The 72,089-nt window shown below is 33.5% G+C and overlaps 4 protein-coding genes, 1 long non-coding RNA gene and 1 pseudogene across 26 annotated transcripts; 3 read left to right on the top strand and 3 right to left on the bottom strand.

Annotated features, from left to right (window-relative positions):
* Positions 1-12,333: 12,333 nt before the first annotated feature.
* On the bottom strand, positions 12,334-19,314 carry LOC114188934 (uncharacterized). Of its 2 annotated transcripts, XR_003605532.2 has the most exons (5): positions 19,112-19,314; positions 18,928-18,988; positions 15,000-15,098; positions 14,810-14,892; positions 12,334-13,390 (listed from the first exon to the last, which is right to left on the bottom strand). It is a non-coding gene; the product is annotated as an uncharacterized LOC114188934 (long non-coding RNA). The 2 variants fall into 2 exon arrangements; XR_014995770.1 differs by lacking the exons at positions 12,334-13,390; positions 14,810-14,892; positions 15,000-15,098 and adding an exon at positions 16,562-16,871.
* Positions 19,315-22,043: 2,729 nt separating this feature from the next.
* Positions 22,044-22,856, top strand: LOC114188806 (uncharacterized). Its single transcript, XM_028077450.2, has one exon. The coding sequence runs from the start codon at positions 22,138-22,140 to the stop codon at positions 22,771-22,773; it is 636 nt and encodes a 211-aa protein (XP_027933251.1). The 5' UTR covers positions 22,044-22,137; the 3' UTR covers positions 22,774-22,856.
* A 9,054-nt stretch (positions 22,857-31,910) lies between these two features.
* LOC146885711 (zinc finger BED domain-containing protein DAYSLEEPER-like) lies at positions 31,911-32,743 on the bottom strand (annotated as a pseudogene).
* A 19,479-nt stretch (positions 32,744-52,222) lies between these two features.
* On the top strand, positions 52,223-57,035 carry LOC114187697 (uncharacterized). 21 transcript variants are annotated; one of them, XM_085674768.1, is made up of 5 exons: positions 52,223-52,336; positions 54,642-54,715; positions 55,827-55,914; positions 56,257-56,282; positions 56,389-57,035. In XM_085674768.1, exon 5 carries the CDS (start codon positions 56,465-56,467, stop codon positions 56,825-56,827), a length of 363 nt encoding a protein of 120 aa, XP_085530894.1. In that variant the 5' UTR covers positions 52,223-52,336; positions 54,642-54,715; positions 55,827-55,914; positions 56,257-56,282; positions 56,389-56,464; the 3' UTR covers positions 56,828-57,035. The 21 variants fall into 21 exon arrangements, with proteins under 21 accessions (XP_085530894.1, XP_085530891.1, XP_085530900.1 ...); XM_085674765.1 differs by having other exon boundaries at positions 56,379-57,035; XM_085674774.1 differs by having other exon boundaries at positions 55,807-55,914.
* On the bottom strand, positions 52,737-54,222 carry LOC114187696 (disease resistance protein RML1B-like). Its single transcript, XM_028076011.2, has 2 exons — positions 54,004-54,222; positions 52,737-53,882 (listed from the first exon to the last, which is right to left on the bottom strand). The coding sequence occupies exons 1-2, from the start codon at positions 54,220-54,222 to the stop codon at positions 52,737-52,739; spliced, it is 1,365 nt and encodes a 454-aa protein (XP_027931812.1).
* A 4,100-nt stretch (positions 57,036-61,135) lies between the features above and the next one.
* On the top strand, positions 61,136-62,633 carry LOC114187053 (uncharacterized). The gene is made up of 3 exons (XM_085674499.1): positions 61,136-61,407; positions 61,492-61,641; positions 62,241-62,633. Exons 1-2 carry the CDS (start codon positions 61,237-61,239, stop codon positions 61,618-61,620), a joined length of 300 nt encoding a protein of 99 aa, XP_085530625.1. The 5' UTR covers positions 61,136-61,236; the 3' UTR covers positions 61,621-61,641; positions 62,241-62,633.
* Positions 62,634-72,089: the final 9,456 nt, after the last annotated feature.

The raw sequence follows: 72,089 nt of genomic DNA, 5'->3' as shown, positions 1-72,089 counted from the left end.
AAGAAATACCCAAGGACAAATAAAAAAAATGGGTATAAATCAAGTTATGCGGAATAGGTTTTTCTCTCTCATGTCTCTTATAGGAATTAAAAATATCTAAAATAATAAAATTTTGAAAAATTAATTTTAATTCGGTTGTCATATGATTACAAAACTATATAACCTCTAAAATTACAAATTAAATATGTACTATAGCCAGATTTTAAAAGATGAAAGGAATGAAAATGGAGAACAATAAGAAAAAGAAAAAAAAATTATTACGAAATGAGAAAAAAGAAAGAAAGAGGAGAATGGAAAAATGAGAAATTAAAGTACGTTTTACACTATCCACGTGAAGTGTACGTGGATAAGAAAATTCTTCGAGAAAGGCATGCTTTTAGTTATGAACATTTAAAACACAAAAATGTATTAAATAAATGCCTCTAGAAAAAAGAGAAAAAAAAACCCAAAAAATTATAAATGGAAAAGATGTCGACCATGAGGTGTTTCAGAAAGTTGACTTGGGATTTTTGTTTTTATTTCCATCACTCGTTGTGTCCTTTATACACATCTTATCAGTTAGTTATGATATGAGAAGTCTTAATAAGAAAAATAGAAAGTAAGAATAGGTATTGAGTTTTGATAAGCAAACACGATCAGCACCACAATTGCTATAAATGACATAGCTTTGTTGACTATTTCCATTTTTTTTTCTTTTCTGTGGGTGGATACATTTTTTGTTTTTCAAACATGAATTGTTTTACAAATAGATGAGGCTTGTATAAGTTCCTTTGCAAACATGAATTTATAAAATTGCAATTTATCCTTATTTTGTTATATATATATATATATATATATATATATATATATATATATATATATATATATATATATATATTATTTAACTAATCATTAAATCAATTAAGACACGTATTCAATATTTAGTTATGGTTGAATTAGAAAATATCTCATTAACAATCAATTTTAACTAATTTTAGTGACCAAAAGTTGTTAGTTACTATAATGATCAATTTAGATACCAATTTACAAAATAAAAAATTATTGGTTAGTAAAATAGTTACTATTATGAAAAAAAATTATAATTGGTCGTTAAATTGGTCAGTAATTAATTAGAGACTAATTTAGAAATCAATTTCTTTGGCAACAAAAACCTTGGTAGCTAATATTTAGTGACTAGTTTTCTTTTGTAGCTAAAAGTTGGTAGTTAAATTTTAGTGTCAATTTAGAGACCAATTATATTTTTCTGTTCATAATAGTGATTATTTTAGTAACCAATAATTTTTTATTTTGTAAATTGGTATCTAACAAATTGTTCACTAAAACACTACTAAAAATAATACATATTTTTTGCCAATTTTGTTTTGAATTTTTTTTGTAGGAAATACTTACAAATTTTGTTATAAAAAAATTGCAAGAAATTGTTACCAATTGTTTTGCCAAATATTTTGTATAAAATACTTTTCATAAAAAAATTTGTAGGAAATGATTGTAAATTTTATAATTTTGTAAGAAATAATTATCCACGAAGAATTACTTACCAATTAAAACTCTTGGAAAAAATGGCAAAACAAGTCTTTTCTTGCAAATTTTTTAAGAAATTTGCAAAAACAAAAAATGCCATGAAATATGAAAATTTTTAGTAGTGAAATTGGTTGTTAATGAGACATTTTCTTGTAGTGAACCTTATCTTCTAAAAGTTATTTTGTCCAAGATGGATTTAGGTTCTTTTTCAACAAAAACATTCTCTACAGATATGGTAAATCAGTGGTATTATGCCATAATTCAGCTAGACCAAGCCACCTTGACCACATGTGTGGAACATCAACACACATGCACCTTAAGTAAGTTTCCAAGCACTCATGTTCCAGGTATAGATGAAGAACTAGCAGCTTCATACAATCTAGGCAAAGCAAACGCTCGAGTAACCGTAGGTGGTGATAACATGCGAACCAAGATCTATATTTCCTTCTTCATGCCTCCTAAGAAACAACTCAACATATATTCTCTTAATGAAAGTATGGGAGTATAGGGTGCAGATCGAGCCATTGCCATATGCCAATGCAACACTTTCCCTTCCAAATGAATAACAACTAACTTGACATGCAATTCTTCAGCTGTATTATAAATCAAAAAGTAATTCTCACATTGGTGTATCCATTGTTTCGCATTCTCACCAGAAAAATGAGGAAAGTCAATGGGAGAAAAATGCGTGCCACAAGACTATGGGGCCTGAGAATGACGAACCCCACACATACCTCACACATTTGAGTGCCTCATACCTCCTTTATTAGAGGTTTCAAGAGTTCTTGAAATTGGTCTTTAATAAATTCCATAAGCTTCTTTTGTATAGATCCAACCAAATCTACCAACTGTGATTCCAATATGGAACTCAACGTTCTTCTAAATCTTTAAGAGCTACAACATTTTGAGTCGCGTCTGCCACTATAAACAAAAAAGGACCAAAGTGACTGAAACCAATTATTGTGATTATAGCAATTATAGGAATTTAACTTGAAGAGTTATAGAAACAAAAAGGATTTAACCAAGAATAATCTTGAACTGAATATTATTTAAGAAAGAAGATGTAAGAAGAATTTGAACGAATTCAACTATCACAAGAAAACTCTTTATAATAGTAGTAGTTAACTAGATATATAATTGCTAGAAAACAAATTTCTTTCCAACTACTATAACAAACACTTTCATAACAAAGACATATCAGAGAGACTCTCTAGTGAGTGTTATATCTATGGTAGTTTTTAATTTTTATTTTTCTTTATGCTACATAAATGGTATAAACTACTTTTACAGTTTCTTTGTTGTATTGTGTAGGACTTGCACATCTCGGTTTGTGTTGGACTTCCACTTCTAGGCCAAGATGGTTAGAGTACATTTTTGCCAAAGATATGATTGTTTCCCAAACTCCTTCCCTCTTTCCCTATGAAAGGTCTGACACCTCTCAACCAAGGTGGGTTTGATAAATCCTAGCCAATAACTTGGTGAGCTTTGGACACAAGGCCTGTTACATCTCAGCCAAGGTAACCTGATACATCTCAGCAAAGGAAATTAAGGGTGTGATACGAGAATAGACAAAGACCTACTAGCTTCAACAAGGCCATAATACATGTGATTAACGTTACGACAATTACAATAGAGCATTCATTAACATTTATGAAGGAATCTAAATGTTTCTAGAGATAATTAATAAGAGTAGGTATATAAAGTTGACTCGATATCACGTATATTCATATTATCATTATAATGATCATATATTTCATCTCTCTGACTTGGGTGTCGGAGTACTTGTAAATACCACATTTCACTTGCTTCGAGAAAAAAGTACTCCAAAAATATTGTAAAAGTTTATGAAGTAGGAGATCAAAACCTTTCGAAGACTAATCAATTCTATATACAAACATTTGGAAATCATTATGTACATAAAGTCGGCTTAACTTTATTATCTTAAGAATTGCACCTGATGATCCGCAATTGAATTGGACTATTTAACTTATAAACTAACTTTGTGCATACAAATTTCCAAAATCAACTTGTGAAAACCCGTACTTTGTACATGTTAAGTTTAAAATAATTCATATCAAATTGATGTCCGTCAATCATTGCGAAGTATTTTTCATTAATTAATCATTCATCAGTTTTTAACTCCTTTATAAATTGTAGTATTATTGTGAAATATTTATTAGTTAAAATAATTTTTTTATTAAGAATATTTCAACCCATATACTAAAATATCAATAGCATATGTAAATATGAAACCTGTAACTGCTACATTTTTTTTAAAGTCACATAATATATTATCTAAAATAATAGCTACCTTAATTCTTCATAATATAATCTATTTATACTAATTAAATTTTGCTTAAATTATACTTTTGGTCCCTATTTTCGTAGCAAAATTTGAATTTGGTCCCTCAATTCTTTTTTATCCCAATCTAGTCCCTATTTTGGTAAATTTGATGCAATCAAGTCCTTTCCGTTAGTGGTGTAGTAACGGTGTTAAATGAGGTGCCACGTGTCAGTTCTTGGATTTTTTGAATTTTTTTGTTTTTTATTTATTTTTAGAAAAATTAAAAATTTGCCACATGTCAAGCTGACATCGTGCCACATGGCAGTGATAATGCCACGTGTCACTATTATGCCATGTGTCATTTTCCTATTCTCAATTTGGTCCCAGTATTTTAATTTTTGTCTCAATTTAGTCCCAATTTTTGTAAAAATTGTGCAATTTTGTCTCTCTCTAAATTGAAACCAAATTTAATTATTTGGTCCCAGTATTTTAATTTTTGTCTCAATTTAGTCCCAATTTTTGTAAAAATTGTGCAATTTTGTCTCTCTCTAAATTGAAACCAAATTTAATTTCTATATAAATATGCACAAATATTTCTATCAAAATTCATATTTCAAGTAAATATTTTTAACAAGATTAAGTTTATTTTAATTTATATTTTATATTAAACTTTATTTAAAATTATTTTAAAGTTGTTAATAGAAAATAATGCTAATAACAAAAAAATTCATAAATTATATTGATATCTTATTACATTATACTTTAATATTGTTTTTTATTTGAATTTATATTTTAAATAATTACATATTTTTAAAATGTGTAAAATTCAATAATTTCTATACAAATATTTTAGTTGGTATAAAAATAACAATTATATAATTTAAGAAAAATTAACTAGTTTATGTAACAATAAAAAACAAATAAATTTAAAATTTGAAAACAATTTTAAGTAAAATTGAATGTGAAACAAATTTAAATAAACTTAGTTTTATTGAAAATATATAATAAAATATCAATTTGAATAAAAAAAATCAAATTTAATAAAAATATTTGTATAACATTTTATAATTTTTGTTTCAATTTGGAGGGGGACGAAATTGTATTATTTTTACAAAAATTGAGACTAAATTGAGACAAAAATTAAAATACAAGGACCAAATTGAAAATGAGAAAATGACACATGCCATAATAGTGACACATGGCACTGTCACTGCCACGTGGCACGGTGTCAGCTTGACACGTGGTAAATTTTTAATTTTTTTAAAAATTTAAAAAAAATTCAAAAAATTCAAAAAATCCAGAAGCTGACACGTGGCACCCCATTTAACACCGTTACTACACCACTAACGGAAAGGACTTGATTGCATCAAATTTTCCAAAATAGAGACTAAATTGAGATAAAAAAGAATTGAGGGACCAAATTCAAATTTTAATACAAAAATAGGGACTAAAAGAATAATTTAACCTTAAATTTTTAATAATTTTACGACATGTTATTCTTGTTTTTTAGTATTCTCTTCTTTATTTTCAAAGTAAAAGTTTATTGATATTTATGTTCTCACATGTAGCAAGAATGAAATTTTGTCCCATTTTCATTTTCATTCGGATAATGTGGGTAGCTTGCCCGTATTTTTAGTTTTAAATATTAAGTAAATATTTTTAAAAAATCAAAATAGAAAGAGAACGCATTTTCTTTTATTCAATGTCAAATATAAATAATTATAATTGCATATCAAATCAAATTGTTAAATAAAAATTGAATAAGTTAAATAATTATAAATAAGAGTAAAAATAATTAAATGTTGATTTAATGAAATCTATGATTGCATTTCATGAAAGGCTATATCCCATTTGAGCAAAAATACACAAAGGAAAAAAATGTGTAATCAATGTTATAATCGAACGAAAAATATTTTGAACATATGCATTTGGTGGATATCGAATCACACAAATCATCCAAAGAGAATGCATTTTTTTTTTTACAAATGAAAGGTACTACAAATGAAAAAAAATTAAGAATTAAAGAGGTATATGTTATACAATTGAACATTTAAGATTAAGAGTCGAATATTTTATAGTGAAAAGAATAATAAATAAAAATATTAAAAGTAAGTAAAAATTATCAATTATATACCTTAAGAAACTATTTGATTTCATTGTGGTTTGTGTTTTTAAAAATAAAAAATATCATTTAAATGAAAGTAGTTAAAGGAAAAATTATGCAATTAATATTATGATAAGAGGAAATACACTTTGAAAATGTGAACAAAATTAGTAAATTTTGATCAAATCACACTATATATTAAGAAAATACAAAGGATTGTGTGATGAAAGAAAAGAAAAAAAATTACAAAACTAAAGATGAAATAAATTAATAAATATATATTTTTAAATTACCTAATAAATTATCAATATTTTAATAATTAAAACTAAAGGAGTGTGAATATATGTAACACCCCATTTAATTTAATACATAAAATTAAAGGAAACGTCACACAGAGATAATCAACAATGCAGTCCGGGGGTTCATAACATCACCCCTACAAAACCAGGCACACCACGATGCCAACAAAAACAGGATAACAGTTTAACTAAGAGTTTACAATCCAAAGACAACGAGTACAGGGGCCATAGCCCTAAAGAAGACATGAAGAAGAGAAGTGTAAGATCCAGCCCAGACGGCTAAACGGTGGAATCACCATTCCCTTGTTGACCACGAGAACTTCGCCCATCTGCTCCCATCAACCAAGTCGATGATCATCGCAAGAAAGAACAGCCACATACAACACAACCAAGCAACGAAACGGGTAAGCTAGAGCCAACAACATATGCATCATACAGTCAAAAGTATTTTCATCATCTCACATCCATATAATCAACCAAACATGTTATGACTCTCATTCAAATACACTACGACTCGACTCGACTCATCCGGATACGTATAACTTAGTCGGATTCAGCGGATGCTTGCACTTGTGGTGGATATCCCTGCTCGACTCTGAGCTGCTCATCTCCGAGCTATGTGTTACAAGTGTTACAATGAATCAAATCTCCCTCACCACAAGGTTAGCCCTTAATGAATTTTAGGCCTCCTGCTACTCTCACCACAGGAGTCAGTCTGCTCTAAGTGAGACTAACTGGCCCCTTAGAGTGTCAGGATGCAGTCCTTACCTTGAATCCTTACCTAGTTATACAGATGAGGCACCACCATGGGCACCCACTAACAGGGGCCATGGAATTACGTCCCGACCACTGAAGCGCAGCCCTAGAGGTCTCACCTAGAGACCCCGAGGAATTACACGTTGACACGGACAAACATTCATATACAATCAGGGATTCATACATACATTGCACATGAGGTTTCAACCCAAAACCCACAACAAAACTCCATTTCTCATATGTTGAATCATTACCAATTCGTTATTCTCGATCATGAGTAAGGTGTTTCTCCTCATGCCAATCATACCAAAGCTTTGCCAACTGCCAAGATTCATTATTGCTCATACCAGGTTTGTGACCCCACACACATACATATGTAACCAACTCATCATATCCAAGTCATGTATAGATTATGCCAACTTTCATGCCAAACCTATCATTTGTAATCTAGGGATCATACGACGTATACCTCATACTCCATTACATACCTATCACTCATCATGCATTCATACCCAACCCAAAACAGACCATTCAAGAACAAACAAATATTCAATCACCGCACTGTCTCGCCCAGCACCTCGCTTAGGCTGAGCGGTCTTGCTCAGGCGAGACAGTCTCGTCCAAACGAGTCCCCTTCCGCCTAGGCGAGGGCTCAACAGGAACAAGAAAGCAACGCGGGATCTCGCTTAAGTGAGATCCCTCTCGCCTGGGCGAGTTGTGTGCTCGCTCAAAACGCACCCTGGTCGCCCAAGCGACCACTCGCACAGAAAGCTCTGAGCGAGCCTCTGCACATCTTGCCTGGGCGAGTCAAGCTCGCCTGGGCGAGTCTATCAGTGTCCGCCACTATTCTCACCTGCAAATCGCATTCACGCACCCAACAGAGGTTCCAGCCAAAACCAGACATTCGTAGCAATGCACAAACTCAGAGGATTCACAAACCATGACAATACAAGTTGAGCACATCACGCAAGAAAGGTTCTAGCTTCCCTTACCTGGAATAAGCTAGCAACACGACCCAACACGCCCTCGCTACCGAACGCACGAGCACAACAGCTTCAAGGAACGAACGGGAGAACTGGAAAGATAGCGAGACAGAAGCACAGTATGGGTCACTTGGAACCCTAGCTATGAAAGGAACGAAATGAACGATAGAGACAAGTATGGGCTAGCCACAGTACTTACCTGGAGTAGGAGGCAACTTCGAACTAGCTCAACAACAGTAAGAACCTAACTCTAGCAGAACGAATTCTTGGTGCACTGAGGAAGGTGACGGCTACGGTTCTGAAAGTGAAGAGAGTGTGGAATTAGGGCAACATGGACAGCTCTTAACCTATGGGCCGACCTTTAGGCCCAATACTGTAGGGCAGCCCTTAAAGAAGGCAGAATTAAAATAGGGCCTTACATTCTCCGTAACAAGAAAATTTTTGACCTCAAAAATAAAGACTCACCAGGTAAACAAGTGTGGATGTGATGTTCTCATGTCCTCCTCTAACTCCCAAGTCGAGTCACCCGTCCTCCGATCCCAGATGACTTTAACAAGACTTACGGTCTTTCCACGGCGTTCCTCAACTTTGCTATCCTCAAGAGCTATGGGTGGTACTTCCACTGTGAGATCTTCCCTGATCTGTATATCTTCAGCCTCCAACACGTGGGCCGGATCAAATACATACTTCCTCAGCTGTGACACATGAAACACTAGATGAAGGTTCGCCAACTGCGGGGGTAAGGCTATCTCATAAGCCACTGGTCCAATCCTCCTCGTGATCTGATACGGGCCAAGGAATTTAGGCGAAAGCTTCCTTGAGCGGAGAGTCCTTCCCACGCCCGTGGTTCGGGTTACCCTCAAGAATACATGATCTCCCGCTGCAAACTCCAAAGGCCTCCTCCTGTGATCCGCATAGGCCTTCTGTCTACTCTGCGAAGCCAACATCCTATCTCTCACCATCCTCATCTTCTCGGTGGTCTGCTCTAACAACTCGGGTCCAACCAACACGGCCTCTCCATCCTGATACCAGCAAAGAGGAGTCATACACCTCCTGCCGTAAAGAGCCTCGTATGGCGCCATGCCAATGCTCGCATGAAAGCTGTTGTTGTAGGTGAACTCAATCAAAGGCAATACTTCATCCCAAGCTCCCAGGTGGTCCAATATGCAAGTTCTCAACAAGTCTTCTAATGATTGGATCGTCCTCTCAGACTGGCCATCGGTCTGAGGGTGATAAGCTGAACTCATGGTGAGTTTGCTACCCATAGCACTCTGTAGCGTCTGCCAAAACCGGGACGTGAACCGCGGGTCTCTGTCGGAAACTATGCTCGAGGGCACTCCATTAATGTACAACTGGGCCAACTTGGCCATGGACATCCTCAAGTTCATCGCCAAGAAATGAGCACTCTTGGTCAACCGATCCACTATCACCCAGATGGTGTCATGTCCCCTGAAAGTCCGTGGAAGATGAGTCACAAAGTCCATGGAGATGCTGTCCCATTTCCACACCGGTACCTCCAACGACTGTAGAATGCCACCGGGTCTCTAATGCTCCACCTTCGCCTTCCGACACGTCAGACAGGCGGATACAAACTGAGCCACATCCTTCTTCATCCCCTGCCACCAGAAAGTTTCCTTGAGGTCCTGGTACATCTTAGTCATGCCAGGATGTAAGCTAAGACGACTCTTATGTCCTTCCTCAAGAATCAACTTTTTCACCTCTGCGTCATCAGGTACGCATACCCTGCCCTGAAATCGCAGTATACCATCCTCACCCAAAACAAAATCTCTAGCCTCATCTGATCCAATCTGTTCCCTAACTCTGTTCAAACTGGCATCCAATAACTGCCTCTCTCTGATCAAGCCCAAGAAGTCACTAGATATAGTAAGGGTACTACACCTAATGGACTCGGACCCCAACTCCACCTGTAGCCTCATGTCTCTGAATTTCTCTAGTAGTTCCACCTCCTTAATCATAAGGTGTGCAGTGTGTACCGTCTTCCTACTCAGAGCATCTGCCACTACATTTGCCTTCCCCGGGTGGTATAGGAGCTCGAAGTCATAATCCTTAAGGAATTCCATCCACCTTCTCTGCCTCATGTTCAGCTCCTTCTGATCAAATAGGTACTTGAGGCTCTTATGATCGCTGAACACTCGGAACTGAGCACCATAAAGATAGTGCCTCCAGATCTTCAAGGCAAATACTATCGTTGCCAACTCGAGGTCATGAGTGGGGTAATTACGCTCATGCACCTTAAGCTGTCGTGAAGCATACGCCACTGCCTTCTTTTCTTGCATCAGTACACAGCCAAGTCCGAGATGAGACGCGTCACAGTAGACTTCAAACGGTTTTCCCACATCCGGAATTACCAATATAGGAGCACTCGTCAATCTCCTTTTTAGTTCCTGGAAGTTCTCCTCACACTTGTCCGTCCAAGTGAAAGGTTGGTCCTTCCGTGTAAGCAAAGTCAGAGGCGCCATTATCTTGGAGAATCCCTCTATGAATCTCCTATAGTAGCCCGCTAATCCCACAAAGCTTCTGATCTCTGTGGCTGACTTCGGACTCTCCCACTTTACCACTGCCTCGACCTTTGCCGGGTCCATTGCAATCCCCTGGGCTGATATCACATGCCCCAAAAACTGAACCTCATCCATCCAGAACTCGCACTTGGACAACTTGGCATACAACTGCTTCTCTCTCAAAACACCAAGCACCAACCTCAGGTGTTCTGCATGTTCCTCCTGAGTCTGGGAGTAGATAAGGATGTCGTCTATGAAGACCACGACAAACTTATCTAGGAAGGGTCGAAAGATCCTGTTCATATAGTCCATGAACACTGCTGGGGCGTTGGTCACGCCAAAAGGCATAACCACATACTCGTAGTGGCCATACCTGGATCTGAAGGTTGTCTTCTGTACGTCATCAGCCTTTACCAAAATTTGGTGGTAATCTGATCGCAGATCTATCTTCGAAAACACCGATGACCCATGCAACTGATCCATCAAGTCGTCTATCCTCGGAAGTGGATACTTGTTCTTGATAGTCATCTTGTTCAGTTGCCTGTAATCCACACACAGGCGTGAACTTCCATCCTTCTTCTTCACCAACAAGACTGGTGCTCCCCAAGGTGAAGTGCTGGGTCAGATGAATTGTTTCTCCATCAGACCTTCTATTTGTTTCTTGAGCTCCACCAACTCTGCCGGAGCCATGCGATACGGGGCCATCGAGACCGGGCCAGTTCCTGGGGCTAGATCAATGGAGAACTCCACCTCTCTACTGGGAGGCAACCCTGGTACCTCCTCCGGGAATACATCCCCAAAATCCTGCACAACTGGTATCACCGACGTCGTTTCTCCTCTCTCCACCTCCATATGTGTGAAGATCATGTAGCACTGCGCACCGTCTTGTAGTTCCCTCATAACACTCTGAGACGACACCAACTCAGGTTCCTCCGCATCGGGAAAAAGTAGCTTCTTCTCCCGACAATCTATCAGGATGCGATTGGTAGAGAGCCAATCCATCCCTAAGATCACCTCCAACTCCTGTAGGGGTAGGCAGATTAAGTTCACTATGTACCTGCGCCCCTCTACCTCCACTGGAAGCCTAGCACACAAGGACGACGTCCTGACCAAACCCGACGCCGGAGTAGACACCGCAAGCTCACACTGCAGCTCGCGCACCGGCAGACCCAACCGTTCCACACATGCATTTGACACAAAAGAGTGTGTCGCTCCAGAATCATATAGCACACAACATCTCATCCCATAAATCACACAATAACCCATAACAAGGTTACCTAAACCTGTAGCCTCTGCTCCGGTCATGGCATATACTCTGCCTGTCGCCTGAGGCTGGTTGCCTCTATCTCTCCGCTGGTGCTGGTGAGGAGTCTGAACTGGAAGGCGTGCTGATGCCCTAGCAAGGTTGGGACAATCCTTCCCAAAGTGGCCCTCCTTGCCACAGTTGTTGCATCTGCGGTAGCCTTCCATACGCGGACAAGCGTACCTCGGGTGGGGTCCTCCACATGTGTAGCACTGCACTCGACCCTGCTGAGGAGGAAGACCCCTAGACCCCTAAGGCTGATGGTGGGGCCTATCGTACGGTCTCCTCCGCTCCTCATGCCTGGGCTTGGACCCAGATGGTCCACCGATCCTCTGAGGCGGCTGTTTCTGCTGTGGGCGCTGGCCTTCCACCTCGTGCTTCATCTTCTCCATCACCCTGGCCTTCTCTACCAGAGCGGCAAAGTCCTTGATGGACAAAGGAGCTACCATCAAGCGGATGTCGCCGCGGAGCCCGTTCTCAAACTTCCTGCATCGCCACTCCTCATCGAGTGGCAGGGTGTAGAAACGGCTGAGGTGTTTGAACCTCTCAGCATACTCTGTAACAGTCTTCCCTCCCTGGGTCAACTAGAGGAACTCCACCTCCTTGGCGTACCAGATGCTGTCGGGAAAGTACTCTGAGAGGAATCTCTCCCTGAAAGCCTCCCATGTCACTGGCTCATCCCTCTCCTCCAGGATGGATCGGGTGCTGCTCCACCAATGCTCCGCCTCCCCTATGAGCATGTAAACTGAGAACGCCAACCTGTTCTCCGCGGGGCACATCTTGGCGTCATAGATGTGCTCTAGGTCCTTCAGCCACTAGTCTGCGGCGTCAAGATTGGTTTTCCCATCAAACTTTGCCGGGTGGTGTTTCAGAAAGTCCTCCAGGCTCCACTCCTTGACTGTAGGTCGTGGTTCAGGACCAAACACAGGGGCAGCCGCCCTGTTCTCCTCCAACTGGCGGAGGGCCTCCATATGCTGCCGATGAGCATCCTCAGCAACTACCCTCGCAGCCGCCATCTACTGCATCACAGCCTGCTGCTGCTCAAGCGATGCCGCCTGTCGCTGCATAGACGCCTCATGCTGTTGCATCATCGCAGCACTCTGCTGCACCATAGCTGCTACCATTGCCTCTATGGCTCTGGCGATATCCGGTGCGTCCCCCTGAGATGATTGAGAAGCTCGACGAGGAGGTGCCATAGTCCACTGGCACACAGAAAATCACTTGGTTAGGCTTGATAAAGGCAAGAATTTTAACTAAACACTCAGAGACACACAGAGAAAGCTAAGCGGACAACCCAAGTCCACAGACCTAAGGAATGACCGCTCTGATACCATAAATGTAACGCCCCATTTAATTTAATACATAAAATTAAAGGAAACGTCACACAGAGATAATCAACAATGTAGTCCGGGGGTTCATACCATCACCCCTACAAAACCAGGCACACCATGATGCCAACAAAAACAGGATAACAGTTTAACTAAGAGTTTACAATCCAAAGACAACGAGTACAGGGGCCATAGCCCTAAAGAAGACATGAAGAAGAGAAGTGTAAGATCCAGCCCAGACGGCTAAACGGTGGAATCACCATTCCCTTGTTGACCACGAGAACTTCGCCCATCTGCTCCCATCAACCAAGTCGATGATCATCGCAAGAAAGAACAGCCACATACAACACAACCAAGCAACGAAACGGGTAAGCTAGAGCCAACAACATATGCATCATACAGTCAAAAGTATTTTCATCATCTCACATCCATATAATCAACCAAACATGTTATGACTCTCATTCAAATACACTACGACTCGACTCGACTCATCCGGATACGTATAACTTAGTCGGATTCAGCGGATGCTTGCACTTGTGGTGGATATCCCTGCTCGACTCTGAGCTGCTCATCTCCGAGCTATGTGTTACAAGTGTTACAATGAATCAAATCTCCCTCACCACAAGGTTAGCCCTTAATGAATTTTAGGCCTCCTGCTACTCTCACCACAGGAGTCAGTCTGCTCTAAGTGAGACTAACTGGCCCCTTAGAGTGTCAGGATGCAGTCCTTACCTGGAATCCTTACCTAGTTATATAGATGGGGCACCACCATGGGCACCCACTAACAGGGGCCATGGAATTACGTCCCGACCACTGAAGTGCAGCCCTGGAGGTCTCACCTAGAGACCCCGAGGAATTACACGCTGACACGAACAAACATTCATATACAATCAGGGATTCATACATACATTGCACATGAGGTTTCAACCCAAAACCCACAACAAAACTCCATTTCTCATATGTTGAATCATTACCAATTCGTTATTCTCGATCATGAGTAAGGTGTTTCTCCTCATGCCAATCATACCAAAGCTTTGCCAACCGCCAAGATTCATTATTGCTCATACCAGGTTTGTGACCCCACACACATACATATGTAACCAACTCATCATATCCAAGTCATGTATAGATTATGCCAACTTTCATGCCAAACCTATCATTTGTAATCTAGGGATCATACGACGTATACCTCATACTCCATTACATACCTATCACTCATCATGCATTCATACCCAACCCAAAACAGACCATTCAAGAACAAACAAATATTCAATCACCGCACTGTCTCGCCCAGCACCTCGCTCAGGCTGAGGGGTCTCGCTCAGGCGAGACAGTCTCGTCCAAACGAGTCCCCTTCCGCCTAGGCGAGGGCTCAACAGGAACAAGTAAGCAACGCGGGATCTCGCTTAAGCGAGATCCCTCTCGCCTGGGCGAGTTGTGTGCTCGCTCAAAACGCACCCTGGTCGCCCAAGCGACCACTCGCACAGAAAGCTCTGGGCGAGCCTCTGCACATCTCGCCTGGGCGAGTCAAGCTCGCCTGGGCGAGTCTATCAGTGTCCGCCACTGTTCTCACCTGCAAATCGCATTCACGCACCCAACAGAGGTTCCAGCCAAAACCAGACATTCATAGCAATGCACAAACTCAGAGGATTCACAAACCATGACAATACAAGTTGAGCACATCACGCAAGAAAGGTTCTAGCTTCCCTTACCTGGAATAAGCTAGCAACACGACCCGACACGCCCTCGCTACCGAACGCACGAGCACAACAGCTTCAAGGAACGAACGGGAGAACTGGAAAGATAGCGAGACAGAAGCACAGTATGGGTCACTTGGAACCCTAGCTATGAAAGCAACAAAATGAACGATAGAGACAAGTATGGGCTAGCCACAGTACTTACTTGGAGTAGGAGGCAACTTCGAACTAGCTCAACAACAGTAAGAACCTAACTCTAGCAGAACGAATTCTTGGTGCACTGAGGAAGGTGACGGCTACGGTTCTGAAAGTGAAGAGAGTGTGTAATTAGGGCAACATGGACAGCTCTTAACCTATGGGCCGACCTTTAGGCCCAATACTGTAGGGCAGCCCTTAAAGAAGGCATAATTAAAATAGGGTCTTACAATATATGTATTAAGATATGAATAAACCAATTATATTCATAATCCATGTACTTAATTTTAAAAAAGATTGTAAATTTATACTTATACTCGTACTCGTATTTATATTAATTTAAAGATTTTTTATATAAAAAAAAAAAAGAAAATGATGGATTCACGCCCTATCCCACCTACAAGTCACCAATGTTTAGTCGTCACACGTGAAAAAAGTTTCGGTTTAGAAAATAGGTAATAGTTTGGTCATAAACCAGCCACAGGTTTAAATAACACCCACCTATTCCAAAGGAAACTTGTGGTTTTCAGTGACTTACACTATCCAAACGCCCTCTATTCAATTTCAAACATTAATAATTTAATAATTGCTTTCAACTATAAATGTTAAAATAATCAATTTGGCACGATGCCCTTTTCTCAAACCCTAACTAACTATTTATATTAAATTATTACAATTTCAAAGCTCGAATCTTCCTTAAGAGTCAACGAATAATGCAAACTATATGCCTCTCTGGGTTATTTTAATTGAATGTTTTCTATAAAAATAAATAAATTTATGGTTTGCTTTCTTTAATGAGTTTAGATAAAAAAGCTTATTAATTCAACGTAGTTAAACTTGCATGTACATGTGTATAAGTACGGTTTGTTGATTCAAGAAACACGAAAGCAGTTCAATGTAATTAATTAAATATACTTAGCCCTCGTTTGTTTTTATTTTGTAGTTTTTTCATTTTTATTTATCAAAAATTTAAAATTGTCGGTTTTAATTTTTATAAAATGTATCACTGGCTTTAATTTTTGTAAGATTTTAGGTTCTTTTTTATTATTTTAAAATTTAAAATTATTAATTTTGGTTTCTTATATTTTTTTAACATATATAGCATATCATATAATATTATTGATAACAAATAATAATTTTAAATTTTAAAAGGAGTAAATATTGAGAATTTTTTTTTTACCGTAAACAAAATCAAAATACATTCGCTATATATAATTAAAAATATTTTTAACTCTACTTTTTATATTTATTTTCTTATATTCATTTTTCTACTGGTCTACTGTGTTTTTATTAAATAAGTTATTATTGAATAATCATATAAATTGAGTTAAGGCCTAACTTGTAGTAAAAAAATGTAAAGGTTCAACAAAGTTTAAGCCCAAATAACTTTTATACTACCAATTCTTTTTCTTCCAACATACCAACTTATTTTAAAACTATTCTCATGAAAATATTTTTTTAATGTGTTTTTTTTAGTTATCATTTTAGTAGAATATAGATGTAGACGCTCATGTGTGTGGGTGTGACATCCAATTTAATAGATAAATTTAATAAATAAAAGTCGCATAATCATAATAAAATAGGGTCAAAGCATAAACATATCAAAATTAACCTTTTACAGTAATTCAAAATATACTGAATGAAGAGTACTAAGGCAGAAAACGTATGCCATAAACAAAATTTAACCAAAACAGTTTAAACTGGAAATTTGATCACAAAACAAGGAATTACATATAAAATAGTACTTCAAAAGGAGCTCAACAATGAGCTAAAACTAACACCGTAGCCAAACTAGACTGCAACATTTTCATCATCACTGCGATTGCCAGGGATTTCCATATCTGCTCACACCAACATTGGTGATCATTGCAAAAAGGAAAAACTAAACACAAAAAGAAACAAACACAAAAAGAAAGAAGGCTAAGCTAGTATATTTAAGAATTCATACGTAAATATAGTTACATAAGTACATCACTCAAGAAACACATATATGGAGAAAAGAAACAACAACTCACAAAGTTTTCACTCAATTAAACACTCAACTGACTCTTGACGCCATATTTGGATTATGCGCTTGATATAAAATTCTAAGGAAGTATGCACCTACATTGATTTCTAAACTCTGCAGAGTCTAGTCACAAGGGGTTATCACCCAATAAATCACAAGGTTAATCCCAATATATCTCAGGCTCAAACTCCTCCCAAGACTAGGATCTCCTGCCACTCTCACCATATAATCACTCTACTCCACGTGAGTGTGAGTGATTATTAGAGTTCATAATACCTTCCTTATCTAGACATCTCATATATCAAGGCATACACTAACCATACCATCACCAAGAATTTCCCTTAAAACTCTTTTACCATCAACCAACCAACCAAGTCATGTTTCATTTCACCAAACACATCAATTTTAGTCTCATTACATCGCATAATACATACATGGTATCATATTTTGTGCTCTAAGGAGTAAATCAATCAATCATGGAAGCAACCAAATAATCAAGATAATTCTGCTATCAATCTCGTTCAAGCTAAAGAGCTCTCGCTCAGGCGATAAGAGAGCATTGTGAGGTTTTGGGACTCGAATTAACTTGGATTTATTTTGTATACAATTCTTCATTATGATTTTACTAACTTATTTATTCATTGTTAATAGGAATTAAAAGAGCGCAATGATGAATTAAGTAATAGATTTGGAAAGAATCAACTTGAGACATATTTGGAGGAACCAAATCTAGGTTTTCGATTTTTGGAGCACATGGATGTGTTGGAATGGTGGAAAAATAATAGTCTAAGATTTTCTAAGCTATCAATAATGACTAGAGATCTGTTAAGCATTCCAATAACAATTGTGGCATCAGAATCTTCTTTTAGCATTGGGTCTCAAATCCTTAACAAATATAGGAGTCGACTCTTACCCGAGAATGTCGAATCCAATATTTGCATTTCTAGTTGGAAGCATGGTTTTGTTGAGGATAATTATTTGATTCTTACTTTCTATTATTTTTATTGTAAAGTAAATTCATTCATACTTATTATTTATTTTTTTTGTTTGAATGTGCAAAAGATGTAGAAAATATTAGTTACCAAAATGTGGTGGTAAATGAAGGGTCCTCCGTTGTTGCTTCCAATGTTATAAGCATGGAAGATGAAGATGTTTTCTTGGACTGTTTTTTATTTGAACTTTGTTGGTTTGGTGTTTTCATGTTCTAGGACCACTTTATGGACTCTTTTATGTTGTTTATTGCACTTGATATGATGTCCAGGACTTGTTTGTTACACTTGTTTTAATGCTCCAAGACTTCATTTTATGGAGTGTTTTTTTATGTTGTTTATTGCACTTGTCTAGATTTTGGTTTATTACACTGCTATAATGCTCCAGGAATTGTTTTACTACATTGTTTTATGTTGTATGACTACTTTAAAATGCTTTTAAGTTAAAAAATAAAAATAATGTCCCAATTGTGCGGGTCAGCCCGCGGGCCAAGTGATGTGTGGGGCGGGCCAGTGATTGCAGCCCACATAATTTGTGCGGGCCGAGCCAGGCCATCCTACGATGTGCGAGCCCCATGTGGGCTAGGCCTTAACGGGCCAGCCCGGCCCGCGTAGCCACCTTTATTTGCGAGTTTTCGCTTAAGTGAGACCTTCTCGCCTGGGCGAGATTTCTCTTCGCTCAAACTGAGGCACGTCCCATAAGCGACAACTCGAGCAGAAACCTAGAGAGTTTTCTGCTATTCTTGCTTAAGCAAGGGTTGCTCTCTTGGGTGAAAACACCATGTTCCTCCCTTACTCACGCATGCAACATCAAACATTCAAAACCAAACAGTATTTCAACGTTTCCAGACAACCACAACAACAAGAAAGCATTATAAGCATGAAATAAAATTAAAAATAGGTAGATATTTAAAAACATGAAAAACACTAGCTTCCCTTACCTTATTTCTGAAAGCTAACATAAGGAACCCTTAGTGGAAGGAGTACCAAGACTTGGAGTAGCTTAAAGAGTTGAAAACAAAGACAAAGGCACACGAAACTGAGACCACACAACTATTTACATGGAGCTAGAGCTTCCAAACAGAAAAGAACTAGAAGGAAACTTGAGTTTCGAGTTCTACTTACACGAAGGAAGAGTTTGATTAGCTCAAGGGAATATCTCGTTGTGCCCTAAGAGAACTTTTGGTTGAGAATAAGAGAGAAGGTAAGTGAGCTGTTTTTGAAAAAGGAAGAAAAATGAGAAGCGAAAAGGGGCAGTTGGGGGTTCAGGGGATAAGGGTGTCGGCTATGAGCCCTTACAAAATTAAAGTTGAGCCCATAATGATAAAATAAAAGTGGGTCAGTGTGGGTGTGTGGATCTGTTAGTAATATTTAAAGGCAATATTAAATTTGATAAATGTTAATAGTGTAGCTATTTGTTTATGCAATTTTATCTTAATATCATAACGTTATGATAATTATTTTTATCATGTAATACATGGATGCAGGTGTTCATGATAACACTTCCACTAGTTACATAATAAGAAAATTATTTTTCAAAAAAATATTCATCAACAATTGTTCCTTATAAAATTAGTATAAAATTTAAATTTAGTTTTAGTCCTCTTTGTCTTCAAATTTAAATTGACGTATTTGAATTGTAATTTGAAAAAAAAAAATGCTTTTGATCGTTTTGTTAAATACATGAAGTTAAATTAACTTTATATTTTCTTTTTTTAATTTTCTCCTGCACAAACAATACGAAAATGTACTTTATTTTTATTACTAATTTAAAATTATTATAAAAAATATTTGTAGAGTTTTTTTAGTCAGCTAAATATTTAAGTATACATGTTAAAACATTAATATTAACTTATAATTGGCTATGCTTTTTAATTTTCAACATAAATCCAAAATTAGTTACATATTAAGATTTATATTAACATTAATATAAGGATTATTTCATGGTTAATATTAACATTTAATATTAAAATTAAATTTTAATTTAATAATTACATTGGACAATTATTAAAGACTATCTACTCATTTATTTTAATTATTAATGAAGTTCAAACAAAATTAATATAATTAAATAATTCTCTTTGAGTTGTCTAACATAATAAATATTACTAGGAAACATAAATTAAGTAAAGCTTCATAATATTTTATTAACAACTAAAAAACTGTAACTAATTATAATATTTTTAATTTTAAAATACTCATAAATTTGAATAATGATATATGTATATACCACCTTACATTATACCCATATGTTATGATGGGTCAAAACATTTCTATTTATTCATTTCTTACCTTTATAAAGAAATAATATTTGGAATGTACAACTCACTACATAGACTTGTATTAAGTTGTCAAAAATAAAAAATACACTTGTATTAAAAAATGAAAAAGTTTGAAATGCACAAATATAGTTTGCAAGAAAGAGAAAAATCTTTTTGGTCTATTGGTCAACTTTGTGATCACCGGCTTTTGTTTTCCGTCAAAACACGCACTGTTTCTTAAAAAGCTTACGTCTGTTCATTCGTCATAACGATTGTGTTTATCATAAAAAATAATTACTTCTTTCTCCGAGTTGTATAAGAACTTCTGGAAAAAAAAAAAATACTAGAAATTTTGTATTAACATATTCTAACATCATACGTGGGTTGTTTCTTATATAAGTTCTTTAATATAGGTTCTCTAACTAAAGTTGTAAAGTTGTAATAAGTAGAGATATTTTTTAACATTAAAGTGAGAAAGGCAGTGATTGGAATGGAAGAACTAAAAGTAAAAAGAAAAATTAAGAAATTGATGGAAAATTTGAAAGAGAAACTATATTATATACAAAAAAAGAAAATTAATATTTGACGTTATCTATAAACCTCCTTAAAAATTATGTGCGCTACTTTTTAATAAATATTTATAGTTATTTTAAATTTTGGATTTTTTCATTCAAAGACTTTTGGACACACTTAATTTTTTAATCATACAATTTCGAATTTCACACATTGTAGAAAATACCCGAATTCTATCTCTATTATAATTTTGTGACGGTAAAAGACGGTCATTAAAAGTTAAACTAAAAGATGATTCAACTTTACAATTAAAATTAAAGAAATAATTCATCAATTTAAATATACAATCTACTAAATCAAATTTGACAAAAATGGATACAAACAATGCAAATTTTTTCTTAAATTTTTAAGCAATAATTGTTAGTCAAATTCCATGTTAAATTTATCATGTTTGTATTCCTATAAAAAAAAAATTAGTCCATTTCATCCATGTCATCAAGCCATTCGTCTTATCCCCAGCACTTAAAAAGTTTCCATAGATTTTTCTTGAGAGGAACGGTTTCATAGTTGTTATACACCATTTATTTTGTTGACCATGGTAAGTTGTTATATACCATAAAGAATATTCGAGAATCCTTTGTTTTTTCTTCATTTAGTTAGAACCTTCGACCATAAATGTCTAAATACATGGATCACACAGTAGGAAAAGTAGGCAATCCCAACGTAAACATCGAAGAACAAAAACATAATAAACTTTTAATTTCATAGTTTGAATATTTTATTTTAATTTTGTCTCTGCCAATAATTTATATGCGTGCTTCTGAAACTGACCAAACATGAGAATCAATGTTAGGTATACCATGTTGTCTCAAGACAAACCTTGAAAGACCCCACCATCATTGGAATCCAGAAGCATGGTGTAATATAGTTTGAATATAACCATTAGAATACAAGATCAAGGTTTAACAAACCCTAATCCTTATGTGTTAAATCTTCAACAAAGAAAAAAATGAAAACCCTTATCTTCGAAGAATGGTGATTTGTGATTGTGGCAAGTCTAACAGAAGAGTGTACCAAAAAAAAAAAAATCAAAATATTCAAAGCCGGCATGGTTGACCAGACCCCACCGACCCTTCCACGCCTTTCACAAACAACCCTAATAGACTGCATCAAAGTCAAATTTATTCAAAGTCAGCCATTGCCTTCACCATGAATATATATATATATATATATATATATATATATATATATATATATATATATATATATATAATATATCATTGTTTATGTATAATATTCATCATTCTTACACCTTGTTTACTCATCAACACAACAACACAACCATATTTTCTCAAGATTTGTTCTACCTATAGTAGAATGGGAAATGCAGCTGTGACTCCATGCTTTCACCAAAAGAGTTCATCAGAATTATTGTTGTCATCGAAACTTATATTCTGGGATGGTAGCACGAGATGTCTGAAGGGTAAGCATGTGGCTGGTGAGATCATGTTCGAGTTCCCAGATAAGGTTGTTTGCCATGCAGATTCTTTCTTCATAGGACACCCAATTCCTGCTTTAGCATTAGAAGATGAGTTGATGGAAGGTGAAGCCTATTTCGTTCTTCCCATTCAGTTCTTCACATGCAAAACCCTTTCTGTCTCTTCACTCTTGTCTTTGGGATCATCCCCTAACAAGGCCTCTATCAAATTTGGGGAATGCGCTTTTGAGTACTTGAAAGGGTCCAACGGAAGGGTACTCATAAAGGTCATGCCTCAGTTCATCACAATGCTCATCAATAGAGGTAAACGATGCAACCCCACCACCACTCACAACAACTTTCTCTGCAGCACTCCTGAGTTGAAAAAACATTATCAAATGCTTGTGAAGTCTAAGGATCAGGTTTGGTCACCTAAGCTTGAAACCATTTCGGAGCACAAGGTTCGGTTTTCACCACGTAGATTGATAGGTTTAGAATGGAAGGAAAAGGAAAAGACAGAGGTTGTTTCTTCTTGATAATTTTCATGTATTTTCAGTAGATGTTTGAAATTTGTACACTTATACATTAAAAATAGATACTTCAACTAATTACGGCACCAGTTTTGTTCATAGTTTTGTGGAAGTTATTTGATGATGAAAGTTGTTTCGAAAGTAGTCAAAATTGATGTACTGAAATAAAGCTTGAATGATTAATTCATTCCCCCTCCCCCGGTTTTGGAGTCAGAAACATGGTCTAAATTAATGTTCGCAACTGCGGCGTAATCATAATTTCGCTGCATTAATCTATTTTCTTGAAATTTTCATATATAGCAGAAAAGATCTTGATAAGTCGCAGCAGCAAGAAGAATACATTATACAAAGACTTGTTAGTTATTGATCTTGTAGATGCACTAGATTTGGTATCACCCATCTTATAGTATTACTCGTACTCAAATATGCTTAACTACGAAATTTTAATGGAGTCCAGTACATTAGTTTTGGTATGAATATTAGAGAACACTAGAAAACACTATACATATCTAGCTGGTGGAAAAACTTAAACGAGATATGTGAAGAAGGCGAAGAAGGGAGATATGACTAGAATATAAAATGGAAAGTCAGGTTGGGATCTAGGATCAAATTTCGTAAAGATATATGGGTAAAAGACGCTTCTTTAATTAGGTTCCCTAGATTATACGAGAGTTCAACTATTAAGGATAAAATAATAAGGGAGTTCGGATACACAAAATTACAAAATTTAAATATAGAGGAAAAATGTGACATGCATTACTTATTCTAGAGTTTAAAGGTGTCCCATTAGCACAATATTTTACTTGGAGGGAATGTTAGATAGGGTGGCAAAGAAGAAAAACTCTATTTCTCAATATCTCATTTTGTACACAAATAACACCATTTGATACATTATAAGTGTCAATTTCAAATGGAATATTTACTTATTATTGACACTTATCAATGACTATGGAGGAAGCCTTGCAAAAAATGAAAATTGACTTGGCAGAACAACTACGAGAGGAGATGGGAAAAAAACAGGAGTAGATTAGACAAGAGCGTCAAAAGATGAGTCAAAAGCGGCAAACGATGATGGAAGCATTTGACAAGCGGCTAGAGAGCTTACTAATCTCACAAAAGATCCCCATTATAGTACAACCTGACCTTTCTCCTATTGTCTTAGTCAACACTAAAGAGATTTGTTTAGTTGCACCTGAAACCGGGGGTAACATTGGCTTCGAGTGCCAATGTGACTTGCACATATTGGTTCATTATGTATCTCCCCCTAGTTGGTGCCCACAAGAAGTGCTTTTAAGGTTCCACCATGTTACATGGTGAGTGTCTCCCCTCTCATTTGGTACAAGTTATGGTGGAGACTATATATTATGGTGATGTTGCAATTCCTATACAAATATCAGAGGTTGGTATTGTATTGCAAGCATTAATTGAAAACTTTCATCATCTAGCCAAAACATCTCGTGAGGATAACACCATACATTGAATCAATTTGTATATCCATATATATATATATATATATATATATATATATATATATATATATATATATATATATCCTAACTAATTCCATGTTTGTTTTATGTGTAGCAACATTTAACAGAGTTGCATGTATCACAAAATTTAAAGGAACTAGTAGCAACATTAGTGGAGGTTATTGCAACCATAAGTGCAAAGGCAACTTTGATTCCTTGGGATGCCGCTATTTTTGGCCTAGATAGCGAGCTTAGCAATCAATGAGGATTTAAACATATCTGTTCTGCAATTATGGATGATGTAATGTGTGTTTTCATTATCAAATTAGGTACTTGCATGATTTGTATTTGGAAGCGGGAAAGGATGACACATGGATTTATAGACCCTCATTTCATGACTCCAACAAGTAACAGTAACTAAAAAAGAGTACATCACTAATTTCATAATGTAGCGAAAGAAACAAATTTACCTTGTTCCATATATAGACAAGTCAATATATCCTTACTTTTTATTCCATAACATATAGTTTTTGCATTTTAATTATCTTTCAACTAATTTTCAATGCAATCGTCATTGGCAACTACCAATTCTATTAGTACCAAAATTATCACTTGATGGTTTTGCTCTTTACATAAACCTCCCATCTATTTGAAAGCATAGTAGACACGTAAGTCTATTTTAAGAAATGCCTTCTATTACATTCACCTTGAATATATAATCATGTTTTCTAACATTGATTGTTTTAGTTTTAATGCTTTTAATGGACATAGTATGTTGAGTGGAAGATTAACTGCATATACTAAAAGGGCAAATGGACTTCCCTCCAAGTATTTATATTGTATCATTCATTTACTTTTTTATTAACATTTAATTTATCTAAATAGTTTTACTATGAGTATATAACAATAAACAAATTGGGAGCTATGAGTGTGACTATTATGTCATACAATGGATGAAAACCATTGTGCAAGCCAGTTATCAAAGTGTTTGAGATAAGGTAATATGCTAACTTACCTATGTACTACTTTTAACATAAACTAACTTTCATATATACTAATATTAACTTCAAATAACTTTTGCAAAATTTCAATGACTCAAGTCCAATGGATTCAAATACATTAGCTTATGTTCAAGAGGCGTGGGTGAAGTATTTTTTGTCTAGATATTAGTTATAGTTAGAGCTAGTTTATAATATATATATATATATATATATATATATATATATATTAGTTAGATATTTGTAACAATTTTGAGATCTTTTAATATTTTGAACTTTCTCTGAATCTTTGGATGTTTTTGAACTACTTTTGTGTGGAAATTTCTAACAAGTTTTGTGGTAATTCAAAATTTCAAGAAGTTGCTTTAAAAAAAAATTACACCATATAACGATCATTCTTATCCTAATCGTCGTTATATATTAAATTCAACAACGGTTAGGGCTATAGCCATCGTGGTATATTAAATCTTTTTTTTTTTTAAATATTATTATATTATAACGACAATTATTGCACTAATTGTCGTTGTTTTAGAATTTTAATTATCGTTTATAATATTTAGACAGGTTAAAACGATGAGTTTTGAAATTGTCGTGATTTTGTATGAAAATTGACAACGACTGTTGTACTTGTCGTTCATTGACGTAGACTTTTAACGACAAACGTTACAACGATGGGTCGTGAAACATGGTAACATGTTTGTTTTAACTGTCGTTAAAAGCCATATCCACAATAGTATAGCATGGATAAAATGGAAAACATTGTGTAAACCCAAGGAGCAAGGAGTGTTGGATATTAAGGGTATTACTTTATTCAATATGGCTCTACTGGCCAACTAGAAATGGAGACTAGGAATGATAGAGAAGAGGTTGTGGAAAGACATTCTAGAATGTATATATGGTACATCGAGAAAGTTGAATGAGAATGGAAATTCTGGACTCGTATCTAGATGGTGGAGTGATTTGAGGAGGGTGTTTGGAATAGGGGTAGAACGAAACTGGTTTGACAAGAATATAAAATTGGAAATAGGGACAAAAACTAAGATATGGTTTTTGGAAGATCAGGTTTCTTTTTGTATAGTCTTTCAAAGGGTAAATCATTTTTCAATAAAGGTGTGGGAGTAACATTTATTAAATATGTAGCATAGTCAATAGCAAAATCCAAAATTGAGATGGTACACATGACCTGAAAAGTAGTGCTCGGGTCACATTCATTAGGTGTTGATGCTTTCGCTCTACTAGTCCATTTTGCTCTAGTGATTCTACACAACTTGTCTGATGTATGATCCCTTTAGCTTCATACAAATTACTCATCTTGAATTATGGTCCATTGTCACTTTGTATGACCTTTATAGATGTCTCAAACTGATTCTTAACAAAAGATATAAAATTGGCAAGGTATTTTCATGTTTCAGCTTTATTATTAATCAAATATACCCATGTAAATCTTGAGTATCCATCAATAATTGTAAGATAATATCTATGAGAATATAAAGAAGGGATGGAGCATGACCCCCGTATATCAACATGTATAATATCAAAGTATTTTATTGCACTCGAAGCATTTTTAGGGAAAGGAAGCCTTTTCTGTTTGGCAAATTGAAAAGAATCACACCTATCAGTTTTAGTGTATCTGATATACGAATGTTTTTGTTTCAATATGGCTAGCCTATCATCACATAAATGGCCTAACCTATCATCACATAAATGGCCTAACCTATCATGCCAAAGATTAGCATCTATACTATTACATCCACGAGAACTACTAGTCCAAGCATCGAGGTTATCAAAAACATAGAGACTGCCACTAGTTTTAGTTATACCAATCTTCTCTTTCGAGGTTCGTTCCTGAATGACACAAAGATTAGTAGCAAAGATAACCTCAATATTAAGGGAAGAAGTTAACTTGGAGATGGAGATCAAATTATAGTCAAATGATGGAATGTAAAGAACATATTTTAAGAGAAGTTTATCTTTTAGTTTAACGTGACCTCTGTGTGTGGCAGTAACATAGGTTTTATTAGGAAGATTTACAACAATAGGTTCAATTTTATTAAAGAAAATGAAATGTTTTAGAGAGCATGATACATGATCAGTTGTTCCAGAATCCAGAATCTAGATATTATCTTTGTTGAGATTATACGAACCAACGAAAGGGTTACCTGGTTACGCTAGATAAGAGGAAATGGTGTTGATCTTGTTGACATGTGAGTCTGGAACAAATCCTTCCTTGTTACTATTCTGCAGAAGACTCATGAGAGCTTGATACTTTTGAGAGATTAGACGAAAGTCTTGCTCTTGATGTCCAGTATCTTGATTTCCTTCTTGTTGAACTTCTTTCATTTTGATAGAGTTGGCTTTACTGTTGGAAAACTTAAATCCCGGAGGGAACCCATGCTTTTTGTAGTATACATCTATAGTGTGTCCATTCTTTCCACAATGAACACAAATCTTTTTGGTCATGTTCTTGAAATTCTTACCATCTTGATTCTGCTGAAATCCATTTCCTGTAACAGTTAGATTCTAGGTGACCCTGTCTTCCATAATGGGTACAACTTATTTGATTGCTGACATTATTTACTTTGATCTCAGCTCGTTAAACACATTGTTTCCTATGATTAAGGGCAACGTAGGAGAAAATCTTGTTGATTGAGGGCATATGGTCCATCAAGAGAACATGTGATTTCACGTTATTGTATTATTCGTTCAAGCCTCTAAAGAATTGCATGACCTGGTCTATAACTTTCCTTTTCAAGATCAAAGATATAACACCACAAGGACACTAACTCTTGCAAGAACATACGGGATCAGGTCTAAAATTTTCTATCTCATCCCATATAATTATAAGTTTCATAAAATAATTTGTTACCATAAGATCACCTTGTTTTATGGAAGATGCCTCCATTTGTAGATCGGAAACACGTATGAGATTGCCTTGAAAGTACCTAGCCTTGGTATCTTTCCAGATATCTTCAGCTTTATTCATCCATGGAATACTCTAATGTATGGTTGGTGAAATAGAATGCACGAGCCATGATACTACCATGTTATTATATCGCCTTCAAGCTTGGTAAGTGTCTTTATCTTTCTCTGGTTCAGGAGTTGTACCGTCTACAAACTCGAGTTTGTTTTTGGCAATGAAAGCAGTGACCATATACCTGCTCTAAGAGTGGTAATTGTTGATGTCCAAGACTGGCGATACCAAAGAAACTATTGGGCTTTCATTGGGATGAAGATACAAGAAACTATTCACAAAGATGTTGTCAGGTGTTTCTTTACTCATGGTGAAAGATACAAAAAAAAAACAAAAGAAAGAGAAACAAGAAAACGTAAAAGGAGAAGAAAGAGAGTTCAGAGACGCACATTAGAGCACTTCAGATGAAGTGCTCTGATACTATCTTAGAAATGCGTGGCTTTCATGATTGACGTGTTGCAAAAGGTGTTTGACTCTTGTAGAGAGCTTTGTGCATGTGAATAAAAAACTAGCGTGAAAGAAGAGAACGAAAAGTGTATTGATGTGAAAACTGTACTATAAAAAGAGAATGAAGAAAAGTGAAATATATACAGGAGCATGCACGATTACTTAAACCTAACAAAATAATAGAAAGAAAGGAACTAAGCGCTACACATGAGGCATGCTAAGTGGTGGAGTCTTTGCTTCTGTTATTTTCACACCTTTCACTCACAAACTCAGTCTTTTACTCTGGATTTTTCTCTTCTCACAGTGCTCAACAATGGTAAGTGCCTAAATTCTCTCTCTCACTCTTAATTGGGCACTTTACTAAGGCTTAATTATGCTTAATGACCAAAAATGAAATTGTCAATGCACAACCAATACATGTTTCATGATAATTTCGATAAATTTAGGATTATATTATCACTCATCATGATCAAACATATTATTATTAAAATAATAATCAATTAAATAACATACAAACAACATACATAGGACTCAAACCCAAGTCTTCTCAACACCACCAAGTACTCTTAACCCCCTTGAACTAGTACTATTCCACGTCATACATGTTAGTATTAAATGTCATAAAGGTTTCCACTACCCGCATTTATTAACTAACTAATTATTTAATTAATTAAATTTCTCCGATCTTACACAACATGTTGTTTGGAGGGTGATCATAAATAGGAAAGGTGTAGTGGTAGACAACGATATATGTGTCATGTGGTGAGACAACTGAAATAGTAGATCATCTATTATTTAGTTGTCAATGTAGCATACTCGGTGGTTGGGGATGACCTCAATACAACACAACCAGCCTGGTCTCATTTCAAACACTTTAGTATGTTGGAGCTTAATGCCAAAGGTAACATTATCTGGAAATGCATGTGGGTGACGATTATTTGGGGTATATGAAAGATGAGAAATAGATTTGTGTTCAAGAGCGTTGTAGTAGATGGGTTTGGTTGAGGTATAAATTCAAGAAGGCACACTTCTCGTACTTGGAATGGTACCTTTACCCAACTATTTGCATTCAATCTTTATTTTTAGTGGTGCAGTCATGAAAAAGGAGTGTAATGATGTCCTTTGTTTGGTTTATATGAGAAATGCATAATGGGTATAAAAGGCACAACAAATAGGGGGTTAAGGTTGGCGTGATGTACAATATGGTATTTGTATGAATACTAAAATTGTGTGGGTGCTTAATTCTTTAGTTCTTAATCCTCAAGGTCTCAAGGATTGTTAAATGGCCTCTACTAGGAGACAAATGTTTGGTAGGTTAAACCAAATTGTGTTAGGATAGGTATATAAAGAACAAACTTCTTTTATTTCGTGGATAAGGCTATTAGAATGTAGTAAAATCTGGTTTTCAGCAATAGTACTGGCCTCCAAACTTTGGATTCAAATGCAGATTATGGCCTCCAAACTTTGGATTCAAATGCAGATTATGGCCTTTGGACTTTGAACTCAATTGCAAATTTTGTTAGTCAAAGATAGAAAGGGTACAAAGGGCACAAAGGAAGGGGTTCAAGCGTGTGTTTTTTGTAAGGATCAACTATCATGCCTTTAGCCTAATGGCAAACATGCTAATATCTTTTAAAGTGTTTTTGACCAACTATGTTTTTTTTATGTCTTTCTACTATTGTTGTTGGTCTCATTGGTTCTTTTTTAACAATAGGAACTAGTTTAGTGTCTTTATTTTGCCACTAGTTTTGTTTAGTAGTAGAGAAGGGTCGCAGGACTTTTTATAAACTTTTTGTTCGTGTATGGGTTAAAGCACCCGATGTCCTTTCTTTATTTTAATTTTGTTTTGCTGATAAAATAAATATCCATATCCGTAGAAATTTTCTATCAAAATCGGGATAAATACAAACACGCTAAGAGTTTATTAATCATCATAATTAACACGCAGTGAAGTAAGATCTAATTATTATTACTTGTTCAAAGTGCCATTATTTCAAGCTACTTTTATATATATATATATATATATATATATATATATATATATATATATATATATATATATATTATTTATTTTGGCACTTACGGTGAGTATATTCCCGCTTCAAGCTGCTTGTTTTCCTCTCAAATTGAATTCTTTCAAGTAAAGTTAAATGCACTAAAGCAAAGGACATTTTGTGATGAATCTTCTCATCACAATAACATGCAATTTTACTTTCTTAAGTATATTTGTGATATAAAACAAAGGTTAAATTAGTTGTTTAGTTCTAATTTTGGTTGAAATGGTTTAAGTAGGTCTATTCTTTTTCTCTCGTCGTAATTAGGTTTTATTTTTTGAAAAATTGATTGAATTAGATCATTTCTCTTATATTCGTGCCAAGGATATCAAAGACATGTTACATGTGAGTTCATATTTTTTTTTATTTTTTATTTTTTGGTCCACATGCTAGTTAGGTGTTATGTCTCATGACACTGTCAATGTGACGTGATTGTAATAGTGTCACATGTAATTATGAGTGTGAAGTGTCATTTTGTTATATTTAGTTTAGTTATTATATTTATTTTTTATTTAATCTTGTTCCAATTTTTTTAAATATGAAACAATGTTGAGACAAAATTTATTTTTATATAAATATTATATTGATATTTTTATTATAATTGACATTTTTATTAAACACTTTTGGAATTATTTAAAAACAATATAAACAATTTTATAAATATTTAATAAAAATTTCAATTTTAATAAAAATATCCCTACAACATTTATACAAAAATATATTTGGTCTCAATTTAGATAGGAACAACATTGCTTCATTTAAAAAAAAAATGGGACTAAATTAAATAAAAAAATATAAGGACTGAATTGAATATAAAACAATAAGATTTGACTCTGACATCGACACATGACACTATTACTGTCACGTTATACTATCAGTGCAACCAGACATGACTAGGGATGTCAACGGGGCGGGTAGGGTACGGGTAGTAGCTCCCTCGTACCCTACCCGCTGGATAAATATCAGCCCCGTACCCGTACCAATATTCGTCGGGTATTCATTATGCGGGTACCCGTCTATTTTTTTCATATTCGCGGGTATCCACGGGTATCCGCGGGTATTTACAAAAATATTTAAAAAAATAAATATTTAATTATAAATTCAAATAAAATACATCATTGTCATAAATTTTAAATAAAGTTCATACAAATCCAAATAATTATACAAATAAATTTAAAATGACGTTCAACATAATAGAAATTCTTTAATTAGTGCTTGGATCAACAAGCCCACGTCCTCCGATTGATTCCTGAAAAATAAAAAAATAAAAAATCACTAATAATTTATGTTGTGGTTTATTTTTGAATGAAATATTAAAGAAATTACTAACTTCATCAATGTCCACATCTTGCAACATTGTATAAAGTTTCATGTTGTCCAATTTTAATCTAGAAGAGCCTGAAAATATAAGTTCATTAAAAATTTCTAAATATCACTTAATTAAAATATTTAAGTAAAAGTATTAATTTCATTACCTTCCATGTTGGTCCATAACCAATCTTAGAGACACATCAATGTCTCCACAGTATCTGGAAGTAATCTACTACGATGTGGGGTAAGAATCCGACCACCATTACTGAATGAAGACTCTGAAGCAACAGTTGAGATGGGGATTGCTAGAATGTCTCTCGCCAGCATTTGCAAGGTTGGGTATTTTAACCCATTACTTTTCCACCACGCTAAGATATCAAATTGTGCATCTGAATCAGGAAGTATTGCCTCTTCTAAATAACGATCTAATTCTGACTTAAAATTTGGTGTGCCAGTTCTCTTTGCAATCTTATGTTTTGCAAAATTTAACCTCCAACTTTCTTTTCTTCCAAGAATACCTACATCCACTACATTTAGGTTTGAACTTTGAGATGAAGCAGCCAATTCTTTACCCTTGACTTTAATGGCATACTCTTTTACCAAATCTTGACAAATAGATTTTACCCTCTCAATTTCATAATGAGAATTTTCTCCATAAATTTGAGGGAAAAAATAATCTAACAAGTCAATTTTGTACCTGGGATCTAATACAATTCCTACCGCCATCACCCCGTTGATCACACCCTAATACTTATCAAATTTAGTAATCATGGTTGCAGCCATTCCATGAATAATGGAATTAGGACAGGAAAGTCATTCAATCAAAGACAACTTAATTTCACATATTTTTGGGAAAACGACATTCACAGTTGGATACAAAGTACCAGAGAATAAAAGTGTCACATCATAAAATAATTCCAATCTTTGACAAATCTCATTTTCCATCATCCAATCATGTTCACTAGGTAAAGCTTTGTATTGATAATCTCGCTGTGATAATCTATGAAGCACATCTTTGTATTGTGTAGCAACTTGAAGCATAAAAAATGTAGAATTCCACCTAGACTTGCAATCAAGAACTAATTTTTTCTTAAATGGAATGTTCACTTGACCACATGCATTTATAAATTTCTCCTCTCTTTTAGGTGTTGTTGTCCAAAAATGAACACTTTCTCTAATCTTTTCATTGGCATCAAAGATTATACATAAACCATCTTTAACAATCAGATTCAAAATATGAGCACAACAACGCATGTGAAATAATTGGCCACCTAAAATAATATTTCTAGGTAAAATCTTCTCTAAAACTCGCTCAATCATAGCATCATATGTAGTGCAATTATCAACTGTCAAAGTGGACAAGTTTTTATCTAGATTCCAATCCATCAAACATTGAATTAAAACATCAGCAAGAACCTTGCTTGTATGAGGAGCAGGTACATAAATGAACCTAACATAAAGATAAATATTTTAATAATCTATTCATAAACAAGTATAGAAAATAATACAAATTGTAATTATATAATTTAGAAACTTTACCTCACAAGTCGACTTTCTAGGTTCCATGAATCAGTTATAAAGTGAGCAATGATCGTCATGTAACCTCTATTCTGGTTACTAGCAGTCCACATGTTAGTAGTAATTGCAACTCGACTCTGATTCTTTGATAACAATTTCATTATATTCTCTTTTCCTTCATTATAAGTCTTCATAATGTCACTCCTTATGGTGTTTCGAGAAATCCCCTTGAATAAAGGTTGCAAAGCAAGACAAAATTCCTTAAAGCCCATGTGATCAACCATTGACATTGGATACTCATGTAGAACTATCATCTTAACAAGTGCACACCTTGCTGCTTCTTGACTAAATACATAGTTGCCAACAACTATTGTTTCACTCCCTATTTTTTCTATTTTGAGAAATGCTTGCTTGATGTCTCGAGTTTTTCGAAGTTTGCAACACCTAAAGTGGGCCATCAAGTGTGACTCCCCCAAAAGTTTTGAACCACAATAATTACAAATGGCTTTCCACTTTCCATCTAATTTTTGTTTCTTAAAGTGATTTCATACAACTGATGTGCGTCTTTTTCCAATAATGTTATCCTCTGTTTGAAATGAACTTCCAGTTTCTACTTGGGTTGAGTCATCACCTTCATTCACAAGAATATTATTTGATTCCCCCACATTTGATTCACCAACATTAGAGACATTTTTCACTTGTTCTTCACCTTCATTTGGGAGTAGAAATTTTTTCCGTAGACATGCTAAACAACAAACCAATACATATTTAGATAATTTATATAAATTTGTAGACATTGTTAACAAGCATACCATAAACGTCACTGTCTATATAGGATTTTGATGTATATGCTCAATTTCAAAGAAAGGAAAGAGAAGAATGTCAAGGGGTGTATCTAGTAGAAGACAATGTACCAATATTTGAAGGTGGAAGAATGAAGACAGAAGATAAGAAAAGATGTGCAGCTTAGAAAAAATTAGGTTAGAATATTTTTTACTAATATATATATGAGGGTATTTTTGTGAATTAAAATTTAGCGGGTACGGGTATCCACGGGTACGGATACTATGATATCCGTACCCGCCCCGTTAACATGCGGGTATTATAAATACACGTACCCACGAGTAGCGAGTATCCATTTTTAATATCCATTTCCTACCCGTTGCGGATTTTATCCGCGGGTACGAATTTTTTTGACATCCCTAGACATGACACTAACCTGACACAAACTAAAAAACTGAAGAAAAAGAATAGAAAAAAATAGAAAATAAATTAAATTAAATAAATAAACAAATAAAAAAAATATGAATTGACACATGACATATCGGTACAATACTTACATAAAAGACCTAATTTTATCAATTTTTCAAAAAACATTTAAATTATTTCATCCAAAATTCAAACCAAACGTCTAATTTAACTTAAAAAAAATAAGGTTTTTATGATTATATAACTTGTATCACAATCTATGACAGAGTTATAATTTATATCACAAAAATGTTTGACACCTATTTTTCTAATCACATCATATTTCGTCACAAAATTTTCTATAACAAATTTTTAAATGTTTTGTGTCTAATGAATTTTATGGAAAACTAATTGTTTTGGTAATTGAGAAACAAAAGCCAACTAAGGAAACATATAACAAACTTTTTGGAAAATTTTAAAGGAATTTCACGAGGATTTCAAATTTTTCGTGTCTAAAAATGACTATTAGGAAATATATTTTAAATTATTTAAAATATGTTATGATGTAATAAAGAAATTATTTGTATGGATGAATCTAAAATAGTTTACATTTATTTCAAATTATGCATTAATTCTAAATATTATATAGAACCCTTGTTTCAAAATATAATTTCCGAAATATCTTGAGAAGTATAATCTATAAGCTTTCTAATATAAAGGATTTTAGAAAATTGTGTTCGTTATTACATTTTAATGAGGAGGTGAACCAATAAAATATGGATGTATAGCAAGCAATTGCCTAAGCCGAGGTGAAATTTTGAGTCCATCTCATGCTATTAAATGCGGGAGGTCCACTCCACAACAACTCTCTTGAGGAAAAGAAATGGGGATTCAAAGTCCCGATATGAATATTGTTAGATATTGTTTTTGTTATTATATTATAAGTTAATTTTGAAAAATTAAATTAAATTTAAAATTTCATTTTTAAGTAAAAAATTATGATTTTTGTAATTAGATTATAACCTATTATTAAATATCACTCCTATAAAAGTTAATTATTTTGTTGTAATGAATTAATATATTATGAATTTGTTTGTTTTTTTGAATTCATGTCTCATTTATCCTTATATCTAATGACTATTATTGTGTGATATTGTTTGTTAAATAGCAAATGCAACAACAAAATGCAAAACCTTATTATAAGAATAAGTTTTACAATTTTTTCAAAACATTTAATTTTTAATTTTAAAATATGTTAATCTTACAATAATCTTTTATTTAATTAGAGTTGTGATTATAACAACATTTGAAGTGGAAGATCTAAATTAGACAAATACTCTTTTATAAACTTTGTGATAACTTAATTTGATTTGCACATCATTTTAGTGTTAATAAACAAAAGAATTAATTGAAATATATTAAGTGGTATTCCGACCTCAAATCCGTTAGCATCAATAGAGTCAATCATCACATTTGAGATATTGTTCATTTTAGAGTTTCAAGCTCTATTACAGTTTCATTCTTAAAAGACAATTCAGAGGATGGAACAAAGAAGAATATTTTAAATTGTACGTAACTTCAACTTCTTAACTATGTGGGACTACCAGAACAATTGATAATCATCATTACTACATATCTTACTAATTATTAGTCTAAGAATATGTTATTTATATATACCGTAACAATTAAGATTTATTTTGTAATAATTAAGCATTAACATTTAATTTTTTAACTACTCGACTGTGTTCCAATAAAAATATATGTTGTAAATATGATATTAATGGATAACATATCTTCTACAAATATTATAGTATATATTTTTTAAGTTTCCTATTCTAGCTTAAATTAGATAATCATCTTGTGTCATGACCTTGATCTCGTGACGTGTTGTCACGACCTTCATTGTGTGTTGTTGTGTCACGAACTTCGGTCATAACTGGCCTTTCATGACCTTTGACCAGAGAGTGCTCGTCACAATCTTAGTCTTTAGTCAACTCGTCTCGACACTCAACTTAGACAAGTTTGTATCGACTTTTGATCTAGGTTAGACTTTCATGACCTTCTATTAGGGGCTAGCCCGTTTGAATCTACCATGACATTCAGTTTGGGTTTGCCTATCATGAGCTTTAACTCGAGCCAGCCTGTCATGAGCTTCGCCCCGAGTTGGGCCATAATGAAGTTTAGTTTATGTCAGTCTGTCTTGACCTTTGGCTAAGATCTACCTTCAGCTTGGACCCATCGGTCTTGATCTTCTGTTTGATGCCACCCGTCTCGACATTCTACCCGGGCAAACAGGTGTGGACACTCTGCCTAGGTCTACCATTCTCAACCTTCTACCAAGACCCACCGTTCTTGATCTTCGGCCTAGGCCAAGCCTTCTCAACCTTTAGCCTAGACCTCTGCTTCTTGACCTTCAAATTGAGCTTGTCCATCTCGACTTTCGACACAAATTGAGAGTCAAGAGTTAGCCTATCTATATCTTCTGCCCAAACTAGCTCGTCTTGACGTTTAGCCTGAGTCGTCCCGTCTCAAAATTCAGCCTAAGTCGACTTGTCTTGACCTTCAGCCTAACCCAACCTATTTTGGCTTTTGGCTCATCACAACCCATTTTTACCTTTTCCCAATGCCAGACCATCTCTACCTTTTCTTGGGTTAGCCTCATGATTTATGGTCCAAGATGGATCGTCGTGCCCTTTGGTCCAACTTCAGCTCAAATTTTTTTTCAACTCAATACAACTCAAATTTTGGCTTGAGCCGACTTGATTTGACCTTTGGTTTAAGTTGACTCGACTAGAACTTTGGTCCAAGTGGACATCGGTTAACCTTCAAGCCAGGGCAGCTTAGCCTAACCTTTCACCGTTATTGAAGGTGTTGTATTTAAGAGGTAATTAAAGTCTTGTAGTGGTGACAAACCTACTTTTGTCGTGACCCTAACCCACTTTGACCTTGACCTTAATCCAGTTTGACCTTGACACTAACCCACTTTAAAATGGGGCTTTGGAGGTTGGAATTTTTCTTTGACCCACGTTTAGTTGCCCTATAAAAGGGAGCTTATTCAAGTGTGGGTTAGGACTGTCCTACAGACCATGGATCAAATTGATAGTTGTATTTGTAAGGTGTAGAAAAACTCTTTTGTGGAAAAGAAATAAAAATTCAAAATCTCTATATAAATATTAAATCTTTTTTATACTATAAGTCGATTATATAAGTTTAAATTAAATTTAAAATTTATTAGAGCTGTCAAAATGGGTTGGAAACCCGCGAGCCAACTCGGCTCACCACGGGTTCGGACCGGGTTGGGTTAAAATTTTTTTACAAATTTCAATACGGGTTGATTTTTGATCCGGCTCATTTAGAACCCGGCTCATCCGGGTTGAACCCGTGGTGAGCCAGGTTGGCTCACCAACCCGTAGATAAAAGGGTCACACAAGTGTTTTTATTTTATTAAGTTGCGCTTTACATTTGGGTCATGTTAAGTTATTTTTTTATCCAACACATAAATAATTTATATTTTTTTTATTTTGGTTTGTATTTGGATTGTATTAAAGTTTGTTTAGATTTTTAATTAGAATTACAATTTAGTTTTGACTGAAAAAAAGATAAAAAAAAATAATATTTTTTTTAATTAAGTGAACCCGTGAGCCAACCCGTTTAACCTGCCAACCCGTGGTGGGCCGGGCCGGGTTCAAATTTTTTTTGGCTCGCTAAAAAGTGAGCTGGGTTGGATTGGCTCACTAAATCATCAACCCGTGGTGGGTCAAACAGGGTCGGGCCGGATTACCCGTTTTGACAACTCTAAAATTTATAACTTTTGAAATGTGAATCTATATTTACAATGACATATTTGATCTTTAAAAGAGTTTTATCATAACCCATTACTAAACATCAAAAGTTGGTTAATTTACTAAATGGGGTTAATTTACTTTTGTATTTATGCATAGGGGTTCGATTTTTTAAATTTTACAGAATACAATGAAGTCGTGCTTGGGTGTATAACCTAAAAAAATGAAGGTGTATCACCTATGACGACTTCAACTATTTTGGGGAGCAAGTGCCGGGTGGGGAGGCTGAGGCTCTGGGAGCGGCGGTGGTGAAGGGAGGAGGAGGGAGTGGAGTGTTGACACAGGAGGCTCCCACAAGAGTTCTCATGGTGGTGGATTTGAATGCTGTGGTGGCCATCGGAGAAAGGAGAAATTGAAGTTCATAATTCTAGGTTTGCGGGTGGCCATAGGAGAAAGGAGAAATTGAAATGCAGAATTCTACGGAAGGGAAAGTGTAGTGAGGCATTATTGGTATTCGCAAAGTATCATACTATATAATACTTAATAACTTTAAACTGAATGAGTTCTAACCTTTAGATATAATACTTTAAGTTGTTAGCCTCTAGGCTTACCCATAATTCTAATGAAATTTTGGAAACATAAAACATATGTTAGTTTTTATAACTAAATAGATACATAGGTTAGGATTGAAAAAAAAGTAATACTTACTCTTGTAACATGTTTTTCAAAGTAGGTGGAATCTTCCTATGGCATAAATAAAACCATACAACCGTGCATTGTCTTGGAATGATGACACAAAGTTGCCAATGATACCTACCATCAATCACAAGTACTTAGCAGAAATAATTAATAATACTTCATAAAATATTACTAGCAAAAACACATATGTATTAATGTATGGCCCAAAGTAGATCTCTCCATTTGACTCAACCATCCATGTTTGCAAATAAAGTTTGATGTGGTCATGTGAGTTTTTCGAAGGTTGAATGGTTTGAGGTTCAATGAATCCACAGACGGAAGATCGACTTGGTCCACAATGAATCCATAATAAATCTACATACATAAAATAAAAATTAATGCAACAATAATATTAAAAAATCAAATATAATTAGTCCAATTTTACAAATAACAATAAATATAATTTTATTTTGTACTTTTACAAATATTATTATAAAAATTCAATTAAAAAAAGAAATAGGCCAAAAAACTAAAAAAAAAAATAGTCTAAGATAAAAATTATAATTGCAAATAAAAAAATACAAGCAATTATATACATACAATGAAAAAGAGATAACAAGCAAAATAATCTCAAAATGATGCAAATGGGGATGAAAACACATAATATTCGGTTGAAAATGCCTAAAATCAATCCACAATCAAATCCCAACCAGTTTGGTGGTGAAAAATGTTCGAAACTCACCTACAGGAGGTCAGAATAATGGTCGCCGACGGGAAGGATCGCAAAACACTGCAAATGGGGATGAAAACGGAAAATATTCGATTCAAAACGCCTAAAATCAATCCACAATCAAATCCCAACAAGTTTGGTGGTGAAAAACGTTCAAAAATTACTTGGAGGAGTTCAGAATGGTGGTTGTCGGCAAAGAAGCTTCGCGAAAAATTGGTGGCACGACGAAACAGTTAGGGTTTCTGTGTTTCGCGCAGAGAAAACCCAAAAATTGACGTCGGGGCTGCGTGGTCAGACGTTACTTAACGTCGGTGCAGAGGGGGTTAGACGTTAAATTAAGTCAGGGTAGAGTGGGTCAGACGTTAAATTAAGTCGGGGGCAAAGAGCTCAAACGTTAATTTTTACATAACGTCGGGGTACTGTGGGTCAGACGTTAAATTATGTTTGTGTTGGAATGGACAGATGTTAAAAAATTCAAATAATTTACAAAAATGTCACTGGTCATTTTTAACGTGAGACTTTTTCTGGGCAGACGTTATATGGGTGACATTATAGGGCTATTTTGTGTTAGTGTGGTCACAGACGCTGCGTCAGCGGCACCTTCAAGGAGAAACGGCCCCTGTCTCGCACACGGGAAGAAGAAAGAAGAAAAGAAGCGATTCGGGAGGCTTGTTCTCGCCGACGACACCTTCGGTGGTGATCGGCGTCGGCGGCGTTATTGCTGGTGATCCAGCTTGTGTAGACGCGTGTCTTAGGGGCTGGAGTCGTGTTATTGGTGTCGAGAAGAAGGAGTTATCGTAGGTAGAGAGAAGAAGATTTAATTTTTCAATTAGGTTTTGAGTGGAAATTGCCTTAACGTTTTTGCTCCGTGCACCCCTCACTTTCAATCTTTTCACCCCTCCCAGTTTATGTTTTGGATCTATTTGGGTTTACACAACGCACCTCTTTGTTTACTGCACACACCCCCACATCATTTTATTTCTTACACCTTTGTCTCACTTTACGCATCCCACCTGTTTACTTCGCGCACCTCCCATATGTGATGGTCATGCACCCCATGTCTTTGTCTATTACTTTTGGGCATGTTGTTGTATTTACTTTGTGCACCCCCTACTAATCACTCATGTATCCCGGTATTTTTGTCTTCCACTTTTATCCTTCTTAAATAATTTCATCATTTTATAATTTTTTTTTTATTTTTTTTATTTAAAAAAAACAAATATATTTAAAAATCATAAAAATTAAAATATAGAAAAGAAATCAAAAAATTTCTCTTTCATTTTTATTGTGTTTGCCCGGTCGCTCGCGTCATGTGATACTTTCTTCCAAATAATTTAAAAAATACTAAAATAATTTTCTTTCCCTTTTAGTGTCTGTCCGACCGCTCATGTCGTGTGACACATATTTTCAAGTAATTCAAAAATACCAAAAAAAAATATTTTCAAAAAATAAACATATCAACATTTTCAAACAAAAATATCTAAAGAACTATGTAACCCTGATTTCTCATTTTGAATGAGAATACGTAGGACCAAGGTCAATCCTTGTCGGCCCAAAAAATTAAAAAATATTTTTATTTCTTTTTAGCATTTTTTGTCTTATTATTTTTTTGGGGAAAATTAACATTTTGATAACCACATCGACTTTGCATTTTTAATTAAAGGTATCGCTCTCGGGCAGGCGCTGTAGGGTGCTAACACCTTCCCTACGCGTAATCGACTTCCGAATCCAAAATCTGGTTTTTCGCAGACTCGTCTTATCTTTATGATTTTCCATAGTTTTCCAGAATAACTATGGTGGCGACTCCCAAATCCTTTTTTAAAACTCGTTTCCTTTTTGGTTCGTCGTCCCGTCGCGGTCTTGGTTGCGACAATTACTTAATTGAAGCTTGCACTCTTTTAATTCCTATTATAATATAATAAGTTAGTAAAAGGCATAATGGAAAAGCAAGTACGTGTACTAAAGTGAAGTAAATTAAAAATAAGCAACTTATATAAAAAAGGCCTGGTATAAAAGCGAATGAGGATGAAGATTGTCCATGTTTGTGCCTTTGAACAATTAATGGTGTTTGGCAAACCTTTTTTTGGCAAGCCTTTGAACAAATGTCATAAATGAAATGGAATTTAGTTTAATTCATACAATTAGAAATAAAATGGGAGGTGGAACCCTCGTAAATACACCAATCTAAGAGGGTATTTTAATTATTCTATATGATCCTCTGGCTCCCCTTAATTGTCTCAAACTTGTTGTTGATCATATTTTCATATAGAGTATGTGTATATCTAATACTACATACAATTGTGAACTGACAAATGGAAACTTCTTCAATTAAATAATATTTCTGACCTACTTCTATTAAAAAAAAAAATTCTACAAGAGGAAAAAATGCTATCGTCAAACTATCAGAATTTTGAACATTCAAAAAATAAATCAAAAACAACAAAATCTCTCTCTCTCTTTTCTTCTCACCCTCCGTATCCCACACATAACCTCTTCAACTTTTTCTCTCTCTTCAGCTTCTTCTCTCTCTTTCTCACTCACACACGTTCAAACCTCTTCAGCTTCTTCTCTCTCTTTCTCACTCACACATAACACCATGGCCTCTTCTCTCTTCATCTTCGTTGCATTCATCTTTTACTCTCAGATTCATAACCACCATTACCAACAACAAAAAGGTAACAACTTTTCTAGGTTCTTTCTTTATTCTTGATGATTTTCGAGTGTTGTTTTTCTGTGAGTTCTTCTTATTTTGGTTGGGTGAATGTTTTCAGATCTACTTTTCTTTGTTGACCAAATGTGTTGGGTCGAGGTTTTTGTCTCAGATCTATTGTTGGATGGATTTGTTCTTCTCATATCTAATGTTGGATGGATTTGTTTTTCTCAGATTTACTTTTCTTTTGGTTCATTTTTTCCTCTTATATTCTTGAGCACCTTCACGAGACTTAAAAAAAGGTAACCACTTCTCATTTTTTGTTGTTCTTCTACCTTCTTGTGTTTCTTTCTATTATTTTTTTTTTGTTTAATGCATATTTTTCTCTGATATCTACTTATTTTTGTTTTATTTTTTTGTTTGATCAATGTTTTCCTTTCATATCTACTTTTCTTCTGGTACGAGATGTGTTGAATTTAGGTTTTTCTTTCAGATTTATTTCTCTTTTGAATGGCTTATTTGCTTTTCCATGTATATTGTTTGATAGATTTTTTTTCTTCTCACATCTACCTTTCTTTTGGTTGATGTTTTGCTTTGAGAGCCTTGAACAACTTGACAAATACAAAAAAGGTAACAAAAATCCTATTTTTTTTTCGTTCTTCTACCATCTTCTAATATCTACTTTGTTTTCTATTATTTTTGTTTTCATGGATATTTTTTTCTGTAAGATCTACTTATTTTTGTTTAGTGAATTTTTTTCAGATTTTCTTTTCTTTGTTGACAAAACGTGTTGGATCGAAGTTTTTTTCTCAGATCTATTGTTGGATGGATTTGTTCTTCTTAGATATACTTTTTTTCTTATGTTTTCCTCTGAGATTTTTGAGGACCTTCACCCTACTAAAAAGAAGGTAACAACTTCTGATTTTTGTTGTTCTTCTACCATATTCTTAGATTTTTTTTTCTATTATTTTTCTTTTTTATGGATATTTTTGTCTGAGATCTACTTATTTTTGTTATATTTTTTTGTTGGATAAATGTTTTGTTTTCAAATGTACTTTACTTTGTTGCATTTATCTATTTGATTGGTGTTTTTTCTCAGATTTACTTTGTTGTTCGTATTTTCGTTCTTCTACATAGTAAAGGTTGAATCTTTTAACCTTTCACTCTTTGACAACGACAATAAAGATACATAAGTTTCATACTTTGGTTGATATTCTCTTCTTCTCTAAGATCTGATTGTTTGTTTTTCTAAGGTTTTATTCTTCAGTTTTGATTTAAATTTTTAATTCTTCAACATATTTTTAAATATGGTGGATCGTTCATCTGTTCAAGACAACAAAGGTACATTTTTTTCGTCTTCTCTCTTATGTTTTCTACTTCTACCAGATTTAAGTACTTCTGCATGTCTTTTTTGCTGTGATGAATGAAGTTTTTATTCAAGATGGATGACATGCTTGAAGAAGACAACAAAGTACAATCTTTTTTTCTTCTCTCGAATCTTTTCTACTTCTACCATTTTTATGTATTTTTTCTCTAATGAATGAATGTTTTCTTCTTCTGTAGAATTTTTTTGTGTCTAGAAGATTATAGTAATGAAGGTTTTCTTTCAGATGAATGAATTGCTCAAAGAAAACAACAAAGATACAATTTTTCCGTCTTCCATACAAAGGTATAATCTTTTTAGATGAATGAAGGTTTGAAGAACACCAAAAAGGTGCAAGCTTTTTATCTCCCAACTTTTGTCGAATCTTTTCTTCTTCCACTAAATATAATTTCTGTTTTGGAGATGGATGATTTGTTTGAAGAATACAGGTTGGTTTTTTTCACAATAAAAAAGACTTAGTGAGGTATTTTTGCAATAATGAACTTTCAACTATTGTGTGTCATGGACCACTAGGCGAAGTCCAATGCAATTTGGTGATAACAACAACGTCTATGAAGATAGGTCGTGGCTAGAAAAAGTTGTGTGCCTTTCACTCACTAAAGGAGAAGGGTTATGTTATTTTCGAAGTTGAGATTGAAAAACAAGCATGCATGTAAAAGTTCTTTATAATCTACCATTGTTTTAATATATGTAGTTTATTATCTTCTCAAAAATATCAAGTAATCTGTCAAAATTTTTGTTCTTTTATATTTTATATACTTTTGGAAGAGTCATTAATTAAATTGTTAAGAAATTTAATGAAATTAATGAACAAAAATAAATAATATGAACTTTTTAAAATATTCTTCAAATTTTAAAGATAACATGTTAATATGATTTTTTGTATCACAAATTAATGGATAAAATTAATTATTAATAATTAAATAAATTAATTTAAATTGAATAAATATTACAAATTAAATAAATTGAATTAAATTAAATTAAAAAAATATTAGAAATTAAATGTTTTACTGTCATTAATGCTTTTCATATTTCAAGATTACAATTACATTCAATGTAAACATATTCCAGGAAAATCTAATGTTTTGCACTGTTCAAGAAACATTTGCAAAATCTCTTTTTGGATTACGAAATCTTTTCTAATTCCAACTCATGAAATCTCTTTGTATTTAAAATTTGAAAATTAAATATTGTTGACATAACAATTAATAATATTTGTAATTTAACTGATGTAATTAATGTCACATAAAACTGGCATGTCATTGACACTAGGCTTTTTTTGTATTTCAAAATTTTGTAAATATAATTTGAAAAATGATCAAGAAATTTAATTTGTAACAATGATAAACTTTTTTGTATTCCAACGTATATGATAATTTACATTGCTCAATAAATTTTTTCATCTTACAACACATTTTGTAGGTAATTAACGCCACACCCAAGCCAAGAATGATTAACATTTCATATAAAATAAATTTAAATATTTATAACTTTATTTTTATAACATATTTTCTTTTGACCTTTTTAGTTTTCAGAAAAACTTGTTAATATGAATTGTTCAGGTTTAGATATAAACTAAAAAAATTATATTTAAAAGTGTATGTTGATGACTTCTCCAATAGGTTAAAACGTTTCATTTGTCTGCACTTTGTCTATCTTTTATGTAAACTAGGAAGCAGGTGGAAGAAGGTCTATACTTCTAATGACTTAGAAGAAGATTGTCATATTGTATTTGAGTGTGATGATGTTAGATATAATGAAAATATTAAAGTTCTATGTGTTTAAGTACTATGTCACTTTTAAGTGTTATTTTTACTTTAGTAATGTTAATATTAATATATTAATTCCATTTCTTACATATTATTTCATTTTCTTCACATTATCTAAAGTTATTCACATTATATATCAAATTTTTTTATAATTTGTATTTTTTTTATATAAAGTATTTATCACTCACACAAAAAATGTATTACATAAAATACCAACCTAACATAAGATTTTTTTTTTTAAGTTTGTAGGTTTCTTCAAGAAGTTTTTTCATCTTCCAAGAAAGTAATTAATATTAACAAGAATCAATATTAACTTTTCATTGTTCCAATGTTAATTTTCAGGTATCCATCATTACTTGTTAAAGAAATAATGTTTATTGGGCTCGATGCACTGACAACTCTTTGTTTTCAAAATTTAAGAAAGTTTTATCTCTTCCGAGACATCTTTCTCATTAATTATGGCATATTAAGAAAGTAATTATTTCTTGTGTCTGAATGCAATGTCATATATCTAAGTGCATCTCAACCCAAAGTCTATTACATTTGCATAATTATATCCTTCTAACAGAATTTTTTGTATTATCATTTATCATTTATAATTTATAATTATATTTTTCTATTTTATTACATTTATTTACGTAATTCCCTGGAGAATGATTGTAAAAGGTTTGAAAAGTTCTAACATTTTGCAAAGTTTAACTTCCACCAACTTTTGCTCTTTGGAGACATTAATTATGAACAAAGAAATTAGTTTTTTTTTCTTCTAAATGCTAAGTCATATATATATCTCTTCAACATTCCTCCAGAAAGCCTATTATGATTTTTATTTTGTAAAATTCTACGTAGCTACTCGAAGAAGTTTTGTACAATGCTGAAAAGTTCTCATATTTTTCAAAGTTAATCTTCCACGAAACAATCTCTTATTACTCAAAATTGAAGAAATTTTTGTTCTTCCAAGTTATTAATTATAAAGAAAGTAATTATTTTTTGTGTCTCAATGCACTATCATATGTGCATTACGTCATTTTTAACTTAGCTTCTTGAAGTATCTTTTACAACTTGGAATATCTATTTTCAACATGTTTAGTTTTCTAATTCTGACAACATTAATTATGAACAAATTTTGACTTGTATGTTCCCACAAAATAATTGGTATTGGAAAGAATATCAAGAATTTCTCTCTGATTATGAATAATAGTTATACCAATATCTGCAAATAAAAAATTTCTCACTTTTTCAAGAATCAGTTTACCTATTCCAAGACGTTTGCATTAATAATTATTAAAACTTTAAATATTAACACTACGAATGATGTTTTGTGACACTCAATGCACCTCCAAACATTGCAGTGTTATCTACACATCTACCAAATCCATCCAAATACAATGCACTTTAAATATTTTTACAACCTAATTGATCTAATGTATTATAACTTATAATTAATATTAATTAATTTTTTTAATTCAATCTCTTTATAAACATTTCAAAACCTCTCAATTTGCCATAATTACTTCTCATCTTTCACCATCACCTAATATGTATTTAATTATTGAATTAGCGGTCTATAATGTTCATGGTTTGGGATGTTAACGGGGCGGGTAAGGTATGGGTAGTAGCTCTCCCGTACCCTACCCGCTAGATAAATATCTGTCCCGTACCCGTACCCATATCCGTCGGGTATCCGTTATGCGGGTACCCGTCTATTTTTTTCATACCCACGGATATCCACGGGTACCCACGAGTATTTACAAAATTATTTAAAAAATAAATATTTAATCATAAATTCAAATAAAATAAATAAAATACATCACTGTCATAAATTTTAAATAAATTTTAAACTAACTCAAGTCCAAATAATTATAAAAATAAATATAAAATAACGTTCAACACGATGGAAATTCTTTAATTAGTGTTTTGATCAACAAGTCCACTTTCTCCGATTGATTCCTGAAAAATAATCAAATAATAAACCTCAACTATCACGTGCCAAATATTCTTATTTTGATTCCATCATTTGACAACAAGCATATCATAAACGTCACTATCTATATATGGTTTGATGTATATGCCCAATTTCAAAGAAGCAAAAGAGAAAAATGTTAAGGGATGTACTTGAAAGAAGACAACGTACCAATACTTGAAGTTAGAAAAATGAAGACAGAAGACAAGATGTGCAACTTATAAAAAATTAGGACAAAATGTTTTTTACTAATATATATATATATATATATATATATATATATATATATATATATATATATATATATCAGGATTTTTTTGTGAATTAAAGTTTAGCGGGTACGGGTATCCACGGATACGGATACTATGATACCCGTACCCGCCCCGTTAACATGCGGGTATCAAAAATACCCGTACCCACGGATAGCGGGTATCCATTTTTAATATCCATTTCTTATCTATTGCGGGTTTTATCCGCAGATACCCACGTGTACGGATATTTTTGACATCTCTATTCATGGTTGGAATTTGAATTTTAAATAACTTGATTCGAAATTGAAACTTACTATTTTTACATTTTTTTTATATATAGTAGATTAGTAAATGAAAATGTTGTTACGTATCATAATTTAGTGTTCGAGTATACAATATTTTTATTAAGTTTCTAATTTAATATGGACTCTCTGAATTTAAATTATTTAAAAAAAATTGATTTCTTATATTTAAAATTATTAAAAAAATATTATATTTGATTTTGAATAAAAAATTCATATATTTCACACCATCTCTCTTAATTATTATTAACATAATTACTATTACTATTATCATAACTATAATTCTATGAAATAATCATTTTGACATTTTTTTTTAAAATGTTAATGTTATTATTACTATTGTTATTAATACTATTGATGTCGTTATTATAATTATAACCTACTATTATATTATATTTTAATTTATTTCATTAATTATTTTTCAATCATTAATATTAATATTATAATAATAATTATTATTATTATTAGTTAATCAATTATTACATATTTTAATTAATTATTATTATCATTAATGTAAAAATATTAATTTTGTTTAATATTATCATTTAAATTAATAATTATATTTTAATCAATTATTATTTTTTTATTATTATTGTTTACTTATGAATTTTATGAATTATACATCTGGATTTACTCTAAATTGAAATCTTTTATTACACTTTATTATTTTATTAACAGAATTTGTTGTAATATTAAATTAATTTTTAATTATGATAATGTCATGCTATTTTAATTTGAAAAATCTTAATTTTAAATATAATATATAAATATTTATTAATAATTATAAACAATAATTTTTATAGTGAACATTCATAAATAATTGCTATGTTTGTTATTAAATTTTAAATATATGAAAAAAATAATTATTTTTTTCATAAAATATAAAATATCTAAATTTGTTATATATTTATAAAATCGTAATTAATATTTTTTATTTCAATTGTAATTATTACTTTTTATTTAAATTATTTTTAAAATATTATTTGTAATGCTTTTTTTATTTTAAATTATAACTTTTTATTTGATTTTCATTTTATAATATTATTTAAAAATGTTTTAAATATTATTTATAATATTAATATTAGTATTGAATGACATATAATCCTATATTTTATTAATTTTTCCTTGGAAATTCACTCCATTACACTTTTGCTTATGTTAATGTATTAATTAATTTGACATACTGATTTTTTTAATCTGTTTGCCTAAATAAAACCAAACAGCCTCTGCGATGTTTTTACTCACTCATTAGCAGACTTATCTCTTAAAAGAATTTATCTTTAGATTTTTCAAAGCATTTGTATAAAGGTAAACTAAAAATGTTGTTTTTCATGGATCATTTAGCTCAATAAAATGCAAATGGTCGTTAATAAATTATCCAAAAATATAATATATATGATACAAAATAAATATGTATAATTTATAATATATAATATATATATATATTTTTCAAAAAGATTTAGGAATATTAAAGTTTGTGAATTTGTCAATAAATATATAATAGAGGACTTGATTGTATACTTTTATTAATAAATTTACTCTGCATTAAATGAGTGTACGTCGTCTCATGCATCAATTTTGATATCTAACTTTTATATTTTTAAATTGTAACATCCCAATTTTTTAGCAGCTTAAAACTAATAAAAATATGAAGTTTCATCATAGTTCCAAAACGGATAATTTAGTATACACAATATATTAATACAGTCTTACAAAAGATATGACTATAAAAATATATCACTTATACAGTTACACTAAACTAAGAAAAATATACCTAAATTGACCACCACTAAAGCTCCCACCTAAAAGGATGATTCTTCATCCTCCAGAAGTGCCTCTGACATTGCAACCACGTCTACTCCCATCGAAAAGGTGATCATCGCAAAAGGAAACAAACAATACAAGACAAGAACATAAAAAGCAAGGGTAAACTAATCTGATTAAAGGAATCATGCAGTTTAATTATAAACAGAAATCATGCAATCTTTCTCATTATTACCAGAATCATATAGACCACCACAACACAGCACATATACATGACTCTAGACTCAATATCCGAATTATGTAAGCGACATTGAATCTCTTGGAGGCGTGCACCTGTGACGGTTCCCAAACTCTGTAGAGTTTGGGCTCAAGGGGTTATCACCCAACCATTCCCAGGCTAAGTCCCATTCGCGTCTAAGACTGATCGAGTCTAAAGACTAGGACCTTCTACTACTCCTCACGACATAATCCATTATACTCTACATGAGACTTAATGGTTATTGGAGCGTCAAGATACCAACCAAAATTGAGTCCTTATGTCTTTACATGCACTAAAACATTCCCCTTAGAATTTCCCTTGAAATCATACTTCAACCACATCTTCTCATATTCCAACTTCATGCAATTTCACCACACATTTTACTAGTCATAACAATTCATGCATATCATAACTAAGTTCGCATTTTAACATTCAAACATAGCTTCATCCAATAGAAACAAAGAAATAACACTTGGCTGCAGAGGTTCTCGCCCAAGCTAGAAGGTCTCGCCTAGGCTAAAGGGCTCTTTCGCTTAGGTGAATCATTCTCGCCTGAGCGAGGCTCGAAATAGAGAACAACCCAAACGCTGAGCAAATTCTCGCTCAGGCTAAGCTGTCTCGCTTAGACGGCTAAGCTGTCTCGCTTAGACGAGAGTGACTCTCGCTCAAGCGAGATCTCGCGTAGTGACAAGGGATGAGTTTCTGGTGTTTTCGCTCAGGCAAGAGCGACTCACTTAGGCGAAAATACCAGATTCCCAATCTGTTCTCAGATGCAACCCAAAATTCATGTCCACACTCAATCATATACCCAATCACACATTCCAAACATCAATTCAGCATACAATTATGCAATCAAGTTCATTAGACATGGTTTATATGTGAAATTTAGAAGAATCAGTTAGCTTCCCTTACTTGTTATCCTGCTTAGACAATTTTATATACGTCAACGCTTTAAAAATGACAACGCTTCTAACTCCACAGGATGCTCTATCTACACATAGAAACATCACAAGAACGATTAGGACATACTGTTATGATCACTGATCAGCAGAGACTCATACTGATGATTAAAACGTCGCATGAAAGCGGTAGAGGGCTTGCATGCAACAGAAAACAGAAAACAGAAAAAGACTAAAAAGACAGCAGAAACTCAACTTACGCGAATGGAGAAACTGATCGGTCGAATTTGAAGAGCTCGCCGAGAGGACCAATCCTACGGTCTCGGTTCTTCAATCAGAGGACTAGAGAGACAGAACCTCTAGAGAGAAGTCAGAGAACTCTAGAAAAGTAGTTTCTAGAGAGATAGTGTGTTTTAAAATAATAAAACTCGTCTATAACGATTCTATTTATACTAAAACCTCCTTTTAATATTAAAATAATCGAGTTTCACTATTTTTAAACCACTATCACTTTTAAAACGCCATTTTCTAAAGTCTTACATAAATAGTTTAATCAACAATTTTTGTATTGTTCATCATTTTTGTTATTTTTGGGAATTTAGCATTTATGTTTTTCTACATTGTCAAATCAATATTTTATTTAAAACTAAATTTTATTTCTTAATTAACTCAGTATATTATTTAAAATAATTATATATAACATATTTTATTGAAAAAGATATATAAATAACTTAAATAATTTTTATCATAAAAATAATTAAGATATTATTATTTAATTTTATAAAATAAAATATTTATACTAAATTTAATCATAGTTGTATAATTTTTAAAATTATATACATTACATGGATACAAATAAATATATACAATACATTTTGTTAAAAATATATATAAATAATTTAAATATATTTTGATCATAAAACAAATTAAAAAAATATTATTTATTTTTATAAAATATAATATTTATATTAAATTTAATTATACTTCAAATTTAAAATTAATTTATTAAATATACTTTAATTTTTAAAACCATAGCACGGGTAGAAATATAAGTATATATACATACAAAGTGTGTAGAGTCCAAATCTATATCTGAGAACTACCATTTTCCATCTTCCTCTTTCTGAAGAATTGTTTTCTTGCCTTCGTCTTTTCTCCTTTTTTTCGCTTCACGGTCTACAATTCGTAAGTTGTTTTTCTTATTCCTCTGTTTTCCCCAGTTTCTCTCTCTATTTCTGTATCAACTGGGTGCCGCTGGCCCCATTTGGTGTTTCTGAATTTTGCTGCGTAAATATTTGATATTTGGGCTAATGCGCGATTTTTTGTGATCTGGGTGATGCTCTTTTTGTTGGATCTGTGATGATTATGAGGGTATTTTTGTTTGGTGATTCCCTTGGGTCTTGATCCACGTGATCGTTTTGGTTTAATGTTGTGAAATAATCAGATCTGTTCTTGATTTGTTATTCTTTCAATGGTAATTGGTTTGTGAAGATTTCATTGCATTTCGTAGCGTTAGTGTGGAATCTGAGTCATATTTTGTTTATTAATCTCTTTTTATTTTGACCTTGTTTATTTGTTTATTTATTTATCTACCTTTGTATTCATTACCAAGGTAGATTTGAAGTTTAACTATTTCATTGTTCGTTTTTTTCCTGAAAGTTGGTTGCAGAATAACACTCTTTGATTCTAACTCGTTCGTCTTTGTGTCGAAAGGTGTCATAGTAATTAAATAGTAATTAAATTGAAACTTAAAAGGTATTCCATTAAAATGGTCACATATTTCAACAAACAAAAATACCACGTGATCTGATATTAAAGCTGTGTGAAGTAGTTGGCCTTCGTCTATCCCAACTTGTTCGCTATCTTGATAGATAGAACACGAAATATGTCCCTCTATTGATCCCTCAGAAAGAACGAAACAACAAATGAAACCACACAACTCAGGTAGTGAGAGATAAGGAATAGTTATTGAACTATCTTCAGCATGAAATCCAAAGTCATTCATGATATGATCTCCAGGGAAAACGGCACATCCACCCTCAAATTGCTTAGGATAATAATATTGTTTGGATAAGTAGGGCTTGCAACTCTGTAACATGTGTTCAGAAACTAGTAATTGAGTGAAGACTGTCTCCAAAGAAGTGCAGTTATAGGCTGTCAGCATTTCCAAGGATCGTGGAAGCTCCAGTAGAGACACGAGGGTCCTGCAATCATCTAACACCAATAGTTTCATCATTGAAAGGTTTTTTATGCTTGCAGGTAAACTCTCCACATTAGTTCCACTCAAGTCTAAAAGTAGTAAAGAGAACAAGTGGCCAATGATGTTAGGGGGTGATTGTACGAATGATAGATTGTCGCAACCCTTTAGAAAAAGTCGAGCAAGTTCCGTATTATATTGAATTGATGATGGCAACGAACATATAGCAGTATAAGATAAGTCCAAGAACACCATTTTATGTGATGTCACTGACAACTCCTTAAGAGATGAACAACCTTCGAGGTTCAATCTCTGCAGATATTTTGAATGAACATTCAGATTTTCAATCTTTCTACAGCCACTTAATTCCAAATGTGTAAGCTTGGGGAGGGATGATATGGAAGGGTGGAGCTTACGCAAGCTTTCACAATAAGAGAGGTCAATTCTTTTAAGTATTTCTGCCTTGGATAAGTCTGGAATCTCAACCAGATCTCGAGAGGCTTCTAGGTGAATTTTCTCCAAGTTCACCAGGCTCTGTAACAACAAAATGCATCACGGTGTTCAGAAATTGTTAAATTCACACTCACGAGCTTTGACTAAAAGAGAAACCTATACAAATTGGAGAAACATTTAGTACGTATAGCCACATTCATACCTGAACACCTTCCCAAAGCTTTTTAAGCTTGCTACGACGCATGTCAAGCTCAACAAGATATTCTGCATGAAAATTGGACGACAAAGACTCATGACAAAATCCATCCCAACGAAAATACCTCAATTTATCAGATAGTGACTCCAGACCGCTAGGAAGGTGCACATTAAAATGGCTTGAGCAGTATGAAGAATGGATTTTAAGAAATCTCATGCTAACCATCTTTGTAAAGGAATTAGAGCTCAAACGATAACAATTCCCTTGTCTGTTTTTGTTTTTGTACTTTTGATCTCAAAGAAACCGGATCAAGAATATATGTTCCCATAATCCCTTGGTTGTTTTGTTTTACTCTTTCCATTGGACTTGTGTGAGCCTGCTATACCCTCGGGATCATTTCATTTACCATCAAATGGGCACTATCCTCATGGTTCATTTAACCCTGCACACAGGGCAGGGAGGTTTCAAACTATCACCTCGTGCAATGCTGAAGATTACCATAACATCTATCGTAGTTGGGGAAATGTGGACAGTGTTAAAATTGATATTCTGTTGGGTTTCTGATTTTGTATGTTTTTGTCGATTTTCCTTCCTTTTCATATTTTTTTAATTCTTGTTTTTTTCTTGTGTTTGATTTAGTGCAGAGATAAAGCATAATTCTGTTGGTACGTAGGACGGTGGACATACGGCCAAAGATCTTTTAATTCTTTACAACAAGGTTTGAACGAATTGCTTACATTGTATGATATACTGATTACGGTGTCTGTTCCACCAGATGTGATACTTACAAATGTGCGCAAATGCCCAGAAAATTATTCTTGAATACTCCTAAATACATAAATGGATGTTATTGATGTTGTTGTTTCAATTTTGTTATTAGTTTCTGTTGATTATGACAAATTCGATGTATGGGTGTATATATAAGCAAGATCGATTGCAAACAAAATTTATTGACACTTAAATCAGCCAAAAAAACAGTTATCCTTCTCCTGATATATGATTGGCAAAATCACCAACTATTCTTTTCATCAAAACATTGAGCAAGTAATAGTACTTTGGAGGGGGTAAAGAATCACAGGGTTCTAGAAGAGAGATAGGACTAGAATCGAACTAGACTGATTTTTGGCCAGTGAATGTTACATGCCATTCCTACAACTAAATTTTTTTGGGTATATATTTTAAGAACGAAACTTTTTTTAGTAAATAATATTTTGAATAATATGATATTATATTTATATTTTATATTGTTTATTTTAAATATGTACTGAAAAATATATCTCTATTAGTCTCTACTCAAGAAAACTCTTAGTTTGGTCCCTACGTATAAAAAAATATTGAATTGATTCTAATACGAATAAAATAGTCCCTTATGCATTCTTTATTTGCTTTGATTCATTTATATGTAATACATTCTTGATTTGGTTCGTATTCTATAACTTTTTTTTTTGTACCTTATATGTAAAGATTGACAAGTTGTTGGTCAAATTTAGTTCTCTTGTCTCAAATCTAGTCTTCTGGATGTAAAAAGAAGTAATTGAAATGAGAATTATAATCAAGGTGACTAGTCAGATTTTAACAAATGTATTAGCCATGAATAACCTATTCAAGGGTTGTTGGAATTTTTCGAAGTTTTGTTATTTGGAGTTTCGAAAGAGTGGCTGGTCACATTATGTTTTTGGGTTTTGTGATTTTTAGTGATTATTTGACATTGGATTTGTCGGGATCTTGAAACCTTGTGTGATGAATATACCATAAAATGATCTTTGGATTTGTCCAAAGTTGTTGGAATTCATTTAATTGTTGTACTAGGCTTGTTTTGGTTTTGGCAGGTTTCATATAACAGGATTGTATGGTGGTGGAATATGGGTATCCTTAAATATTGCCGAAGATGTGGAAGGTTTTGATCCTTTTGTACAGGTGGGGGAATTGCTTCTAATCATATTTAATGCTGATTGTTTTCAACATGGGGAATAGATTATGCCACTTTTCAGTGTTGGTATTGTTCCTTTTCGGAAGAGCAAAATTAGAGAGTAGATGTAAAATTTTGTACTAACAAATTTAAAATGTGAGACTTGATCAAACCACCAAACTTATCAATAGCTAGTCATACTGTCAATTGTTTTCTTAATACTAGAACGTGCAAACAAGCTATTTAGGGCATATAAGAGATTGAATTTGGGATTGTGTTTTATTTTTTCATTCCCCACTTTATTGGGGATAGCAATAGGGACACTGACCCTTTTTTATATCATGTTGTAGCACTTTGTGACATGGGACAACGACAGGTACATTACGCTAAAATAATACAAAAGAAGTTGACAAACACAACTTTGTCAAAATAAATTTGATTATTAAGCATTGACATTATTTCATATTCTAAGTTGAACGCAGATTGGAGAACAAACAGGAACAGAACAACCAGAAAGTATTTTGTCTCTCCAATCTCTTGAACTTTAAGAGAACAGTCATGGACAGACGCACGAACACCACCAGGCCAGTAGTGTTGTCTTCCTCTTCCATCACTGGCACCACCACCATAACAATTCAAAACTCTGAGCCATCTACCTCTTCATCTCAGCACCAACAACAACAACCAGAAGAAGTACTTTTCCTCCCCCTCAATCGCAAGAAGAAAAAGGTCAGTTGGAAAGAGGGCACCGTGGACAATGAGTTCATGCAGAAGAAGAGTTCCAAAAGGTGTTGTATCTTCCATAAGGAGAAGCCCTTTGATGAAGATGACAGCGATGAAGATGAACATCACTATGACGAACACCCTCACGATACTGGGTTTTGCTGTAAGAATCATGATAAAGCTGGCCCAAGCACCTAGAGAATTGATTAATGAAACCTAAAACATATATTTGTAGAGTAATTGGTGAAATCGTTGAACTTAGGTTTGCAACTCGATAATTATTTAATTTCGGTTGCAATTATAAGATTATGACATTGACACTAGAAGATGTTTAGTTTAAATTTGAGTGTCACAAATAATTGCCTACTTTAGTAGTGAATAAGAGTTTCACTAATTTTTGTCTCAATTCCTGGGTTCAAAGAATGGGGGTGTTTTTGAAAAGAAAATTCATTCTTTTGTTTGACCTTTCGATCTTCTCTATTGTACCGTACTTACACCGACCCCTAATTTGTTGTAGAATAGCTCACAAATTCACTCAAGATCAACTATCACATAAACACATAGGAAATAGAGTATATTGCAAGTGTTAGAAACAAAAGAAGGTGAAAGAGAGGATACATAAAGAACAAGCATACACACACGAATTGATGTGTTAATGAGCTTCAAAGAGAAAGTTCATTAAACCAGAGATTACAACATAGAGTTTTCTCTTCACGACAAACTTTTCACTTAGACAACTCAAATGTTAACGTAATACCAAGGCTAAAAGCTCCTATATTTGAAGATACTTGCTTAGGGTGAGTTCTTTTCAACATAATTACTGCAGTAAGAGGATGAAGAGTAATGAACTACGGGAATAATCATGTTTGTTTTTGACAAAAGTAAATGAATTGAATCAAAAGTGATGATTTGCGAGATTTTCCAACATTTTGCATCCTCTGATTTTGAAGAGATTTAAGAGAGAACGTTGTCATTTTATCACTCTGCCCCTCCATAGCACTTTCCAAGCTTTGCACCATTTCCATTTTTGTGGCTTTCCACCATTGTTGCTCCTTCATGGAGATATCAACAACAACTGTGATTATGAAGTATTAATGGAACTAGATACATTGTACTTGGATTTGAATCCAACATCCACAATAACTTTTGTTCAATGTATCCGGTTCCATTTGTCATGTATCTGATTCCAAAATGTGTTTTAGTTCTTCATTCAATTTCGTTTTGGTTTATCTGATTCCACAATTTGTCCACGATTTGGGATTTGCGATTCAAATCAAATATATCAACATATTTATTTTTTTCAATTAATAAATAGCATTAATATTTTTTATCAAGAAAAAAATTCAAAATTAATTATAACTTATCTAATTATTATTTTATACCACTTTTAACACCAAGGACAATTAAGTAATCTTACTTTTTCATAAATTAAATTTTTTTTTATTAGTTACATTAGTCAAATCTTACACAAACTTTTACAAAATTTACTCTCAAATCCACTTCACTAGCACCTCCAAATCCCTTAAAAAAATACAATATAAACTTTACTCCCCAAATCCACTCAAATAAATCATCTCCCTCAAATCCTTCCGCTCAAAAGAACACACCCTTAATGCATGAACAATGCTTTTAACAAATAAGCTTAGTAGCCATTATATGATACCACGTCAGATGATTCAATCAAATTGTACATGATATACTAGACAATACTAAATGTTACAAGACTAATCCTCTAATCCTCTGGACAATACTAAATGATTCAATCAAATTGTCTATTGCATGTAATTACTGGATCATTTAACTATGTCATTCGTTTAGAAACCTTTTAAACAAATCATACTAAGTCAAATCTTCACAATTTATGTGTTTTTATCATACTATTTTATTTTATTAAGTTAAAATTTAATTGGTATAATTTTTATTATTATTTTTTATCAATGCTTATATTCATAATGTTATTTGTAACGTCCCATTTAATTTATAAACGCAATTAAAGGAAACGCCACACATAAGATAGAATAACGACGTAGTTCTGGGGTTCTCAACATCACCCCTACAAAACTAGGCACACCACGATGCCAACAAAAGCAGGATAACGATCTAACTAAAAGTTTACAATGTAATAACCACGAATACAGGGGTCATAGCCCTAAAAAAGACATGAAGGAAAGAAGTGTAAAATCCAGCCCAGATGGCTAAGCTGCGGAATCGCCGTTCCCTTCATCGCAAGAAAGAATAGCCACATACAACACAACCATGCAACAAAACGGGTAAGCTAGAGCCAACAACATATTCATCATACAGTCAGACATATTTTCATCATCTCATATCCATATAACAACCAAACATGTTATGACTCTTCACTCAATACACTACGACTCGACACGACTCATCCGGATACGTATAACTCAGTCGGATTCAGCGGATGCTTGCACTTGTGGTGAATATCTCTGCTCGACCCTGAGCTGCTCATCTCCGAGCTATGTGTTACAAGTGTTACGATGAATCAAATCTCCCTCACCACAAGGTTAGCCCTTAATGAATTTCAGGCCTCCTGCTACTCTCACCACAGGAGTCAGTCCGCTCTAAGTGAGACTAACTGGCCCCTTAGAGTGTCAGGATGCAGTCCTTACCTTGAATCCTTACCTAGTTATACAGATGGGGCACCACCATGGACACCCACTAACATGGGCCATGGAATTACGTCCCGACCGTTGAAGCGCAACCCTGAAAGTCTCACCTAGAGACCCCAAGGAATTATGCACTGACACAGATCAACCTCATTCACATAACCAAAATAATAATTACCAAGCATAGATATACATCACTCGTACAAACCGTTGATGCCAATGCCTTTCGTGATCCGGGCCCCACTCATTCCAACACCACATAGTCTATCCATGTAAATAAGATCCAACTCATCATGTTATCATGCCACTTTAATATTATCCGTCTCATTTAATTCACATGCCAATTCTCATACCAACCCATCATCTATAATTCATGAATCATGTCAAATATACTTCATGCTCCATCATATACATACCACTCATCATACAATCATACTCAACCAAAACAGATCATTCAGGAACCAACGGACATCCAAACACAGCACTGTCTCGCCCAGCACCTCGCTCAAGTTGAGGGGTCTCGCTCAGGCGAGTTCCCCCTCCGCCTAGGCGAGGGCACAAGATCAGGGGCATGAGCAACGCGGGATCTCGCTTAGGCGAGACCCCTCTCGCCTGGGCGAGTTGCCTGCTCGCTCAAAATTTTGAGCGGGTCACCTGAGCGACCTCTTGCGCAAGCTGGCTTGGGCGAATCCCTGTTTGTCTCGCCTAGGCGAGACTGGCTCGCTTGGGCGAGATTAACAGGTCTCGCCACTGTTTCACCTGCAACAGCCATATCTATCGAACCTCCAAGCATAAAAAGCATTCAATCACACCAAACCGAAGGATTTATCCGTGCAATCAGTAACTAACTCAAGAACAGCCAAAATAACACCAAAAGACTGGAACCCTAACTTCCCGTACCTGAAAAAAGGGTCAACAGAAGCCTTGACGGCACGACGACGGATACTGCAGCTCTACTAGTGAACTAACGAGCTGAAAACAGAAGGTAGGAACAAGGGCGCATTATTACTAAACTTTAACCGTGGAAAAAGTGGAGGGAAAACGATGGAAGCCATAAAATCTGGAAAAAGACACTTACGTGGAGCCGGAAATGAGTTTGAGCTTGAACAAGGTGGATCTTAGGGCAAACCCTAGCAGAGCGTTCTGTGAGGTAGTGGGGGATGACGGCTGGTTTCTGAAAGAGTGAAAGTGAGGTGGGATTAGGGCAACATAGTAAGATCTTATATGCTGGGCCAACCCTTAGACCCACTTACAAGGGCAGCCCCTAAGTTTAGGGCAGAAAATAAAATGGGGGTCTTACATTATTATTCTATATAAACTAATTTATTTGTGTGTGTTTATTATTTTATATTGGGTAGTAAAATTTTGAGATTATTTTTGTTCATATGGTTATTATTTTTAACTTCAAATAGTGTTAGGTATTACTCTATTATTAAATGGGTTGTACAATGGTCATAAGTATATGATTTCCAATATATTATAATAATTAAAAAGGTTAAATACATTTTTTATCATTTAAATCTTAGTTAAAACTAAAATTAGTTTCTTTTGATAATTTTGAATTAATTTAGTCTCTTATCTTTATCAATGTGTGGATTAGTCCTTTTAACCAAAATTTAAGTTTATTTGACGTTTTAAACGTGTTTCTTAGTTAATATTGAAGCGAACATGTGTCAAATGGTATAAACAAACTGAAGTACTATAATAAAATATGTTTGAAATGTCAATTAAACTTAATAAAATTTGATTAAAAGAACTAAAATTGAACGACTAAATTATTTCAAAATAAAAAAAAAAAACTAATTTTAATTTTAACTAAAGTTTAAAGTTAAAGGACAATACATATTTAACCCTGCTTAAAATGTGGGATTGAAAGTCAACTTTGGGAGAACGAAGCAAAAAGTGAAATTTTGGGAACATATAAAAGAACCAAAATAATTTAGGAGAAGCTTGGGATTGGATTGGGAGAGAGTGAAAATGGACTTGGATGCAGTGAAGAGGTACTTGGAGAAAGAAGTGGGAACATCATCGGAGGTTGATGGGTTACCACCGAGGTTTCTGGAACCCTTAATTATGAATTCGCTTAAGGTTGATCTCATCGAACCTGGTCGCATTCTCTGTTCCATGAAAATACCACAACGTTTACTCGTACGTGCACTTGCTCACACCTTTTTCTTCTTTCATTTTTATTTTTTCTCGTTTTAATTCTTTTATGGGATTTTCTTTGTGCAGAACGCTGGCAATACGTTGCACGGTGGTGCCACCGCTGCGCTGGTGGATGTGGTGGGGTCCGCCGTGATTCCCACCGTTGGGTTCACAGTTCCCAATACGGGGGTTTCCGTTGAGATTAATGTTTCCTAATTGGATGCTGCCTATGTCGATGTATCTCACCAACTATCTATCTCCTTTGATTATTGATTTGCGATTTGTGATTTGTTATAATGATCCATTTACTCATAATGAATATGGGGTCAGGTTTGGTTTGGGAGATTGATTTTTGTTCCATTAATTGCTCTTCGGAATGCAAGTTTTCGTGTGTGAACATCTTTGGTGTTTCTTCCTTGGACTGTCTGTCACATTGTATTGAATTGAGTAATAGTGGCGTTAGAAGACATTAGTTTAGTATGTATTCTGAGACTTGGTTGCTGAAATGTGTTTTGACCAAACATGTTGCTCAAGTTCTAGACTTGGTTACCTCAACTAAATTTCTCTGATGATTTGGGAACTATTTTGCAAATGATTAGCAGAAAAGTAAAAATATTTGTCTTTTCTATGTTAAAGTAGGTGAGTGTGGGTGTGGTGTGTTGGAGAACTTGATTGGTTGACATGGCCTATTCTTTGAATTATTGCAATACCAGTGTGATTGTTTCAAACATTTATTTGGAGGAGTGGAATTTAAGGAGTTGTTATTGTGGTTTCTGATAATGGATGTAATGCAAAAATATTAGTGCAGTAACAATAGTTTTGCATTGTTATGTTAGGAGGAGATTGAGATCGAGGCCAGAGCATTGCGCGTTGGGAAGGTTGTTGCTGTTATAAGTGTAGAGTTCAAGAAGAAAAAAACTGGCAAAATTTTTTGTCAGGGGCGTCATACCAAATTTATTCCTGCTTCCAGTAAACTGTGAAGGACCAAATTGCACCCAAATAAACGGTTCAAGATAAATGTTGTATCGCCCTTCTGTACCAAATACATACCAAATTACCCTTCTGATTAAGTTTCCTCCATCTCAAACAATTACTTCAATTACTTTGAATTTTCTGTACCAGTTCTTGTTATTGGTAAACGATGAGGACCATGTACGCTCAAAGTTGTTCTCTACCTTTTGATTTTGATTATGTATATATTTGACTCTAGATAATCATTTTTACTTAAATCTTCATTTAACCACACTTATCTCGTCATGTGTAAAAGTTAAAGTGAAAATATAAAGGCGTTCAATTCTTTTCCTTTTCTAAAACTATACAGGTAGTGAAGGTAATTTTTATCCATGGGTGTATTCATAAATGCAAGTTTTGGTCAGGCTACTAAAGTTGTCCATACTCACCAAAGTTTTTCTTGTTCAAAATTTCATGACCAGATAGTTATTTAAGGTACAATTATTTAATCATGAGAGCCATGTCCTATAATTCCCAGAGCATCTCTGAAGTTGAGGGTGCTCCTGATGGTTCTCGCCTGCCGATTCCTCCATTGCCCTTTCTCATCATGGCAGCGAATTCCCCATAATCTGTCTGTCCATCCTGCACGACAAATCTTGCATTAACAACCCAACCCTATAATCAAGTGTTGCAGAAACTTACGACAACCACAAACAGAAACGAATACTTACGTTGTCTTGATCAATTTCCTTGACAATTTCATCAATATGGACATCAATGGTTATGTAACCACTTCCATCTTTGTCAAAATAGGAGAAAGCTGATACCAGATTTTCCTCCCTCTCCAACTTATTCAAGTGAACCGCAGCAGCAATGAATTCACCATAGTCAAGTGTCCCACTGTTATCAATGTCTGCCTGTAACCACGTGCAAGATCATACATCAGAACCAAATATTGGAGGCAAAACAGCACAGATAACAAATTAAAGGATGCATCCATGAGATCCTTGATTTCAGACTCCATTAGATCAGATCCTACCCGCTTTAACCCTTCTTTTAGCTCATCAAATGTTATAGTTCCACTGTTATCTGCATCGATCATCTTGAATAACTCCTTCAGACCACCAATTTCTTCCTCAGAGAGCCTCTCCGCAATAACCTTCAAACCAAACAAAATTGTAAATATCACGGTATTAGGATTTCACATGGAAGACTAGGAAATGGATTTCAACTTCCCATTCAACACCAGTTTCTGATAGACTTCCAAAACCAAGCCATTAAGTCAAAGCTGAAAAACTTGAAAAAATTTAATACTCAAACTAAGAAACACAATCATGGCCCGAGGCTGGGAAGAAAGTGACAATTCAACTGAAGCACAACATAGAAAATTGACGTTGCTAAAAAAATCAAAAAAAAAAAAAAAACGGACGTAAAGAAACAGTTTTAGATAATAATCATGCCAAATGTAGAACAAGGTCACATCTTCCAATTTTAAGGTTAATGCATGAAAAACAATACAACTGTGTCAGGTTGAGGATGTCTTTGGTACATATCGAAAACTCGTATAGGATAATGGAGTTCATTGCAGAGAACCAAAACTAACAGAAATAAAAGAAGTAAAAATCAGACTTCATATCAATGAAACTCATCTAACTGATGACAGCTACTAATAAAAGACATTAGCCTCCACTTCGACCATATACCGGTTCCAGGTTCTAATTGCTCTTGCTTTGGTAATAAGGGTCGTCAAGAGCCTGAGCAAGAGTTAATCTTTATTTAATGTGTTTTTAACAACAGTACAACGTGTACATATAAAAAGCCATTAATCATATTCACTGTAAAAAAAATTCTTCAAATTCAAAATTTGTTCCTGCAGGCAAAAACACATTCTCTACCCATTTGAAGATAAATAATATACATACAATAATACCAAAGCATCTATAATTATTAATGTATTGATGTTTTGGTTTGCAAACATTGTACACATGTTTGAAGCTGTTAATGTTTATGGGAGTTAATTACGGTTGTTATGTTGTATATATAGGAACCTAAAGTGACAATTGTAAGTAAATAAGAGGATATGTTCAACTTATACATGATGGGTGAGAGTTCATTGGAAGAGGTACAAAGAGGTCAAAGTGGAGGTCTCTTAATAGTGGAAATCTGAGTAGCATATGTTTCCATTGCAAGAATAAATGTTACACTTAAAGCTTATGTTATAAGAAAAAGAATATGGCTAACAACTTTAAAAAGTTTACACGATGGTGCCAAAAGTTCACAACACTTGAAAGAGGTTCAATTGTCCTTGGCAATAACAAATTTGATATGATACCACTTGAGTTGGGAAAAACAGTATGTGCATGGATCGAAAACTCTAAAGTTGGGTGTGAAGAAAGGAGAATTAAGGTGTACATAAGCAGGAATCAAAAAGAAAAAGAAAGGCCTGAGGACAAAAACAGAATAAAATGGGTAGAGAAAAGTGGAAGTTAATGCACCTTCATCAAAGTTTAACGTCTCATTAAAAAGTGTTTGATCTTTAAATATATAATTGATTTTAAAAATAATTTAATAAAAATAAAAAATATCATAATTATTTGATTTATTATTCAATCTAAATTTGCATATTAATATTTTATGTATAATTTGTTAGTTAATTTAAAATATAATTCATATATTCAAAAGCAAGTATATTATATAAAGTGGTAATAGTATTTTGAGTTATAAGACATTTATTTAAATATATATATATATATATATATATATATATATATATAAAATTTAAAGTTAATTACTATATCTATAAAAGAAATTAGAAATTTTAACTAAAAAATATAAATAATTCATTATCATCACTTTTATAAATGTCATTGTTTTATAAAACTTACCAAAAACAATATCATAATTATTTGATTTATTATTCAACCTTGTTACGTAACTAAATTTCTAAATTTGCATATGAATATTTTATGCATAATTTGTGAGTTAATTTAAAAAATAATTAATAAATTCAAAAGGAAGTAAATCATATTATATAAGGTAGTAATAATAGTTTTATTTTTAAACTTTTTATAATCAAAATCTTAATAAATATATAATTTAAAGTTAATTATTATATCTATAAATTTAAATACCAAAAAATAGAAATATTTGCATTATCATTATTTTTAATTAATTTGTTTATTTTCTTATTATATTTATTTATATTTTTTATTATCATTTATATTATTATTATTATTATAAGTTATTATTTATTATGATTTATTGTTATTTGTAAGACCCACCTTTATCTGCTCCTTATTGTAAGAGGGACTGCCCTAAACTAGTTGGGCCTAGGGCTGGCCCATAGGGTGTCCAAAGCCCCTAAGGCAGCCTAACCCCTCTCATTCTGGCACACTTCACTTTGTAAAGACAATGCTCTTACCCTTTTTCCCTCTAACAGAAGCTCTGCTAGGGTTTGAGTGAGCTCTCCTATTTTTCCTCTCCGTTGAACGATTCACTCCAAGTAATTTGAGCTCTCTATGTTCCCTTCTTTTCTTCAAGCTTTAGTTCCATGCTAGTCTCTGTCATAGCTCATTTTCATTCATCCCTCACTGTTTTCAGTTCCATTGATTGCTTCCGCTTTAGGTGCTAGTCCGCTAAGGATCTCATTCGCTTGAGTTAGCATTTTCCAAGTAAGGGAAGCTAGGGTTTATGTATTTAAAGTTATTTTGCCGATTCTTGGTCTGCTTGTATGGCTGTGATGCTTGAATGAGGCTGTTTGTCGAATAAAAATGTATGGTGTGCGAGTATGTTTGATTGATGTGACGCTACTCTTTTTCTACATTGCACACTTTTCGTAAAATGAAGATTCCTACTGCGTTAACCGTTGGATCGAGCTGAAATTTTAACAGCTTATTCTTAACACAAAATTCTTGACTTTGATTGGTCGGATCTTTAATCGGAGCTCTTTAGTGAGAGCCGTTTTTATCGCAAGGTCACTATAATTTGGTTGTTGACAACACTGCACACTTTTTGTAAAATAAACGTTAGTACTTCGTTAACCGTTGGATCGTGCTGATATTTTAACAGCTGATCCTTAAGACATAGTTTTTGACTTTGACCGGTCCGATCTTGAATCAGTGCTTTGTAGTGAGAGCAGTTTTTATCGCAAGATCACTGTAGTTTAGTTGTTAACAACATTGACCTTGTTGCTTGTTTGGTTTACAACTTTCTTTATGGTTATTCAATTAAGTTGGTTCTTGTTTCATTTGGTTCTTGATTCAATCATATTTAATTTGAATATAAATACAAAAATTTTCTGAGCTTTACACAAGTTGCCGTTTTATTTCTAAAATCCCTAAATCGTTTGCAAAATGTGATGTTAAGTTGGATTGCTATGTTAAAGCATGAGATGAGTGAATATGCATGAGTAAGAGGGTGTATGAGTTGTGAATGATGAGCTTGGATAAATCTTGGCATGTGATTTCAATAAAATGGTTGGTATCAAAATGGCATGGTATTGGTATGAGGTGAAATTCTATATTCATGGATTGGGAATGATGAGTTGGAATGGATTCAACATCGAATATGAATGAGGATTTGGTTATAAAGGTTGGCATGAGAGTTATGTGCATGATAAATCTTTCTTTATTGATTGAGTATGATTGGTCTGTGTCAGTGCGTAATTCCTTGGAATCTCTAGGTGAGATTTCAGGGTCATGCTTCAGTGGTCGGGACGTAATTCCATGGCCCCTGTTAGTGGGTGTCCATGGTGGTGCCCCATCTATATAGTTTGGTAAGGATTCAAGGTAAGGTTGCATCCTGACACTCTAAGGAGTCAGTTAGTTTCACTTAGAGCGGACTGACTCTTGTGGTGAGAGTAGTAGGAGGCCTGAAACCCATTAAGGGCTAACCTTGTGTATGAGGGAATTGATTCATTGTAACACTTGTAACACATAGCTCGAGGGTGAGTAGCTCGGCGGTGAGCAGAGGTATCCACCACAAGTGCAAGCATCCGCTGAATCCGACCAGGTTATACGTATCCGGATGAGTCAAGTCGAGTCTTAGTGTATTGATTTGAAAGTCATAACATGTTTGGGTGTTGTATGTATATTGGACTGTGAAAGTATACCTGATTGCATGATGAAAATCTTTTTGGCTCTAGCTTACCCTTTGCTTGTTTGATTGCTTGTATGTTGTTCTCCTACTTTTTGCGATGATCATCAATTTATTGATGGGAGCAGATGCGAGAGGAAATCGTGGTCAACAGGAGAGAGATGAATCCGCTGCATAGTCTTCCTGGGCTGGACTTCTTGTGCTGATTGGGCTTTCTTTTAGGGCAATGGCCCATGTATTGTCTAGCCTTTAGGCTTCTTTTTTTGAAAACTTTGTCATTATTCATCTATGCTTTATTTTGGCATCGTGGTGTGCCTTGGTTACTGTACGGAGCTGTGATTGTACTCTAGGACTGCTTAACATATTATTCTATGTGACGTTTCCTTTTAATTTGGTTTATTAATTAAATGGGACGTTACATTATTCCTTATTATTTATGCTTATATATTTATTAAGATTTTACCATCATTCTTCTACTTGTATTATATTATTTATCGTCACTTATATTTATTACAATTTAATAATTTATTATCAGTTATTATTTATTTTATAAAATTATATATAATTTTGTTGTTATTTATTGTAATTTAATAATTTTATTGGTTTATTAATAAGATAAATTTCTTAAAAAAGTATCATAATTTTTTAATTTATTATTCTATCTTCTCGCGTAATTTGAAGAAGTAATTAATGTATTCAAGAGCAATTAAACCATATCAAAATATATTATATAAGTAGTAATAATAATTTTAGTTTTATATGTATATATTTATTATTTATTATTTATTTATTTATTTATATATTGATTATGATTTGTTATTATTTATATTATTGTTTTTTTTTTCAAAGTGTTGTACTATTATTTAGTAATTATAGTTTTATATAATTGATGATTCTTTTAAGAAAGAAAGTATATATCTTATAATTGATGGTTTCAAAAACATTGTTTCGTAAGCTATAAGGTTTCTCATTATTGCTTCAGAGTTCATATCCAAATTCACCCAGGTAGGTAAAATATTTTTTGGTACAAATTCTCAGTTTCTTAAATTAGATAAACGCTAAGTTTCTCATTATCATTTCTGGCATGTTTTCAATTTTCCTCTGCAACTATAGATGCTGCCAACCCAAGACAAATTATTGGTCATATTCAATATCAAATACATTGAGATAATATTTTATGTAACTTATGCGAAAGATACTTCATACTTTAAGCTCTTTCACGTGACTTCCTCTTGAATCACTATCACCAAAGTCCTTCTCATTAGATCCATTCTGACCCTTAGTATTACTATATCCTTCTGCATCCTCTGCCTCTTAATATCATTAGCCAATTCCTTCAATCACTTCAGACCTCATACAACAATCGCTTATAAAGAATTAAGCAAAATGCATATTTTTTAGTCTGAAAAACCATTTGTCTACTTGATTAGTATGCTAGAAATCAATAAATGTTTGCTTCATAGGAAATGAAAATGGGAATCCAAGATTAGAGAGTAGCTCTACACTTATGAAAGGTAGATAAATGCTTCCAAAGCAGGCAAAACCATTCATCGACTTTATTAGTATGCCAGAATCAAGAGGTGTTTGCTTCATAGGAAATTATGTCTACCATATTTGTTTTGTATGGAGAAGGGTGACAACCGATTGCATTTTCATTTTCAAAAGGATTAATAACAAAATCAATTCTACAACTTGAAACAAACTAACCTACTCCATGGAAAGATTAAGATCTTTAGCAATTCTTAGAAAATGCAACATAAATCCACACCAAATAACATAAACTACGTGAGAGATAATCACCCAAAGAGGATTTGGACATCAAAAATTGATATTGATAAAAAACTTCAATAATTCATATGAAACCTCAAAACATTGATATATAAATTTTACTTGTATAAAAGAGTCACTCACCTCTTTCTTTCAAACAATTTGTGCTATTAATGGTCCAAAGTATGAGTGTGCCAAATTATTCTCTACTTTTTGTAGCTTTTCTACTGTAAGAGCAATATTCCAACTTATACACTCATACTGTATAAACACATGAACATAAACAAAAATAAAATTGAAGGTTGGTTATAACTAATGATGATAAGTATGATTTAAAATAAGAGACCACAATAAAAAAAAAGTATATATGTTATACAAAGTCCATATTACATAGACCATATACTTATCATTTGAAATTAAGTGTATAGTTCCAAAGCAAAAGGTATTTTCAGTACCACAGTTCGAACATGGACTCTAAAGAAACCAATTATTAGTAATATGTAATCAAATACAACCTTCAAGAGATCGTGTTAGTATCACTATACCTTTAAAATCACAATCTTTTACAATGACATTTGTTAGTGACAAAGTTATCCACACAATGAGGGGAACTACAACAAACCAAGTGAAAAATGAAACTAAAAGGTTGTAGCAGTTGTTCTCAACAACGATTCATAATATCCATACTTTTATTTCTTGGTCATATGAAAAATCTATCCAATCATCTAAGTATTTTGATATCATGTTAAACCTTACAGAACAAACTTAAAGATGGTAATAAAGACACAAAAATAACCAATCAATGACTAAAATTGCCTTTTATAATAGACACAAAAAGAGCATTAATTGATCTAACATGTACTGTCGGAAAATGTAGTTTTTTCTTATTTTCTAATTGTAAGAAATCCTAAAGCATTTTGCATAAATAATAAGGAATGGTTGAAATTCTATACTATAGTCTCTCAATTAAAAAAAATCTCAAACAAAGCATATGCTTATTCAAAATTATAATTATTTCCAACCCCTCCTCTCTGAACTCTTCCAGCTGGACAATTCCCACTGGATTTTGTTCTAAGTAATCTCAAAAAAACAATTGTATTACAAAAACAATATTAGATCATGAGACATAAAAAATCCATTTAATGCTTTAAAATTCGTGGTCAACTTACCTATATTCTCACTAGATTGCAACTTTTTTCAAACTTGGTTCTCTAAATCATAAAAATCTGCTCCAAAGAGCCACATGAAAAAAATACAAACATGAAAACAACAAAATTCAGACCATCGCCTAAAACAACAAAAATTAAACAAATATATATATGCAAGAAAACACGTGTCATCATAAAATTTTCAGAACTACTAAAGGAAACAACCATTAAAACTGAATAATCAAAGAGTAATCTTTAAACCTAAATTTCATAGCATACGAAACACCTAAGAAGTTATGTGTTAAATAGAAACATAAAAAAACATCAACAATCTAATATATTAGAATAAATCTTACTTGATCTAATAATGATAAAACCCTACACCACCAAAGGAGAACAACAAAAATATCAGTACCCAAGTTCAACAGAAAACAAAAGACAAAAAACATCTAAGAAAATGATACGATATAAGAATAAATAGTTGAAGAGAAAACAAAAATACAACAAGGATTATGCTGCCTAGGATTTCAAATAGACAAAGAAAGGTAAAACATTTCTCATGGTGAAAGATACACATTCATAAGAAAAAAAAAACACAAAACCTCTAATAAAATGATACAAAAAAAGATTAAATATAGAACAAGGATTATACTCCTTAGGGTTTCGGAGAGATAAAGAAAGGGATAACATTTCTTCACGCAAAAAAAAAACAAAGATAATTAAAGAAAGTACAATAAAAAAACACTCAAAAAACAAAGAAATGATGAAAAGAATGAGAGAAATAGAGATCATTTCAACGATAAAAAAATGAACATAATGAAGAAAGGATAGAAAAAGAATAAAACCCACCTCTACAAATCGAGAAATCCATGGAAAGAGACAAAGAGCGAATGCGAGAGAGACTAAGGTTGAGAGGAAGAGAGTAAGAATGGAAGCTTTTCTTTAGGATGTCTAAGGTTTATTAATAAAAGAGGAAGATCCGACTATGATTCAAATCAAAGAGATGTAACCCTTTGGAAATCTCTTGCACTAGTATTGTTTTATCTATCAAAGTATGCTTTCATTACATGTTTGTAAGTAGTTTATACTTGTTGGATGAAGTGATCACTTGTCTTATTTCACTGGCTTGGTATTGAGTGGAAGTTGTTTTAAGTTGTGGTCCAACTAACTCTCCTCTTACTTTAGATGGTAGGAATAAATTTAAGGTTATAGCTAGTTATAGAGTCCTAACCTTAATGTAGGTGATTAATTTAAGCAGTCACTGAGGAATCATACTGAAGTTTGATGATCCTAAGCTCTAAGTGTCAAGAATGGACTTAGAGTTACCCTTAAAGAGAACTCCCAAGACATGGATGATTGCGTCTTTGTAAGTACGAATTAAATTAATGCAAGAGAGAGAGAGAGAGAGAGAGAGAGAGAGAGAGAGAGAAAGTGGTGAAATCTAGTTGTAACACGTCTTTATTATCTTGAAAACAACTTTTTATTGCATATGTGTTAATCTAGCATTTTCTATCTTAGATTAACATTATTTTTGTTCCACAAACTTATGCTCATGCCTTTCATGCAACTCAACCATTGTTTTATTAAACTCATACTAGTTAGACTTTTTGAATTCTACGAAATCCCTAAGGATATGATGCTTGTTGTACTACAAACTACGTAGTATACTTGCTGGTAAAGAATTGATTATATTGGAGCATTAACAATGACGAGCTAGTCGATAAT

The sequence above is a fragment of the Vigna unguiculata genome, chromosome 6 (assembly GCF_037176805.1).
Source record: "Vigna unguiculata cultivar grain cowpea cultivar isolate G323 ecotype 2 chromosome 6, ASM3717680v1, whole genome shotgun sequence".
NCBI lineage: Eukaryota > Viridiplantae > Streptophyta > Magnoliopsida > Fabales > Fabaceae > Vigna > Vigna unguiculata.
Note: the sequence above shows the minus strand (reverse complement) of the source record. Positions and strands in the feature narration are given on the sequence as shown.

Excerpts from the sequence above, each read along its gene's own strand:
- LOC114187696 (XM_028076011.2), bottom strand. The coding sequence starts at position 54,222 with ATGGTTAGCATGAGATTTCTTAAAATCCATTCTTCATACTGCTCAAGC. Across the intron at positions 53,883-54,003 it reads AGCTTTGGGAAGGTGTTCAG|AGCCTGGTGAACTTGGAGAA; the intron begins GTATGAATGTGG and ends TTGTTGTTACAG.
- LOC114187697 (XM_028076013.1), top strand. The coding sequence starts at position 55,886 with ATGTGGAAGGTTTTGATCCTTTTGTACAG. Across the intron at positions 55,915-56,388 it reads GTTTTGATCCTTTTGTACAG|ATTGGAGAACAAACAGGAAC; the intron begins GTGGGGGAATTG and ends AGTTGAACGCAG.
- LOC114188806 (XM_028077450.2), top strand. The coding sequence starts at position 22,138 with ATGGGAAATGCAGCTGTGACTCCATGCTTTCACCAAAAGAGTTCATCA.
- LOC114187053 (XM_085674499.1), top strand. The coding sequence starts at position 61,237 with ATGGACTTGGATGCAGTGAAGAGGTACTTGGAGAAAGAAGTGGGAACA. Across the intron at positions 61,408-61,491 it reads AAATACCACAACGTTTACTC|AACGCTGGCAATACGTTGCA; the intron begins GTACGTGCACTT and ends TTCTTTGTGCAG.